We start from the raw sequence: 72,089 nt of genomic DNA on the forward strand, positions 1-72,089 counted from the left end.
GGAGACCCATCTCACATGCAGAGGCACACATAAGCTCAAAATAAAGGGATGGAGGAAGATCTACCAAGCAAATGGAAAACAAAAAAAAGGCAGGGGTGACAATCCTAGTCTCTGATAAAACAGACTTTAAACCAACAAAGATCAAAAGAGACAAAGAAGGCCATTACATAATGGTAAAGGGATCAATTCAACAAGAAGAGCTAACTATCCTAAATATATATATGCACCCAATACAGGAGCACCCAGATTCATAAAGCAAGTCCTTAGAGACCTACAAAGAGACTTAGACTCCCACACAATAATAATGGGATATGTAAACATCCCACTGTCAACATTAGATAGATCAATGAGACAGAAAATTAACAAGGATAACCAGGACTTGAACTCAGCTCTGCACCAAGCAGACCTAATAGACATCTACAGAATGCTCCACCCCAAATCAACAGAGTGTACATTCTTCTCAGCACCACATTGCACTTATACCAAAATTGACCACAGAGTTGGAAGTATAGCACTCCTCAGCAAATGTAAAAGAACAGCAATCACAACAAACTGTCTCTCAGACCACAGTGCAATCAAATTAGTACTCGAGATTAAGAAACTCACTCAAAACTCCACAACTACATGGAAACTGAACAACCTGCTCCTGAATGACTACTGGGTACCTAACGAAATGAAGTCAGAAATAAAGATCTTCTTTGAAACCAATGAGAACAAACACATAATGCACCAGAATCTCTGGGACACATGTAAAGCAATGTGTAGAGGGAAATTTATAGCATTAAATGCCCATAAGAGAAAGCAGGAAAGATCTAAAATCAACACCCTAACATCACCATTAAAAGAACTAGAGAAGCAAGAGCAAACACATTCAAAAGCTAGCAGAAGGCAAGAAATAACTAAGATCAGAGCAGAACTGAAGGAGATAAGAGACACAAAAACCGTTCAAAAAATCAATGAATCCAGGAGCTGGTTTCTTGAAAAGATCAACAAAATAGACTGCTAGCAAGACTAATAAAGAAAATAGAGAAGAATCAAATAGATGCAATAAAAAATGATAAAGGGGATATCACCACCGATCCCACAGAAATACAAACTACCATCAGAGGATACTATAAACAACTCTACACAAATAAACTAGAAAATCTAGAAGAAATGGACAAATTCCTGGACACATACACCCACCCAAGACTAAACCAGGAAGAAGTTGAAAACCTGAATAGAACAATAACAGGCTCTGAAATTGAGGCAATAATTAACAGTCTACCAATCAAAAAAGTCCAGGACCAGACGGATTCACAGTCGAATTCTACCAGAGGTACAAAGAAGACCTGGTACCATTCCTTCTGAAACTATTCCAACCAATAGAAAAAGAGGGAATCCTCCTTAACTCATTTTACGAGGCCAGCATCATCCTGATAGCAAAGCCTGGCAGAGACACAACAAAAAAAAGAGAATTTTAGACCAATATCCCAGATGAACATTGATGCAAAAAACCTCAATAAGATACTGGCAAGCCGAATCCAGCAGCACATCAAAAAGCCTATCCAACACGATCAAGTTGGCTTCATCCCTGGGATGCAAGGCTGGTTCAACATACACAAATCAATAAATGTAATCCATCATATAAAGATAACCAAAGACAAAAACCACATGATTATCTCAATAGATGCAGAAAAGACCTTCCACAAAATTCAACAGCCCTTCATGCTAAAAACTCTCAATAAACTAGGTATTGATGGGATGTATCTCAAAATAATAAGAGCTATTTATGACAAATGCACAGCCAATATCATACTGAATGGGCAAAAACTGGAAGCATTCCCTTTGAAAACTGGCACAAGACAGGGACGCCCTCTCTCACCACTCCTATTCAACATAGTGTTGGAAGTTCTGGCCAGGGCAATCAGGCAGGAGAAAGAAATAAAGGGTGTTCAATTAGGAAAAGGGGAAGTCAAATTGCCCTTGTTTGCAGATGATGTGATTGTATATTTAGAAAAGCCCATCATCTCAGCCCAAAATCTCCTTAAGCCGATAGGCAACTTCATCAAAGTCTCAGGATACAAAATCAATGTGCAAAACTCACAAGCATTCCTGCCAATAGCAGACAAACAGAGAGCCAAATCATGACTGAACTCCCATTCACAATTGCTTCAAAGAGAATAAAATACCTAGGAATCCAACTTACAAGGGATGTGAAGGACCTCTTCAAGGAGAACTACAAACCACTGCTCAATGAAATAAAAGAGGACACAAACAAATGGAAGAACATTCCATGCTCATTGATAGGAAGAATCAATATTGTGAAAACGGCCATACTGCCCAAGGTAATTTATAGATTCAATGCCATCCCCATCAAGCTACCAGTGACTTTCTTCACAGAATTGGAAAAAACTACTTTAAAGTTCATATGGAACCAAAAAAGGGCCCACATTGCCAAGACAATCCTAAGCCAAAAGAACAAAGCTAGAGGCATCACCCTACCTGACTTCAAACTATACTACAAGCCTACAGTAACAAAAACAGCATGGTACTATTACCAAAACAGAGATATAGACCAATGAAACAGAAGAGACCCCTCAGAAATAATACCACACATCTACAACCATCAGATCTTTGACAAACCTGACAAAAACAAGAAATGGGGAAACAATTCCCTATTTAATAAATGGTGCTGGGAAAACTGGCTAGCCATATGTAGAAAGCTGAAACTGGATCCCTTCCTTACACCTTATACAAAAATTAATTCAAGATGGATTAAAGACTTGCATGTTAGACCTAAAACCATAAAAATCCTGGAAGAAAACCTAGGCAATACCATTCAGGACATAGGCATGGGCAAGGAGTTCATGACTAAAACACCAAAAGCAATGGCAACAAAAGCCAAAATAGATAAATGGGATCTAATTAAACTAAAGAGCTTCTGCACAGCAAAAGAAACTACCATCATAGTGAAGAGGCAACCTACAGAATGGGAGAAAATTTTTGCAATCGACTCATCTGACAAAGGGCTAATATCCAGAATCTACAAAGAACTCAAACAAATTTACAAGAAAAAATCAAACAACCCCATCAAAAAGCGGGCAAAGAATATGAACAGACACTTCTCAAAAGAACACATTTATGCAGCAAACAGACATGTAAAAAAATGCTCATCATCACTGGTCATCAGAGAAATGCAAATCAAAACCACAAAGAGATATCATCTCACACCAGTTAAAATGGCGATCATTAAAAAGTCAGGAAACAACAGGTGCTGGAGAGGATGTGGAGAAACAGGAACAATTTTACACTATTGGTGGGAGTCTAAACTAGTTCAACCATTGTGGAAGAGAGTGTGGTGATTCCTCAAGGATCTAGAACTAGAAATACCATTTGACCCAGTGATCCCATTACTGGGTATATACCCAAAGGACTATAAATCATGCTACTATAAAGACATGCACACGTATGTTTATTGTGGCACTATTCCCAATAGCAAAGACTTGGAACCAACCCAAATCTCCATCAATGATAGACTGGATTAAGAAAATGTGGTACATGTACTCCATGGAATACTATGCAGCCATAAAAAAGGATGAGTCCATGTCCTTTGTAGGGACATGGATGAAGCTGGAAACCATCATTCTCAGCAAACTATTGCAAGGACAGAAAACCAAACACCACACGTTCTTACTTATAGGTGGGAATTAAACAACGAGAACACAGGGTGGGGAACATCACACACTGGGGCCTGTCATGGGGTTGGGGGAGTGGTGAGGTATAGCATTAGGAGAAATACCGAATGTAAATGATGAGTTAATGGGTGCAGCACACCAACATGGCACATGTATACATATGTAACAAACCTGCACGTTGTGCACATGTGTCCTAGAACTTAAAGTATAATAATTTAAAAAAAATAAAAAATGGAAATCAGAACAACCATTTTCTCAGACCATATTGGAATAAAAATAGAAATCAATACCAAGATGATCTTTTCAAATCACAAAATTACATGAAAATTAAGCAAGTTGCTCCTATATGACTTTTGGGTAAACAATAAAAGTAAGACAGAAATTCAAAAATTCTTTGAAATAAATAAAGATGGACAGAGACACAATAAAAATCTCTGGGATACAGCAAAAGCAATGTTAAGAGGAAAGTTAATAGTGCTAATTGCCTATGTCAAAAAGTTGGAAAGATCTCAAATTACCTATCTAACAGCACACTAGAAGAATAACTAGAAGAAAAATAAAAACAAGAATGAGCTAACCCCAAAGCTAGCAGAAGAAAATAACTAAACTTAGAGCAGCACTGAATGATTGAGATCAAAAAATCCATACAAAGAATCAATGAAACCAAAAGCAGTTTTTTTGAAAGAATAAACAAGATTGATAGACCACTAGACTACATTAATAAAAAATAAAAAAAACAGGAAAAATAAGCACAACCAGAAATGACAAAAGTGACCTTACAACCAATCCCACAGAAATACAAAAAGCCCTTAGAGACTATTATGAACACCTCTATGCATACAGACTAGAAAATATGGAAGAAATGTATAAATTCCCAGAAACACACAATCTCCCAAGATTGAATCAGGAAGAAATTGAAACCCTGAACAGACTAATATTGAGTTCCAAAATAGAATCAGTAATAAAAAACCTACCAACTGAGAAAAGCCCTAGACCAAATGGGTCCATGGCCAAATTCTACCATACATACAAAGAAAAGCTGCTACCAATCCCACTGAAACTATTCCCAAAAAATTAAGGAGGAGCGATTCCTTCCTAACTAATTCTACAAAGCCAGCATCACCCTGATACCAAAACCTGGAAAAGGCACAAGAAAGAAAGAAAACAATAGGCCAATATCCCTGATTAACATGGATACAGAAATCCTCAAGTAAATACTAGCAAACTGAATCCAGTAGCACTTAAAAAAGTTAATTCACCATGATCAAGTAGGCTTCATTCCTGGGATGCAAGGTTTGTGCCACACATGCAAATCAATAAATGTGATTCACCACGTAAACAGAATTAAAAGCAAAAACCACATGCTATTGTTTGGATCTGTGTCCCCACCCAAATCTCTTGTCGAATTGTAATCCCCAGTATTGGAGGTGGGGCCTGGTGGAAGGTGATTGGATCATGAGAGAGGATTTTCCCCTTGGTACTGCCATAGCAATATGAGAACAGACGAAGACACCTTGCACTCATTTCAATAGACACAGAAAAAGCTCTCAATTAGACCCAACATCCCTTCACAGTAGAAACCTTAAACAAACTTGGTATCAAAGGAACATACCTCAAAATAATAAGAGTCATCTATGACCAACCCGTAGCCAACATTATACTGAAAAAACAAAAACTGGAAGCATTCCCCTTGAGAACTGGAATAAGACAAGGTTACCTACTCTCATCACACCTATTCAACATAGTACCAAAGTCTAAGCCAGAGAAATCAGACAAGAGAAAAAATATAAGCCATCTAAATAGGAAAAGAAGAAGTCAAATTATCTGTCTTCTCTGATGATATGATTTTATACCTAGAAAATCCCAAAGACTCCTTCAAAAGGCTCCTGGAGCTGATAAATGACTTCAGTAAAATTTCAGGATACAAAAGCCAATATACAGAAATCTGTAGCATTTCTACACACAAATAGTATTCAAGCTGAGAACCAAATCAAGAACACAATCCCATTTACAATAACCACAAAAAATACCCACCTAGGAATAATCTAACCAAGTAGGTGAAAGATCTCTACAAGGAGAACTACAAAACACTGCCTGAAAGAAATCATAGATGTCATAAACAAATGGAAAAACATTCCATGCTCATGATTGGAATCAATATCATTAAAATGGCCATACCACACAAAACAATGTACAGATTCAATGGTATTCATATAAAGCTACCAATTTAATTTTTCACAGAACTAGAAAAAAGTACTCTAAACTTCATTTGGAACAACAATAACAAAAGCCTGAATTGCCAAAGCAATCCTAAGCAAAAAGAAAAAAGCCAGAGCCATCATACTACCTGACTTCAAACTACACAATAAGGCTACAGTAACCAAAACAACATGGTACTGGTACAAAAACAGGCACATAGACCAATGGAACAGAATAGAGAAGCCAGAAATAAAGCCATACGCCTACAACCATCTGATCTTCAACAAAGTCAACAAAAATAAGCAATGGGGAAGGACTTCCTATTCAATAAATGGTGCTAGGATAGCTGGCTAGCCATATGCAGAAGAAAGAAACATGGATTAAAGATTTAAATGTAAGACTCCAAATTAAGAATCATGGAAGAAAACCTAGGAACCACCATTCTAGACATCAGCCTTGGGAAATAATTTATGACTAAGTCCTCCAAGGCAATTGAAACAAAAATAAAAATTGACAACTGGGGCCGGGTGCAGTGCCTCACGCTTGTAATCCCAGCACTTTGGGAGGCTGAGGCAGGTGGATCACGAGTTCAGGAGATCGAGACCACGATGAAACCCCGTCTCTACTAAAAATACAAAAAATTAGCCGGGCGTGGTGGCAGGCGCCTGTAGTCCCAGCTACTCGGAGAGACTGAGGCAGGAGAATAGCATGAACCTGGGAGGCGGAGCTTGCAGTGAGCCGAGATCGCGCCACTGCACTCCAGCCTGGGTGACAGAGCGAGACTCCGTCTCAAAAAAAAAAAAAAAAAATTGACAACTGGGACCTAAATGAACTAAAGAGCTTCTGCACAGCAAAAGAAACTATCAACAGAGTAAACAGACAACCTACAGAATGAGAGAAATATTTACAAACTGTACATCCAACAAAGGTCTAATATAAAGAATCTATAAGGAACTTAAACAATTGAACAAGCAAAAAGAAAATAACCCCATTAAGAATGGGCAAAAGACATGAACAGACACTTCTCAAAGGACAACATACAAGTGGCCAACAAACATATGAAAAAAATGTTCAACATCACATCATGAGAGAAATGCAAATCAAAACCACATTGAGATACCATCTCACACCAGTCAGAATGGCTGCTATTAAAAGTCAAAAAATAACAGGTGTTGGTGATGCTGTGGAGAAAAGGGAAGGCTTATACACTCTTGGTGGGAATGTAAATTAGTGCAGCCTCTGTGGAAAGCAGTTTAGAGATTTCTCAAAGAACTTAAAAAGGAACTGCTGTTTGACCCAGCAACCCTATTACTTCCAAAAGAAAATAAATTTTTATACCAAAAACCACATGCACTTGCATGTTCATCACAGAACTATTCACAATAGCAGACATAGAATCAGCCTAGGTGTCCATCAGTGGCAGATTGTATGAAGAAAATATGGTATATATACGCCATAGAGTACTACGCAGCCATAAAAAGAAAGAAGTCGTGGCCTTTGCGGTAACATGCATAGAGCTGGAGGCCATTATCCTAAGTAGATTAACACAGGAACAGGAAACCAAATAGCACATGCTGTCACTCACAAGTGGGAGCTAAACACTGGGTACTCATGGACACAAAGATGGAAACAACAGACACTGGGGAGTACTAGAGGAAGGAGGAAGGAGGCAGGGAGGCAGCAATTGAAAAATTAACTATTGGGTACTATGCTCAGTACCTGCATGATGGGATCAATCACACCCCAGAGCTCAACATCATGCCATATGCCAGGGTAACAAACCTGCACATGTACCCTCTGAATTCAAAATAAAAGTTGAAAGTATTAAAAAATGTATTTATGGCATGTGTTTGTAAATACCACAGCTAGGTCTTGCAGAACCCTCATTAAGTCTATACAATTTTTTTCTCTCTTTTACTATTATTAGATACCTTAGGTATCTGGTATATAACTTACATAAAGTTAACAGAGATAGTCAATCTATAATACTGAACATAAACAATATCATGTCTATTTTTCTAAAAATAATTATAGTAAGTTAATTTCTTCCTTCATTAAGATCGATAAAAATGTCAGCATCTCCCTGTTTTTATGGCCCTTCTGACCCAATGGTCAAGGACAATAATAGAGATTCTTGGTTTTGAGTCACTTTTGGATGCCACTATTACAGTAGGCAGCTAGTCAGATAGGAGCAGAGCAGGATAGGGATTCCCTCCCTACCCCCACCACACACACCAGGAATGTCAGGCAGCCATCAGGTGATGGTAAGGCAGTTGCTAACTGTCTCGCTGAAATAATAATTGGTTGCAGCCGGCACCTGGGAAAGGCAATCCCCTAATAAATAGAAACACCTGAAACTGGTGATCAGCAGCTTCCCAAAAAGATCTCAGGAATTGGGTGAGTGGGCTCAAACAAGCACATTAAAATGGTGGAGTTTAACTGCCATATGACCTTCCAGGGAAGTTCAACTGGTAAAAGAAGAATGCCTCAAGTGAGCATGTGTACAACTCCAGTAAACACACTGTGCATTCTCCCAAGTGCTAGCAGGCCACTGCCATGCGGACAGCCCAGCCCAAGAGAAGAATTAGGGGAGAAGGGATGCAGGACCTTGGAAGTACGCTAATGTATAAAACCTCAAGTCAAAAGGTCAAACTGGGGCCAGGTGCAGTGGCTCAGACTTGTGATCCCAGCACTTTGGGAGGCCAAGATGGGCGGATCACTTGAGGTCAGGAGTTTGAGACCTGCCTGGCCAACATGGCAAACCCCTGTCTCTACTAAAAATACAAAAAATTAGCTGGGTGTGTAGTTTTTACGACTAAAATTAATTGGCCAGTCCCTTCACTGGGAGCCAGGATACCCTAACTCTGGGTGCATGCCTGTAATCCCAGTTACTCAGGAGACTAAGGCAGGAGAATCGCTTGAGCCGAGAGGCAGAGGTTGCAGTGAGCTGAGATCACGCCACTGCCCTCCAGCCTGGGCGACAGAGCTAGACTCCATTTCAAAAGGAAAAAAAAAAAAAAAAAAGAAGGTCAAACTAGGTCAAACTGTGCACTAGTCTTTCAAGCTGCCCACTTCGCCCTCTTCCAAGTACACTTTCATTCGTGTTCTAAAGCTTAATAAACTTTCACTCTTGCTCTAAAACTTGCCTAGAGCTCTCTTTCTGACATATGCCCCTCAAATTCATTCCTCTGAGGAGACAAGAATTGAGGTTGCTACAGACCCATATGGATTGACTGCTGGTAACATATCTTGTTGCCATGTGACTTGGATAACTTCCACCACCAACACCACAGCTGTTGGTCTTTGCCCACATGTACAGTGGAAGGCTGCCAGGTTTGGTGAGACCTGATTATCCCTTCCCCCAGTACTGAGCTCAGATATGGGATGGGATGATTAATGCTCTCCTTGGGTATCCAGGTAGCCATTTTTACCAGTGGGTCTACCATCTCTAGTGGGCTTTGTCAGAGTGAACCTATTACCCTCTTCTACCTCTAAAGCACAAAGTGCTTATCATCTTTTTCTCTTCAAATTAGCCAGCCTAATCAATTCTGCTTCTATAGTACAGAAGTGGAAGTTGGGGATGGGTGTGGAGAAAAGGTGATGTTTTCTGATTTATTCTTTCCTGGAAGAGTCCACAGCTGTAGGAAAAAAAAAAAAGACAAGACACTGAATAAATCTTACAACAATTCATTGTTACACCCTCAAGATAAATAAAGTAGTGAGTCATTCTTCACTGATTAAAAAAAAACCACAACTCTTTCATGAGACTGAGCAGAAACAGAGCTCTGAAGCAGTCTCTTTTTGTGAAAGCTTCCAGAGTAGCCTATGTAGTCATGAACTGAGCCACAGGTGTCCTGCCCAAGAATTGCAGGAATGCCTGTGTTGCTGATAAATGGTGGGAGGGCAAGGCCGAGATTGAGAGGAATTCTGTCTTTTTCCACAGAGGAAAAGGCTGAATGAGTAATCCTCCTGCCCGCCTTTGTTTACTTCCCACTGTACTGTGTGTTCAATGTTATTCAACATCATTGAGCCCATGAGTTAACAACTAAATATAGAGGAAATCATGAAGGAAATGAAAGAACATTCTGGTGTTGTCAGAGGATGGAGAGAAACAGCTGCAAAAAATATTATATAAGTCTTAATCAGCTTTCAGGTTTCTTTCTCCAGGAAGAGATAAAATGAACCAGAGAAGATGAACATTTAAGCTAGCCAATTTTCATTCAACCAAAATTGAACTTCTATGTGCAATGAAATGTACTACAAACTTGTACCTGTAAAGTGCTTGGTACAGTGTCTAGGTCAATAAATGCTAGCTGTGATTATCATTATTATTGGCAGGAGTGCTCAACTGCTTTCTTTTCTCTCTCTCCTATAACCATTTTGCAAGAAACTGTGACAGTGGTTAAAACCTGATTTGCAGCCACTGTGTGTCTTCCCTATTAGGCTCTAAGCTCTGTAGACTAGAGAATATGTGAGAGAAGTGACATAAATAAATTTTAAAAAGGAAAAAACAGGTCTCCCTTTTCTAGATGCTAATTTATTCTCTTTTTGAAATTGAAACAGGAACCAGACAGCTAAGCACAAACTGTGCTCATTCTGTAAGTATGAAGATACTGTAAGAAACTCTTTTAGCATTCTGTTTTAACAGTAGATGGTTTTAGTATCATATTCCTCACAAAACCATTTTAAAGAGAAGCAAGAACTGTTTCATGGTTGAAACAGAAAAATATCATTATCTTTAAACAGAAACTTTGAATACTGCTGTAAAACACATGCCGAAAGTGAAGTAGTTTGCATAGCTAGCATCCTCTATAGGACTACATTATATAAAGCAGAATGAGGAAGTAAAATATCCAGTTATAGCTTAAGTCCTTTTTGCTTCTACTTAGAAGGCTAATTTTCCTTAAAATACCTGGTAATAAGTACAGCTTGATGCCATTCTAGGACATGTTTCAACCTATCTCCTGGCACCTTCCTGCCTCCTCTCTCATTGCAACCCAAAGACTTCTCATTGCTGAGGTAGGAAAAAGACAGCTAAAATATCCAGAGGTATCTTGGTTTTAGGCACAGTAGGGTCAAGGTGTTCCATCAATTCCACTGGGACCCTGGGACTCAGTTTCTCCATCACTGATCTCTGCTTCCCTCTCTGTTGTCTGTGTTCTCAGATTCTCACTCTCTGGAGGCAGAGATGGCTCTAACTTTGGGCTTAGATTCTATAAGCTTAGCAACTGCAACAGAAAGAAAGATACCCTTTTCTGAAGCAATAGCTTCAGGACTGAAGCTCACTGGTTGATTTGGATCAAGAGTTCATCCCTGTAGACAGAGAAGAAAATGCTTTGGTTGGCCAAATTCAATCACATGTCTACCCTAGAATCCATAGAGTGGAGTCAGACCCACATCAACTGCATGGGTCAAGAATGGAGGAAGAGTAATTATGCAAAGGAAAACTGGAGTGCTATTATCACACACACACAAAAACCTCAAATGGATGCTGGGACATGGAACACAGCAAAACAAAATCAACCAAAATGCTATCCATTACACACTCTGTAATAGAAAACATTTTAGAACTTAGCTAAATACTTGGAATCTTCTAACCAAGCCCATGGGATGGATGACTGTTGTCCAACACACTACTGAAGCATGCTCCTCACTATATCTTCCATTGCCCCTCCACACCTATTCTCTGCTTTGCTCTGTACCCTGTATGGAGTTCAAGAACCACTTTTGTTCTTTCTGGCTTCTCTTTGGGTTTCCCCAATAGGGAGCTCTGACAACAAGCTGGAGGTGTGATGGAGAGGTAGGTTGGGATATTGATTTCCCCTGGCTCTCTCCTTATGTGAATCAGCTGCATCTCTACAACTAATGCCACACACAGCTCCTCTCTGCAGTTGTCTTCATACAGCTTTCCCTCCAGGTTTAGCCAATGACTCTGTACTCTTGTACCTTAAGGTCTAGGGGTTGCAGTAGTACTCTTACAGCTGCCAGTCCCAGAGTAATGAACTATCCCTTGCAGTTTCTTTCTTTATGCCTTGCTCATGTTTTTATAAATATTCCCTTTAGTAAACTCTTCATAACACAATTTGAGTATGTCATTTATTTTCTCCTTTAATGTCATTGCTACTAATAGTATTTATCTAGAGGTTGTTTATAGAACCATTGTCTTGGATTTTGATTTTTTGAATGGAAGCTGGGAAGAGAAGACCAATGTCACAGACCTACTTCAAAGCTAATATGCTCTAATAATGTCTCACTGGTTCATGAGAACTCAACAGATCACACCTCTAGATCATAAAAAAATGAAAGGAGATAGCTTTTATTCCTTCTTACCTACTGTACTCACTCTTGAACTTTTTTCTATCCTGGTAAAGTCATTCTTTTTAAAGAATTTCTAAGCATCAGAGATAGTTGCATCAGTTATTGCTATTTTTCAGAAGAAAATAAAGCCAAAAAGAAAGATATTTTGCAACTTGTCCTCTTGTTTCTTTGCCACACTTTGCACCTTGTAATCATCTTCTTCTAGGTGTTATAATAATGGCTAATGCTTATGGATTATTTACTCTTACCCAGCACCATGCTAAATGCTTTACCTTTATTAACTAATTTGATCTCCACAACAAACTTATAAGGGAGGCAATATTTTTATCCCTCTTTACAGATGAGGAAAGTGAAGCACAGAGAGGATAAGGGAGCTACCCAAATTTATACAGCTGGTTGGTAGCTGAGCCAGGATTTGAACCCAGGGAGATTGGCTCCAGAACCTATGCTCTTAGTGAGTAAACTCTGCTTCTTCTTCATGATGGAGCCACAGCCGAAAGGGAAGTTAAAAGTTAACTATGCTTCGGAACTCCTCATTTCACAGATTTATCTGAAAGGATGATTAAATGACTGGTATTATTTATTCCACAATGATCAAAATCTAGGCTTTGTAACTTTCATGCCATCTACTTTACATCATCATTGAAATAAGGCAGAGTGTAAACTACACTGGATATCTGCCAGTTTTGCCAGCTCCACACTCCACTCTATTTCCTGCCCTCAAAAGCTGACTTATATGGGTTACATCACTGGGCTTCCTTCCTTTCTGGATTCCAGTTGTGTTTGGCCAATGGGGAGCACCACTAGAAGATTGAGAGAGGGAGGGGAGTCAGGTTAGGGTGTTTATTCTATCAAATATAATCATGGTTATCTATTGCTGCTAAACAAAGTATTCTAAATTTAGTGGTATAAAATAATAATTTTATTATGATCAATTCCACACCCAACTTTTGTGGGACAGGAATTCAGACAGCATAGTGAGGATGGCTTGTCTCTACAATGTTTAGAATCTTATCTGGCACTCAAATGCTGAAGGTGGCTTTACATCTGGGAGCTGAAGTTATCTAAAGGCACATTCACTTGAATGTCTATCAGCTGATCTAGTTATTTGTTGGCTGAGTCTTCAGCTGAGTGGTTGGCCAAAATGTCTGTGGGTAGCCTCTCCATGTAGCCTCCTTACCTTGGTAAATTGGGTGAGTTTGGGCTTCCTCATAGCATGGCAGCTGGGTTCTAATAGTGAGTATCCCCAAGAAGCAGGTGGATGCACATGGTATTTTTATGCCCTATCTTTGGAAGTTGCATTTGTCACTTCCAACATGTGCTATTAGCTCTGCTCAGATTCAAGGGGAGGAAGCATAGTCCCCATCACTTCATGGTAAGAATGTCAAAGTTGCATTGTAAGAAGAACATGTGGGATGAGAATGATTTTGCAGTCATCTTTGGAAAATACAATGGGTCACAAGATTGAATTTGAGGACTAAGTTTGTATATATAAGCATGGCTCATCTGGAAAGGATATGCCTATAAGGGAAGGAATACATTGAATAATTTATAAAAATGTCAAGAAAGAAGTATGCCACAACTGAGAGCACCTCCAGGGCTTACAATATAAATGAATGAATGAATGATTGAATGTTGAATGCAAAACAGAGTTCCTAAAACCCCTCAGTTCTTCCCCCAGTTTCTAAAAAAGAGATCTGAATATTTTTAAGAAAGTATTAACTTGATCAAATTGTGTGTGTCTGGAGGAAGCTCCTTCTTTGTGGAAGAGGACATTGTGAGGACACTGTGAATTTGGGGATCTTTTTAGCCATGAAAAAGCCATGCTTGGTGTTTCTCCTTTTGTAATTCCAGTAATCTTGCTGTAGCATGCAAAGCAGTTTTCAGGAGGGTGGAAGGCAGAATTTACTTCTTTTGGTATAATGCCAGAAAGGTAGTTACTGCTGTTTACATAAAGATTTTCAGAGGGTCTCTGATAAATATAAGGCCAAAACCAAGGTTCCACAGATGTGTATAGCTCAGTAAGATTATGGAATTGTAGAAGCAAAGAGGAGGTCCTGAAGCTTGTTTATGGTCCATCTCCAACATTTTGCAGGTGTGGAGGCAGGAGACGAGAGATTAAGTGGCACACCTGAGGCCTGCACTATGTGGACTTCTGCCATGTATCGCCTGTTTGAAATTGGTCCCAACCCAAAGACTCTTCTCAGAGGTGTATTTTAAAATTAAACTTTATTTTTAGATCATTGTAGATTTATATTCAACTGAAATAATACCCAGAAAGAGATCTGATGATTATTAAGAAAGTATTAAGAGATCTTATGTGCATTTCACCATTTTTCCCCCAATGACACATAAGTGGAATCACACAATATGTAAGATTTTTAAATTGTTTATTTCCCTCAGCATAATTCTCTAGAGATTTATCCAGGTTGTTGAGTATATCAATAATTTGTTCATTTTATTTCTGGGTAGTATTCCATGTACGATGTGCCATTGTTTAGCCATTCATCTGTTAGAGAACAACTGGATTGTTTCCAGGTTTGTACTGTTACAAATGAAGCTATTAGAAACATCCATGTGCAGGTTTTTGTGTGAACATAGTGTTCATGTGGGATGAATGCCCAGGAGTGCAATTGCCGGGTCATATGGTAGTTGCAAGTCTTTTGTTTTTAGGAAACTGCCAAACTGTTGCAAGTTTGAAGGTGGCTTTACATCTGGGAGCTGGAGTTACCTAAAGCATGTTCACTTGAATGTCATTCATTCAAGTGTCTATCATTTCTTTTCTTTCTTTTTTTTTTTTTTTTTTTCTGAGACAGTGTCTCACTCTGTCACCCAGGCTAGAGGGCAGTGGCGTGATCTTGGTTCACTGCAACCTCCACTTCTCAGGCTCAAGTGATCCTCCCACCTCAGCCTCCCAAGTAGCTGGGATCACAGGCACGAACCAGCACACATGGTTAATTTTTGTATTTTATTTAGAGATTGGGTTTTGCCATGTGGCCCAGGCTGGTCTTGAACTCTTGAGCTCAAGCAATCCACCCGCCCCAGCCTCCCAAAATGCTGGGCAACAGGCATGAGTCTCTGTGCCCAGTTGCATGTTTAAGAAACTGCAAAACTGTTTTCCAGAGTGGCTGTATCATTTTACATCCCCATCAGTAATGTATGAGTGATTTAGTTTCTCAGCATTCCCACAGCACTTAGTGTCATCAGTATTTTTTAATTTTAGCTGTTCTAATTGGTGTACAATGCTACACTTTGTGGTTTTAATTTGAACTTTCCGAATGATTGATGGTGTTGGGCATCTTTTCATGTGATTATTTGCCATCTGTAGATCTTCTTCAGTGAAATGTCAGTGATATATTTTGAAATGTTCAATATGAGCAATGTCTATCTTCCCACTCTCTCACCCACACTCGAGGTCTTGTTTACCAAAGTTCTAGTCCCTGATTTTCACAAAGGGAAACCAAATTGCCTACCATGTTCCAGCCTTGCTTGCCTTCTATCAGTGCTCAAGCCTGTCCAACTCTTCTTGTTTAACCAGGAAGAACAGTGGCCCTGAGACCAATCTGCTTGGCTGTTCATGTGGCTGGCCCTTCTTGGCTTTGGGTTTCAGCTCAAAGGCCTCTTCTTCATGAAGGGCTCCCTGGCCTCCCTAAGCCAGTCGTGTGTTCCTCTCTGATGGCTCTGTTTTTCCTTCCCTCATGTTAAGCCTGCAATTTTACTTATCTGCTTGCTTGTCACTGTCTTTGCTTATGCCACAGTGTGGAAGCTCTGTGAGGCCAGGGACCTTGTGTCTTTCCTCACTTGAAGCCCTGGCCCCTGGGCTAAGTGCCAGTTATGTAATAAATCCTCAGATTTTGTGAGTTAAGAAGTATATTTCAGGGTTGCTTCATCTAGATTTGAAATTACCATGGACTTTTCCCCCTTTGAGTGTGTTTTCTATCATTTGCCTTTTAACATTATCTAGTATTGTTATTATCACCCTCCCTGGGATTAAACTAAGACATACATCACATTTTACAATGTGAAGCACTCTGTAGTATGAAGGTTCTATTTATATAATGAGTTGGCATTCAGCCTTTAAGCATATTAGATGAATATTTCACATTTAAAATTTTAAATTTAATATATTAATTTATGTTATCTGTTTATTTTCTGTTGCTATAACAGAATACCTGAGACTAGGATATTGTTTATTTAGTATTTGCCATGAAACAAACCTCTTATTTATTTGATTAACCAAAAAATAAAATAAGCTGCATAGGAACAATTTTATGATCCAAAGATATACCAACTTTGTTTTAAGGCTGTGGTAGTTAATACAACATCTTTCTGCTACCTTCTGCAGTCTTCTCTGTGGACCACAGTGATACCTCTAGAAATCTGTAAGCTAACATAAGAGTTTTTAAAAATACTTTTTCATTGTTTCTTTAGCTGCTTATTGTCTGTCATGTTTGTGGCCTGCAGTAGTAGCATTTAAGATTTAAAAATGAAGGCAAAAAGTTAAAAAAAAACCCACAATTTAAAAAAAGCCTACCTTTGCCTAAAGGTTTAGGGGAAAATTTTCATTTCCCCACCCATCTGCTGAATTGATGGAATTCACACCATCATGGCCATGACCATTTAAAAGAACCCCAGGTGGCTTTGCAGCATAGTTTCTGTGACTGTGAGTGTTATTTTGGTAGTGCATAATCCTTATATCATGTTTGCCTTGGACAAATAAAAATCAAGAGGTTTAACTTAGTCATTCTAACAAAAGGCAACATGCCCATGTTAATTCCTTCAAGTCTCTGTTCACTTTTCTTCAAAAAAAAACTGTGTCATATGTTCTACAGCTAAACATTAAAGCATTTTGCTGACAAGCCATGAGAGCTAATAGACAGTATTAAGCAAGATTCATAAAAAAATACTAACCACACTTCCACCCACACAAGTATACCTAACATGCTATTTAAAAACAAAATCCTTTACCATCCACTCTCACCTGCATTGATTTTAGGAGAAAAGGAAAAAAGAAAGAAATCTTACCACCCTAAAAGCAAGAAAACCCCCAAAATGAGAAAAATCTTCCTTTGAAGAAAGCTACATAGACTTCTGGAAACATAAAGAACTATTATAAAGCTGGTTATTTGAAGAAAATAAACACTTTGTTACACACATCAACAGTCAGTCAGTGTGCTCTGAGACAGAGAGACTGAGTAATTTTTAATGAACAGAAATTTAGCTCACTATTCTGGAGGCTGAGAAGTCCAAGAACATGTGGCTCTCATCAGAGAAAGGCTTTTGTGCTGAATCATCCCATAATGGAAGGCAAAAGAGAGCACATGGGGGAGAGAGTGTGCTCTAGAGATAACTGACCCACTCCTGTGATAACGACACTAATCCATTCACCATTTATTAGGCTTCACCACCCAACACTGTTGCATTAGGGATTAAGCTTCCAGCATGTGAATTTTGTCATATACATTCAAACCATAGCATAATCTGATGCATGGTCTAATTTTGTAAAGTAAAAATGTTTGTATATGACTGAGGTATGTAAGAATATACACTAAAGTCACGCTCTGTTCCAAGATGGCTGAATAGGAACAGCTCCAGTCTGCAGCTCCCAGCATGATCAATGTAGAAGACAGGTGATTTCTGCATTTCCAATTGAGGTACCTGGTTCATCTCACTGGGACTGGTTGGACGGTGGCTGAGCTGAAGCAGGATAGGGCATTGCCTCACCTGGGAAGTGCAAGGGGTCAGGGGATTTCCCTTTCCTAGCCAAGGGAAGCTGTGACAGACTGTACCTGGAATAACAGGACATTCCCGCCCAAATACTGTGCTTTTCTCAAGGTCTTAGCAACCAGCAGACAAGAAGATTCTCTCCCGTGCCTGGCTCAGCAGGTCCCATGCCCACGGAGCTAGCGCAACAGTCTGAGATTGAACTGCGAGGTGGCAGCCTGGCTGGAGGAGGGGCATCTGCCATTGCTGAGGCTTGAGTAGGTAAACTAAGTGGCCAGGAAGCTCAAACGGGGCGGAGCCCACTGCAGCTCAGCAAGGCCTACTGCCTCTATAAACTCCACCTCTGTGGGCAGGGGATAGCTGAACAAAAGGCAGCAGAAACTTCTACAGACTTAAACGTCCCAGTCTGCCTGCTCTGAAGAGAGCAGTGGTTCTCCCAGCATGGTGTTTGAGCTCTGAGAATGGACAGACTACCTCCTCAAGTGAGTCCCTGACCCCCATGTAGCCTAACTGGGAGACATCTCCCAGTAGGATCCGACTAACACCTCATATAGGCAGGTGCACCTCTAGGATGAAGCTTCCAGAGGAAGGATCAGGCAACAATATTTGCTGTTCTGCACTATTTGCTGTTCTGCAGCCTCCACTGGAGATACCCAGGCAAACAGGGTCTGGAGTGGACCTCCAGCAAACTCCAACAGATCTGCAGCTGAGCATCCTGACTGTTAGAAGGAAAACTAACAAACAGAAAGGAATAGCATCAACAGCAACAAAAGGACATCTATACTAAAACCCCATCTGTAGGTCACCAACATCAAAGACCAAAGGTAGATAAAACCACAAAGATGGGGAGAAACCAGAGCAGAAAAGCTGAAAATTCTAAAAACCAGAGCACCTCTTCTCCCCCAAAGGTTCGCAGGTCTTTACCAGCAACGGAACAAAGCTAGACAGAGAATGACTTTGACGAGTTGACAGAAGTAGGCTTCAGAAGATCGGTAATAACAAACTTCTCCAAGCCAAAGGAACATATTCTAACCCATTGCAAGGAAACTAAAAACCTTGAAAAAAGGTTAGATGAGTGGCTAACTAGAATAAACAGTGTAAAGAAGACCTTAAATGACCTGATGGAACTGAAAACCATGGCACGAGAACTTTGTGATGCATGCACAAGCTTCAGTAGCTGATTTGATCAAGTGGAAGAAAGGGTATCAGTGATTGAAGATCAAATGAATGAAATAAAGTGAGAAGACAAGCTTAGAGAAAAAAAGAGTAAAAAGATATGAACAAAGCCTTCAAGAAATATGGGACTATGTGACAAGACCAAATCTACATTTGATTGGTGTACCTGAAAGTGATGGGGAGAATGGAACCAAGTTGGAAAACACTCTGCAGGATATTGTCTAGGAGAACTTCCCCAACCTAGCAAGGCAGGCCAACATTCAAATTCCTGAAATGCAGACAACACCGCAAAGATACTCCTCGAGAAAAGCAACCCCAATAAACATAATTGTCAGATTCATCAAAGTTGAAATGAAGGAAAAAATGTTAAGGGCAGCAAGAGAGAAAGGTCGGGTTACCCACAAAGGGAAGCCCATCAGACTAACTTAGATCTCTCTGCAGAAACTCTACAAGCCAGAACAGAGTGGGGGCCAATATTCTACATTCTTAAAGAAAAGAATTTTCAACCCAGAATTTCATATCCAGCCAAAATAAGCTTCATAAGTGGAGGAGAAATAAAATCCTTTACAGACAAGCAAATGCTGAGAGATTTTGTCACCACCAGGCCTGCCTTACAAGAGTTCCTGAAGGAAGCACTGAACATGTAAAGAAACAACTGGTACTAGGCAGTGTAAATCATGCCAAATGGTAAAGACTATCAATGCTATGAAGAAATTGCATCAATAAAAGGTCAAAATAACCAGCTAACATCATAATGACAGGATCAAATTCACACATAACAATATTAACCTTAAATCTAAATGGGCTAAATGCCCCAATTAAAACACACAGACTGGCAAATTGGATAAAGAAATAAGACCCATCAGTGTGCTGTATTCAGCAGACCCATCTCATGTGCAGAGACACACATAAGCTCAAAATAAAGGATTGGAGGAAGATCTACCAAGCAAATGGAAAGCAAAAAAAAAGCAGGGGTTGCAGTCCCAGTCTCTGATAAAACAGACTTTAAACCAATAAAGAGCAAAAGAGACAAAGAAGGCCATTACATAATGGTAAAGGGATCAATTCAACAAGAAGAGCTAACCATCCTAAATATATATATGCACCCAATACAGGAGCACCCAGATTCATAAAGCAAGTCCTTAGAGACCTACAAAGAGACTTAGACTCCCACACAATAATAATGGGAGACTTTAACACCCCACTGTCAATATTAGACAGATCAACGAGACAGAAGGTTAACAAGGATATCCAGAAATTGAACTCAGCTCTGCACCAAGCAGACCTAATGGACATCTACAGAACTCTCCACCCCAAATCAACAGAATATACATTCTTCTCAGCACCACATTGCACGTATTCTAAAATTGACCACATAGTTGCAAGTAAAGCACTCCTCAGCAAATGTAAAAGAACAGCAATCACAACAAACTGTCTCTCAGACCACAGTGCAATCTAATTAGAACTCAGGATTAAGAAATTCACTCAAAACTGCACAACTACATGGAAACTGAACAACCTGCTCCTGAATGACTACTGGGTAAAAAACAAAATGAAGGCAGAAATAAAGATGTTCTTTGAAACCATAAGAACCAAGACAAAATGCACCAGAATCTCTGGGACACATTTAAAGCAGTGTGTAGAGGAAAATTTATAGCACTAAATGCCCACAAGAGAAACCTGGAAAGATCTAAAATTGACATCCTAACATCACAATTAAAAGAACTAGAGAAGGAAGAGCAAACAAATTCAAAAGCTAGCAGAAGACAAGAAATAACTAAGATCAGAGAAGAATTGAAAGAGATAGAGACAAAAAACCCTTCAAAAAATCAATGAATCCAGGAGCTGGTATTTTGAAAAGATCAACAAAATTGATAGACCACTAGCAAGACTAATAAAGAAGAAAAGAAAGAAGAAACAAATAGATGCAATAAAAAATGATAAAGGGGATATCATCACCGATCCCACAGAAATACAAACTACCACTAGAGAATACTATAAACATCTCTACACAAATTAACTAGAAAACCCAGAAGAAATGGATAAATTCCTGGACACATATACCCTCCCAAGACTAAACCAGGAAGAATTTGAATCTCTGAATAGACGAATAACATGCTCTGAAATTGAGGCAATAACTAATAGCCTACCAACCAAAAAAAGTCCAGGACCAGATGGATTCACAGTTGAATTCTACCAGAAGTACAAAGAGGAGCTGGTACCATACCTTCTGGAATTATTACAATCAACAGAAAAAGAGGGACTCCTCCCTAACTCATTTTATGAGGCCAGCATCATCCTGATACCAAAGCCTGGCAGAGACACAACTAAAAAAGAGAATTTTAGTCCAATATCCCTGATCAACATCAGTGCAAAAATCCTCAATAAAATACTGGCAAACCAAATCCAGCAGCACATCAAAAAGCTTATCCAACACGATCAAGTTGGCTTCATCTCTGGGATGCAAGGCTGGTTCAACATACGCAAATCAATAAATGTAATCCATCACATACCAGAACCAATGACAAAAAACCACATGATTATCTCAATATATGCAGAAAAGGCCTTTGACAAAATTCTACAGCCCTTTTTGTTAAAAACTCTCAATAAACTAGGTATTCATGGAATGTATCTCAAAATAATAAGAGCTATTTATGACAAATCAACAGCCAATATCATACTGAATGGGCAAAAACTGGAAGCATTCTCTTTGAAAACTGGCACAAGACAGGGATGCCCTCTCTTACCACTCCTATTCAACATAGTATTGAAAGTTCTGGCCAGGGCAATCAGGCAAGAGAAAGAAATAAAGAGTATTCAATTAGGAAAAGAGGAAGTCAAATTGTCCCTGTTTATAGATGACATGATTGTATATCTAGAAAATCCCAGTGTCTCAGCCCAAAATCTCCCTAAGCTGATAAGCAACTTCAGCAAAGTCTCAGGATACAAAATCAATGTGCAAAAATCACAAGCATTCCTATACACCAATAGCAGATAAACAGAGCCAAATTGTGAGTGAACTCCCATTCACAATTGCTTCAAAGAGAATACAGCACCTAGGAATCTAACTGACAAGGGACGTGAAGGACCTCTTCAAGGAGAACTACAAACCACTGCTCAATGAAATAAAAGACACAAACAAATGGAAGAACATTCCATGCTCATGGATAGGAAGAATCAATATCATGAAAATGGCCATACTGCCCAAGGTAATTTATAGATTCAATGCCATCCCCATCAAGCTACCAATGACTTTCTTCACAGAATTAGAAAAAACTACTTTAAAGTTCATATGGAACCAAAAAAGAGCCCACATTGCCAAGACAATCCTAAGCCAAAAGAACAAAACTGGAGGCAACACGCTACCTGACCTCAAACTATACTACAAGGCTACAGTAACCAAAACAGCATGGTACTATTACCAAAACAGACATATAGACAAATGGAACAGAACAGAGCCCTCAGAAATAATACCACACATCTACAACCATCTGATCTTTGACAAACGTGACAAAAACAAGAAATAGGGAAAGGATTCCCTATTTAACAAATGGTGCTGGGAAAACTGGCTAGCCATATGTAGAAAGCTGAAACTGGATCCCTTCCTTACACTGTATACAAAAATTAATTCAAGATGGATTAAAGACTTAAATGTTAGACCTAAAACCATAAGAACCCTAGAAGAAAACCTAGGCATTACCATTCAGGACATAGGCATGGGCAAGGACTTCATGACTAAAACACCAAAAGCAATGACAACAAAAGCCAAAATAGACAAATGAGATCTAATTAAACTAAAGAGCTTCTGCACAGCAAAAGAAACTACCATCATAGTGACCAGGCAACCTACAGGGTGGGAGAAAATTTTTGCAATCGACCAATCTGACAAAGGGCTAATATCCAGAATCTACAAAGAACTCAAACAAATTTATGAGAAAAAAAAATAACCCCATCAAAAAGTAGGCAAAGGATATAAACAGACACTTCTCAAAAGAAGACATTTATGCAGCCAATAGACACATGAAAAAGTGCTCATCATCACTGGTCATCAGAAAAATGCAAATCAAACCACAATGAGATACCATCTCACACCATTTAGAATGGCAATAATTAAAAAGTCAGGAAACAGGCCAGGCACGGTGGCTCATGCCTGTAATCCCAGCATTTTGGGAGGCTGAATTGGGTGGATCACAAGGTCAGGAGATCGAGGCCATCCTGGCTAACATGGTGAAACCCTGACTCTACTAAAAATACAAAAAAATTAGCTGGGCCTGGTGGCAGGCGCCTGTAGTCCCAGCTACTCAGGAGGCTGAGGCAGGAGAATCCTGTGAACCCAAGAGGTGGAGCTTGCAGTGGGCTGAGATTGTGCCACTGCACTCCAGCCTGGGCAATAGAGTGAGACTCCGTCTCAAAAAAAAAAAAAAAAAAAGAAAGTCAGGAAACAACAGATGCTGGAGAGGATGTGGAGAAATAGGAACGCTTTTACACTGTTGGTGGGAGTGTAAATTAGTTCAACCATTGTGGAAGATGGTGTGGCAATTCCTCAAGGTTCTAGAACTAGAAATACCATTTGACCCAGCAATCCCATCACTGAGTATATGCCCAAAGGATTATAAATAATGCTACTATAAAGACACATGCTTTATTGTGGCATTGTTCACAATAGCAAAGACTTGGAACCAACCCAAATGTCCATCAGTGATAGACTGAATTAAGAAAATGTGGCACATATACACCATGGAATACCATACAGCCATAAAAAATGATGAGTTCATGTCCTGTTCAGGGACATGGATGAAGCTAGAAACCATCATTCTCAGCAAACTATCACGAGGACAGAAAACCAAACACCACATGTTCTCACTCATAGGTGGGAATTAAACAACGAGAACACTTGGACACAGGGTGGGGAACTTCACAAACCAGTCCCTGTCGTGGGGTTGGGGGAGTGGTGAGGTATAGCATTAGGAGAAATACCTAACATAAATGACGAGTTAATGGATGCAGCACACCAACATGGCACATATATACCTATGTATGAAACCTGCACATTGTGCACATGTACCTCAGAACTTAAAGTATAATAATAACAATAACAAAAAATATACACTAAAGTAATGTTCCGGGTTAAATTGTGTCCTTCCACCACCCAATTCATCTGTTCAAGTCCTAACCTCTAGTATCTTAGAATATGACTGGATTTGGAGACAGGGTTTTTAAAGAGGCAATTAAGTTAAAATGAGATCATTAAGTTGGGCCCTAATCCAATATGAATGGTGTCCTTATAAGAAGGACACAGACACACAGAGAAAAGTCCCTATGAAGAGCAAGGGAGACGACAGCCATTTATAAGCCAAAGAGGGAAGCATCAGAAGAAATCAACCCTGCTGACACCCTGATCTTGGACTTCTAGCCTCCAGGATGGACAGACAATTACTTTGTTATTCAACCCACTCAGTATGTGTTACTGTGTTATGGAAGTTCTAGCAAACTAATAGAAGTAGTAATAGCAGCAACATGTGATGATAGAATTACGAAAATGTACTCTTTGATACTCTGCATTTCCTGACTTCTATAAAATTAACTACAAATTTTGCCACTAAATTTATTTAATGCTGTAACTACACTGAACTGAGAGATGGTCAGGATGAATCTAGTGAGAAAACAAGAATTAAAGAAGAAGCAAGCAGGCTAATTAGTTTCCCTGTTTCTCATTAAAGAATATGGAAGTAAAAATCAGATTCACAGTTTAAGTCGAATGAGCTTTAAAATTTTGATCAAAGAAAAATGTTCTGAACAGTTAGTCCTCTGAACAGACTATACAACCAAGGCCTCTCTCCATTACCTGGAAGCAGATCCTCAAGGTGCTCCATGGCACAGTGCTCCAACAATGATTCTAGGGGCTTCCAAACCCTTGATTTGAGACTCAGAACAAATAGAACATACACATTCCTTAGTATAACTTGGAAACAAATTCCAGATGAGGGCTGCCCCAGTTCAAAAAGAATGATGGACATTAACTCTGGAAGTTACCCAGTCACTAGAGAATTGATGGGGTTGACATATTCAACCTCTCACCTCATTAGCAGAGTCAGTTTTTTCAAACATCTTCTCCTTTCGCTCCCTTGAATAAATATAATGGTTCAAGAGTAGTCAGAGATGATTAGCTTAAATCTGTGGGACACGGGGACCTTCGTCAACTGGTCCAATCCTCTCATTTTACAAGAGTGACAACTGGGACCCTGAAATGCTCAGGGTAATGTATATGTGCATGTGTGCCTGCAGAATATTTATAGCAGTCTACCTCAGTCTGAAGTTAGAGATAAAGAATCCTCAGAGACATAACAAGCCTAAAATTTCTCATGCTAGGAACAGAACTTTGGATTCTCTTGATAGGCCTTGTTTAATATCTCAGAGGAAAATAAATTTAAGGGATGTTCCAAAATTAATTGCTTATCTTATAAAGTTGGGCTAAAAGTTAAAATCCTATCAGTAGAACATATGGAAGATATAAATAGATTAATAGTTGGAGAAAGCTGTACTATAAATGAAAAGTAACTCAATCTCACCAGCAATGTTCAATACTTACTCTTGATAAATTATTTTCTTTCTTCAATGTGCATATACCTTCTCTCTTCAATATGTAGGTACTTGTTTTACAGTCCTTTGGAATTGATAACGTAGGGAGCTAATTCATTTGAGACCTAAAGGGTTAAATAAACTATAGTGTATTTCCATCATATGTACTCCAACTCTCAGACCTTAATTGTACGCCTGTACACTAAGAACATTTTAGGATATAAAATTGGGTAGCATGGTCCTTGCCCTTAAGGAGAGCTCAGTCTGGTAGAGAAATTGGATACATGAGGCATTGTTAAACAAGAAGTCTCAAGGCTGTGATTAGAAAATGTTATCCTCTTATTCCCAATTACCGTTCTAATTCACTCTTCAAGTTTATATCCAAGGGAAAACAGTTCTTCCTGAACTTTGGAAGAAATGTGGGACACGTCTCATGATCTTTCTGGTAAATTCCAAATAATGTCTTCTGGTCACTTCCAGAGACAACAGGGCTTGTTTCAGATTTCACTGAAAGATCAAGATTTCCCTTCTACCAGCTTAAGCCTGCTCCTGAGGCACAGGCAGCTTCTCCATGCCCCTGCCCTGAAGCTCTGCCCCTCTTCTCCCACTCATCCAGCTGCATCTGGTTCCTCTAAGGCTGGAGCCCAAGGTGAAGGTGAGGGCTGGAGTGCTAAGAGGCAGGAAAGGGCTTGGCTGGCTTTCAGGTAATCTCATGTTGGCTCCCTTGGGCCAGGGCAAGTGTTTGGCTGAGAGTCTGTCACGTGGGTTATTTGAAGGCTCCCAGTAGGAATGCAAAGCAAACTGCTCTGACATGAGTGATGCGTTTTCTTTCAAGTGGCTGCTTGTATCTCCTACCTCCAACCCTGGCCGTCGAATGGTCCATCTGTCAGTTGGAATAACTGCCCCTCCACGGAGTCCTTTTGGATGGAATTTGAAATGGCTCTAAACGGGTATGGTCTCTCTGTCTCTCTCTCTCTCTCTGCAACTCTCTCTTTCTCAGACCAAAAGAAACCTAGAACGCTGAACTGTCAAGGCAACGCAGCTGGCTCCCAATGCAGCTGGTTGAGCTCTCTTTGCTCTACTGTCTTTGGCTAATTGTCACAGCTTCTGGACCTTAAATCCTTCTAGAGTGTTTTGCTGCTCTGTCCCCTGAACTGCAAGAGGCATAGATCAAACTCTCTTAGCTCATCAAAGCCCTGATTGCTAGGCTTGAGGAATGGGAAAGAATCTTCTACCTCTCTTCTATGTAGCAGGAAAGGCCCACAGCATACTAATAACATTCTCCAAAGAAATTATTTTTCCTAGATTCCCATTTATTGACTGAATTCTTAACCATCACTAAAATGGCCTGGATATGGCCAGGAGCCAGCTTGTTTCTTCTCTACAAGTTTTGTATAGGCATAAAACACCTCACTTCGGATTGTGGGATTGGCTGCTTTTTGGTCCTTGGCAAAAACTAAGGCTGAGTCCTATCTTGTAATACAAGCAAATATGTCATTAATGTGACAAGTGAATGCAAGGATAGAGACATGCAAAAGCTTTTGTAGCAAATACTACTAGTCTATACTAGGAAAGGGAGGTGTTAGTAAAAGTTTCCCATAAAGCTGGCACCTGAGCTGAGTTCCAAGCCATAAGAGCTGGACAAGAGGAAAAAGGACATTTCATGTGAGTTTGTTTGCAATTGCAGGGTCCATTTGGATCACTTGTGGCTGTTTGCTATAGTAGATAGTGTTATTCTCATATTCTGCATTTTTACCAAACAAAACACCAGCATTTAATATTGTGAAGTATTCTTGCCAAGAAAAGTTGAACCTAGAGTCTGTAGAGCAAGCTTTTATTAACAGAAGATACAGGGATAGAACAACAAGTAAATGATATCAGTACAAGGAAGCAAACAGACAAATCCAGAATGGGGGACATTTTGCAGAACTGACTTATTTACTGTAAGATGACAATGGCCAGAGAAAAAGTTGGGAAAGGGGACAACTTCATGTAAGAGACACAGCAATCCAATGTAAATGTATGGACTTTGTAGATGATACCAAAGAATTATTAATGATTTTATTAAGTATAACCTGGCATTCTGGTCAAGAACATATTCTATTTTTTATTGTACTTTAAGTTTTAGGGTACATGTGCACAATGTGCAGGTTTGTTACATATGTATACATGTGCCATGTTGGTGTGCTGCACCCATTAACTTGTCATTTGGCATTAGGTATATCTCCTAATGCTATCGCTCCTCCCTCCCCCCACCCCACAACAGGCCTTGGTGTGTGATGTTCCCCTTCCTGTGTCCAGGTGTTCTCATTGTTCAATTCCCACCTATGAGTGAGAACATGCAGTGTTTGGTTTGTTGTCCTTGTGATAGTTTACTGAGAATGATGGTTTCCAGTTTCATCCATGTCCCTACAAAGGACATGAACTCATTATTTTTTATGGCTGCATAGTATTCCATGGTGTATATGTGCCACATTTTCTTAATCCAGTCTATCATTGTTGGACATTTGGGTTGGTTCCAACTCTTTGCTATTGTGAATAGTGCCGCAATAAACATACGTGTGCATGTGTCTTTATAGCAGCATGATTTATAATCCTTTGGGTATATACCCAGTAATGGGATGGCTGGGTCAAATGATATTTCTAGTTCTAGATCCCTGAGGAATTGCCACACTGACTTCCACAATGGTTGAACTAGTTTACAGTCCCACCAACAGTGTAAAAATGTTCCTATTTCTCCACATCCTCTCCAGCACCTGTTGTTTCCTGACTTTTGAATGATGGCCATTCTAACTGGTGTGAGATGGTATCTCATTGTGGTTTTGATTTGCATTTCTCTGATGACCAGTGATGATGAGCATTTTTGCATGTGTTTTTTGGCTGCATAAATGTCTTCTTTTGAGAAGTGTCTGTTCATGTCCTTCGCCCACTTTTTGATGGCGTTGTTTTTTTCTTGTAAATTTGTTTGAGTTCATTGTAGATTCTGGATATTAGTCCTTTGTCAGATAAGTAGGATGTGAAAATTTTCTCCCATTTTGTAGGTTGCCTGTTCACTCTGATGGTAGTTTCTTTTGCTGTGCAGAAGCTCTTTAGTTTAATTAGATCTCATTCGTCAATTTTGGCTTTTGTTGCCATTGCTTTTGGTGTTTTAGACATGAAGTTCTTGCCCATGCCTATGTCCTGAATGGTAATGCCTAGGTTTTCTTCTAGGGTTTTTATGGTTTTAGGTCTAACATGTAAATCTTTAATCCACCTTGAATTAATTTTTGTATAAGGTGTAAGGAAGGGATCCAGTTTCAGCTTTCTACATATGGCTAGCCAGTTTTCCCAGCACCATTAATTAAATAGGGAATCCTTTCCCCATTGCTTGTTTTTGTCAGGTTTGTCAAAGATCAGATAGTTGTAGATATGTGGCATTATTTCTGAGGGCTCTGTTCTGTTCCATTGATCTATATCTCTGTTTTGGTACCAGTAACATGCTGTTTTGGTTACTGTAGCCTTGTAGTATAGTTTGAAGTCAGGTAGCATGATGGCTCCAGCTTTGTTCTTTTGGGTTAGGATTGACTTGGTGATGCGGGCTCTTTTTTGGTTCCATATGAACTTCAAAGTAGTTTTTTCCAATTCTGTGAAGAAAGTCATTGGTAGCTTGATGGGGATGGCATTAAATCTATAAATTACCTTGGGCAGTATGGCCATTCTTATGATACTGATTCTTCCAACCCATGAGCATGGAATGTTCTTCCATTTGTTTGTATCCTCTTTTATTTCATTGAGCAGTGGTTTGTAGTTCTTCTTGAAGAGGTCTTTCACATCCCTTGTAAGTTGGATTCCTACCAGAGGTACAAGGAGGAACTGGTACCATTCCTTCTGAAACTATTCCAATCAATAGAAGAAGAGGGAATCCTCCCTAACTCATTTTATGAGGCCAGCATCATCCTGATACCAAAGCCGAGCAGAGACACAACCAAAAAATAGAATTTTAGACCTATCTCCTTGATGAACATTGATGCAAAAATCCTCAATAAAATACTGGCAAACCGAATCCAGCAGCACATCAAAAAGCTTATCCACCATGAACAAGTGGGCTTCATCCCTGAGATGCAGGGCTGGTTCAACATATGCAAATCAATAAATGTAATCCAGCATATAAACAGAACCAACGACAAAAACCACGATTATCTCAATAGATGCAGAAAAGGCCTTTGACAAAATTCAACAACCTTCTGCTAAAAACTCTCAATAAATTAGGTATTGATGGGATGTATCTCAAAATAATAAGAGCTATCTATGACAAACCCACAGCCAATATCATACTGAATGGCCAAAAACTGGAAGCATTCCCTTTGAAAACTGGCACAAGGCAGGGATGCCCTCTCTCACCACTCCTATTCAACATAGTGTTGGAAGTTCTGGCCAGGGCAATTAGGCAGAAGAAGGAAATAAAGGGTATTCAATTAGGAAAAGAGGAAGTCAAATTGTCCCTGTTTGCTGATGACATGATTGTATATCTAGAAAACCCCATTGTCTCAGCCCAAAATCTCCTTAAGCTGATAAGCAACTTCAGCAAAGTCTCAGGATACAAAATTAATGTGCAAAAATCACAAGCATTCTTATACACCAGTAACAGACAGAGAGCCAAATCGTGAGTGAACTACCATTCAAAATTGCTTCAAAGAGAATAAAATACCTAAGAACATATTCTTTAAGAGCCACATACTGAATTACGAAATGACGAAATGACACAATGCCTGGTGTTTACTTTGAAATACTTTAACAAAGAAAAGACAAAAGGGACAGTTAAGCCAATAGAGAAAATCTTTGGTAATTGTTGAATCTGGGTAATGGGTAAATGAGACTCATTATTTTAATTTTGCTAATACTTAAACATTTAAATAACTTTTTTCAAAGTCTCTTTCTTGCTTGTGTGCGATGCCCTTGTTGGTGGGATGCTTTCCTCCTTGTGATGCTCCAGGGACCCTGATCCTCTTATCTTGTGGTTATGCTGTGCCCTAGGGCCTCTGAGTTCTCTACATCCAGATGGGCAGTAGGAAGGAGAGAACCCTGACAGGTACACCCATTCTTAAGACTGTAGTGCAGAAGTGACATGCTTACTTCCACTGACATCTGTGAGCAAAGCTCATCCCGTGGCTTCATCTAGATTCAGGGTAGGCCCTGGCTGTAGGGCAGCTTCCAGCAATAACTCTATGAAAGTGAAGCAAAGCTCTTCAGTGGATAGCTTACTGCCTCTATCACAAGCAGAGACAGGGATTCTGTTAGCAGGTGGGATGGGCCTCAACAATCTGCTTTTTCCACAACTCCTGCAGGGGACTCTGATACCGGGTATGATGGTACCTTCTGTTTACCTGCCTGAGCCACACTAGCCCTTGCCTACCCTGCCCATGCCCTGGGACTGACCTGCTTGGTCTGCATTATGAACTCCCTTGACCAGTGGCTTCTGGTGGGGTTCAGCCAATAGAGAGCATCAGCAGAGACTGGAAGGGAGGAGGGTTGAGAGGGAAAGAAGCCTCTCAACCCCCAGCACCAGACCCCATTAGATTGCCTTGTGGTGGCTTTGCTCCTCTGAGGTTCACAGCTCATTCTGCTGGCTCTTCCCACAGCCCTTTGTGTCTTGAGGTTCTGATAACTGCTCCCTCGTCTCACCCCTTCAACACGAATGCCTCATCAGAATACTGGTTTTTATAAAATTTATTTCAAATGTATTTATCATTATTATTTCTAGAGATGGGGGGGTCTCACCATGTTGGCCAGGCTGGTCTCAAACTCCTGGACTCAAGTGATCCACCTTCTTGGCCTCCCAGAGTGCTGGGATTACAGGAATGAGCCACTACACCTGGCCTACAATACTGCTTTATCCATTGTGTCTTCTCTACACCTGCCCACACCCTCACAAAGAGTACCTTTGTTGCATTCTCCTCAAATTCCCATCTGTTTCTGCCGGAACCCTGGCCGATACACAGGGGTCCTTGGACAACATTGAGAAGCACTATCTAGGCAGAATATGACAGAGCCACTGAGGGACTATGAATGACACATTTGAACTACAGGCATTTAATGCAGCTGGAGCAAATTGGAGGGGAGCTGAGAATAGTGAAGTGCCAGGACCCGCACCATGAAAAGGCCTATCTGCCATGCTAGATCATCTGTCATCAGCAGAAAGATTAATCAGAGGCTCTGCAGTAACAGGTGAGTTTCAACCTGCAGACAGTAAATTGTGAGAACAGAGAAGGAGAAAATTAAGATCCTATTGTTGGAATCCACTCAGTGTTACCAGCACTGCACTTGTGGACTAATGAAGCCATAGCATAGGAAAATAATGCCTCTGAAGAGAAAAACCAATGAGGTAGCTAAAGGAAGATCCTGATTTAGAAGACAAGAACTACCAGGATTATCATGTCCCTCTGCCACACTTCATTTCTGCATTTACCACAAGAAAGGCTGTGTTCAAACTTTGGAGGTTTCCCCCACCCACACGTGAAGACTGACCATTCTAGGATCATTTATTACAGAAAAGAAAATGGAATTTGTTGTAGAGCCAGCTTTGCTAAACTACATTTTTTATGTGAAGTGAAAAATATCCAAAACGGGAAAGACTAAAAACTGTAAAGATAAATATTATTTGCTAAGCAGTATTAATGAGTTAATGTTGCAGAGGCCCAGTGCTATAGAGACCTCTTATAAAGTATTCTTAAAGATCCCTAATATTTATGCAGAATTGGAATGAATTCAAAACAGAAATTTTATGTCTTCCCTTTTCCCCATTCTCTGCCTAGGAACTGACATTATTCCCTCAAGGTAAAAGAGCTTTGCATTGCTATATATTTGCATATTTATGTTCAGGCAGTTGCTTTAGAATATTATTTTGCTCTTTCCTACTGCTTTGTGCTTAGACTATATATATGTATATATATATATTTTTTTTTTGAGACAGTGTCTCACTCTGTCACCCAGGCTGGAGTGAAGTGGCATAATCTCAGCTTACTGCAACATCTACCCCCCATGCTCAAGCTATCCTCCCACCTCTGCCTCCCAAGTGGCTGGGACCACAGGTGTGTGCCACCACACCCAGCTAATTTTTGTATTTTTTGTAGAGACAAGTTTTGCCATGTTGCCCAGGCTGGTCTTGAACTCCTGGGCTCAAGCAATCTGCCTGCCTCAGCCTCCCAAAGTGCTGGAATTACAGGCATGAGCAACCATACCCGGCCCATCTTATGATTTGTAAATAGGATTCTGGGAGCTGATATATGAACTTTAGATAACATCTATCATCAATTTTGGCCCTAATTATAGGGCATTAGAAAATATTCCTTCCTTCATTCATTAATAGCATGTTTTGTGATAGGGGAAACTAAAGTCTGTTTGCCTATTTCCCTTTGTATTGTGGGTACCATGAGTTCAATAAAATTTTCTACGTTTCTCAGAATTCAAACAATAAAGGATGTCCCCCTTACAACCTTCCAAGTTATTTTGATACTATTCTGGGGGAGGGTCATTACCAGCATCACCTTTCATTGAATAATGGTTGGTATATTTTAAAACATGCTATCTTTCTCATTTGAAGGTATCTTCCACTAGCTTAATTTGGCTATAGTTTGTAGTCAAATAGAAGTATGCTTTTAACATTCAGGCCATGTTCCAAAGTTGACTTTTAAACTTAGGATTAGAATAAAAATTCAAGCCACTTTCCAGATTTGCTCACTGCTCCTGGACATGTCAGTCAGTCCCCGGCCTACCCACAGCCCATACTGAAGGGGTAGCACTAGGTGATCATGTTTGGCATCAGGTGGCCAGGTGACTGGGCACCTGAAAAAAGGGCTATCAATCCAATGCCGGGACATCTTTTCATGCCAAGCTCTGTCATAAGCCAGGTCCTCTTCTCAGGAATTTGAACAAGGAATTACCAAGAGGAAGGGGAAAATAGAGGCAGTAGCAGCTGAGAGACCATGAGGTGGAGTTTCCTGTTACCCATATAATAAACCTATCACCTCAGGCGCTTACATCAGCCAGGAGATTCAAAGCAAAACACCTTTTTGAAAGCAAAAGACTTTTGACATTTGTCATTCTGTGAACTACTCCAGCCATCCCCATTCCCCACAAAAATCACAAGGCAATATTAGTTTGAGTCGGCCACATCACATTGTCTGACCAATTGCTACCCAACAGTACCCTGTAATTCAAAGACCCTTGTGTCATATTTTCATCCAAACTTTGGAATACACTCCAGGTGTTCAAGCTAATTTCTGTGTTTGGATGATCATAGCAGCTGGACTTGCTTAGAACCAAGGAATGACCTCAATACATTCTCTCCTGTCTCCCAAAGAATGGTGGTCACACATATTCAGATCATTCATTTCAGGAAACACTCACTGAACCAACGAGCTAACGATGCCCAAGTCTGGCACCCGATCAAGTTACTCTGCATGTACCTTACCCAGGCTGAGGTTGCCCCGGCAGTATACTTCTGGCTCTCTGTTGGCCACAGCACATTCTTCTAAGGCCAGGTAGCCCGAGAAATAGCAAATACTCTTGGAAACAATTAGTCTAAATCCAAATATAGAGGAAACAGCCTATCTCAATACCAGGAGGGGATAACCCTTTTTAATTAAAATCTACCACATGTCACAGGATTGCTGATATTTCAGTAACCAGTGATGTTCCTTACCAAATCTAAGTTTACACTATGATGTTGAAGTTATAATAGTGACCAGATATACAGATTGACAAAGGAGCATGAAACAAAAAGTAAAGGAACCATTTGATTGGTTAAATAACAGCTGCAAGATGACAGCTTTGGCCATGGAGGTGGGAATGCAGAACAGAGCTTGACTCCCCTTTCCACCCAAGCACCCTGAACTGACCCCTTCCCCTCTGGCCTTCTCCTTATTCCTCAGCTCAAGAAACCTCTCTTTTAGTCAGTATATCTTCCTGGTGGATTAACTACATGAGCCTCACCTGCAAAACTCAACAAAGCACAGTCTCATTTACTAGCAAACAGCCAAGTGGCATTCGTGGCAGAATTTATGTATTAAAAACAATTCACCTCCAGGTAAACTAGCAAACCTTAGTGGCTCAAAATATTTGTTGATGGTACCTTCCAGTCAAGCTTGATAGGCTGTCAATCAATGAAACACTTTCACAGCTATGAGAGGAAGACATTTTCAACGTATTTCCATAAGTGGGCTTTGGGGAAATGAAAACGTAAAGGACTTTTATGTCATCAGTTTTGGAAACTGTGTGCAAATAATTCACACACTTGCCTCATTTGAATTCTCAATCTTATGATGATAGATACCCAAATAATTTCCTGTTTACATACTGTGAGCGCAACTCAACATCCATTCATATATCTGCAAGGGTGAATCTATAGCTTTTATAGGTTATTTTGTGGTTGTTGTTTGGCCATAGCCTTTCTTTTTCAAACCTGTGGCTTAAATATCAGTCTAATTCTAGGTTAGAAATCTTTTCTAACAAATATTACCCCACTGCTTATCTTAATTATGTAAATAATTCATTATAATCACTACAGTGAAAAAGGAGCCTTCCTATAAAGATGGGAAATGAGCTGTAATTCAATGCATATTGGGAGCAATCATTGCTTTAAAAAAAAAAAACAAAACACCGCAACAACCTAAGCTCTGCTATTACAGTTTTACACAGGAAAAAACACAGAATTGAAAATATTATAATTTGCATTTTCTTGTACTCATTATGAGAACACTTCAGAGAATATTGGAAAGCTATTTCCTAACAAGGAAAGCAGATAACCTTGACTAATGCCAGTACTCGTATTTATTGATGTTTTACAGGCTAATAAACACTGAATTTTCTTAAAAAGTTATTTTTACTGACTAGTCATGGTGGCTTGCACCTGTAATCCCAGCACCTTGGGAGGCCGAGGTGAGCAGATCCCTTGAGCCCAGGAGTTCAGGACCAGACTAGGCAACATAGCAAGACCACAACTCTATAAAAAATACAAAAATTAGCCAGTGTGGTGGTACGTGCCTGTAGTCCCAGCTACTAGGGAGACCGAGGTGGGAGGATCACTTCAATCCAGGAAGCGGAAGTTGCAGTGAGCCGAGATTGTGTCACTGTATTCCAGCCTGGGTGACAGAGAGACACTGTCTCAAAAAAAAAGTTATATTTACTGATTGATATAAAATAATTATGCATTTTGCAAACTTCTTTTTAACTAAAATATTTTCCCTTTCTGCTCAGAAATACTTCTTCACTTGGCACTAAGAAAAAATAATGTAAAACTTGTTAGATATGCAACAGCATCCAACTAAGTTGAACAGCCTCATTTATACACACAAAATAGACAAAGCTCACCATAATTATATCAAATCACATCGCTTGTTACAAATGAGATTGGTGTTAAGTTATGAAGTACAGAGAAGCCAAATGGTACCTATGATGTGAAGAGTATAGACATCCAAACAACTCACTAGGCTGGAATCAATTCCCAAGTTTGTCATTCCAAGAAAAGACATTGGAAGAAATAAAAGTAGGAATAGTTTAGCCATGCAATTATTTGCACTTTGCCATCTACAATTTGTTGTTTAATATGTATTTTGATGATAAAAGCTGGATAACTTTGACAAATTTTGAGGCAGAATACATTATCTTCTTATTCAGCAAATAGAAAGCATCTAATGTATGCCAGGCCAAGGCATAGACACTGGGGACAGAGAAAATAAGACAGTTTCTAGCCTTCACCTAATAGGTGAAGTTGACTTGTGAGTAGATCCCAGAAGAAAGGCCTATAAAGTGAAGACCATGTAACAGGGGAGAGTTTATTTGGAAAGTCTTATTTACTGAAAAAGATAATGCTTGATCAGAGTACCATTAAGTGAAAATCCCAAAATAGGAGCTGGAAGAAAAGAAGTGTAAATGCAGAGCAAGTGCACATTTGGGAAAATAGCCAGCAGTTTGGTATGGCTGAGATGTGGCAAGCAGTGATGCTGAAGAGGCCACAAAGCTTAGACCCAGAAAAGCCTTGTAGGTCCTGTTATAGGGTTTGGGTGTGATCCCATAAATAGGTGAGAAAGGCTGAGGTTTATGTATAAGGCAGGCTAGCTATTATTCACCTTCTCTCTCTTATCCACTAATGTGTCTAAAACAAGGGAGGACATGATCCCATTTAAAGTTCTTATTAAAGTTATTTATCAAGCAAGAGTACATGTGGAAGACTTGAATTATTTCTATTAATAAATTACTTATAACATCACATAATTACTTATGGCATAGGCTATGAGTGTGTATTTGAGATGTGGTTGGTGGAAAGGCATTAAAGGATTTCATGGGGCAATGAAGTTATAAGATTTGAGTGGTTCTGTATTCACCTCTCTTATAATTCGTGTTTTTCGGGTCAATCCTGGGCAAGGCAGTGAAGGTGGAACTGGTCATGGGTCTCCTCTCCCATCACTCAACATGGATGACTGACAAATCTCACCCTATTCCTCATTCCACCAGGACTGACCTCTGCTCTCAATTTTCTCCTTCCTTCTCTCACTTAGGTTTTTCATTTCCTTGCACCTCAAAAAGAAAATGAAAGATTCCAATCCCAACAAACCCACTAGGCAATAATAGCAGTCCCTGTCCTGCAGAACACCTCCACTTTAAAAAAGGCAATCCTTTAACTCAAAAAGAAGGCATCCCTGAAGTTAGGTTACCAGTCACCAATGCTGCCTACTCAGGAAATATTATTTTGTAGGAGTGGAATTAGGGTAGCTGGGAGGTCTTTCCTTGAGAAACCACAAATCACCCAAGTTAATCATCACCAGCCTGAGCCTCCAGCCTTGGAGCTGTCAAGTGCTCATGTATTCATAGGATTTCTCTTCCTTCTGCAGCCTCTGGACCTGCTGGCCATCCTCTTTGCATGAGTAGTAGGCTCTGAGCCAGCAAAGTGCTAAAGAGTGCTGTTTAGGCATTCATACATGCCAGATGATGTGCTTCTACACATGATGAACAATTGACCTGATGAAGTGTCTTCCTGAAGCACCCAAAAGACGCCAGAATTGGATCAAGCAGTAGGCAGACAGGAAATGTGGAGACAATGGCTATATAGAATAAGATAAATGACATACACCACCAAAGGTTTTGACAAAAATATCTTCATGGGAATGGGCATTTAACCATCTACTTCTCTTATTTGCTATTCAGGAATGTGGAATGGTAAGTGGTGGGGTTAGACTATATTTAGAATCCAGATCTTTGAAGATGGTCTGCACTAAAGAAAAATGGAATAGTGGATAATTGGAATTCTTGAAGGAGTTCTAACTTTGCACATCACTGTATCTTGAAGGATTAGCTATTTTTTTTTAAGTTTGATATCTGTCTCAGGTGAGGGAAATGCATAGCCACCTAGAATCTCAGATCCATTAAAAGCTTACTGTTTTATGTAAGGGCCATGTTCTGGACTATAGATGGGAAAAGCCTTGAACTTCTGATGTATTGTGACATTTGGGGATTTTTGAACTCTGTTTCTAAGTTACACAACACAACACTGCTAAGAATCATCCATCAAACTAAAGATGCCCCAGGGACCACAAACTAATCAGAGAAGTGTCTCTTGACCACTAATTGTAGTTGCTAGAATTTATTCTGTTTAACTTTTCAAAAACTGAACAATGGTCCAAATAGTACCAGTTATCACAGGACCCCCCAAAACAAGAAAAGAAACTAAAGGGAAATGATAATGAGTTTTTCTCTTATTTGGCAACAAGAGAAAATTTCCAAGAATTTATAACCAAAGTCTCCTCTTAATGAATTAAGTAAAGCAGGGTGGTTTTTAAAGGGCGATGCAAAGATGATGCTACTGGTTCATCCTAGGCTGATGGTCCCTGTGGTTTTCTAATAGCGGGAAAATGCCTAGATATAAAATGTACAAAATGTGGCCACTGCATTCTTTAAATACCAAATATATGCATAAAATCTTTTTTGAATCAAGTGACGTTTTTGTGCATCTTTCTGGTTTTGCTCAGTGGCCATTGCCATTGTGGTCTCAGTTCCAAATACCACCACTTGTCTCATCCTCTTTTGCAGCACAGATTCTAGGGTGCCTTCGTAGCAGCAGCTGCAGCAGCCCCATTGCCAAGGTTTGACCCAACCAAACCCATGAAGCTCCGGCTTACCTGACAGGTGCCTGGATTGGCCAGGCAACATAATACCTAATACCTGTGGGTGAGTTATTCTTCCATAGGAAAGGCTTGACCAATGAGAGACAGAAGACAAAAGGAAGCTAATTCCATGCCCTTCTTCCTAATCACCCACTAGATGTTTCCAAGACCCAATGACACCTTACATATGGCCTTTTAAGAGATGTTGCCTGCGTCAGAGCAACCCGTTAGGTGTTTTTTTTTTTTTTTTTTTTTTTTTTTTTTTAAATAAAGCTGCGACCTTGGTTATATATCACCTCATACAATCATCCCTTGGTATGCACAGGGGATTGGTTCTTTGAATTCCTTTGATTACCAATATCCAAGGGATGCTCAAATCCTTTCTATAAAAATGGTGTAATATTTGCATATAACCTATATACTTAAAATCATCTCTAGATTACTTATAATATTTAATACAATGTAAATGCTATGTAAATAGGTGTTATGGTATATATATTTATTTGTATTATTTTAATTATTCTGTTTTTTATTGTTTTTGTTTTCAAACATTTTCAATTGCAATTGGTTGAATCCATAGATGCAGAAGCTACGGATATAGGGGGCTGGCTGTATTTGCTTTATTTCTCTGCTTCATTTCTCTTTTCTTGCTGCCCTGAAATTGCAACCTCTAACAATGTGTTTACATGTAAGCTTTGCCTCCGATTCTGTTTTTAGGGATAAGACATTTATACTTTCTGTGCTCACTTTAAGTTTGAACTAAATACAACATGTTTTTCCCTTTAGTTATCTACTTTTTAATCACTAGATTTCTTCAAGATGGGAATAAAGAGCTAGTCCATAGTATTAGTGAAAGGAAAGTCAGTCCAGGGATATTTAGATCTTCATTAAATCCATTACACCACTGTATGCAGTGCTTGTCAAATGCTGAAACTGATGTGGTAACTTGAGGGAAAACAAGCTTGGTGTTCTTTTCCAGCAGGCAATTGGGGCCTTCTCTTTGAGATACAGTAGGCATTGATTTTCTCCTCTTATATACCAAGAGCAGAAGCCCCCAACTAGGGATGCCCTGCAGGAGGCTGATAAATTTTGATGGAATAAAGTAAAACCTTGTTTGCCCTTCTTCCTTAAATGTATGTGCTTTGTGAATAAGTACAGTTTTAATTTCAATGATTTCAGTACAGTAAATATCAATAGATGCAACCCACATAAGCAAGTTATTTGGCATTTTCAGTAATTTTATAGGTGTAAAGGAATCCTGAGACCAATAAGTTACTAGATCTCTTTAGGCCTAGCATAATATCTGGAACAAAGAAAAACAGTCCTGTAGCTGACACTTCTGGTACCCATGTCATAGCTCGTTAGCCTACCTTGCTTAGCTAACTACCATTTTATGGCGGTTCGCAATTTGCAAAAAGCTGGTAAAAAGATCTACTGAGTTACCATATATTCCTCTGCTTCTATATCTTCTTGCTAATAAATCACATAAATTATTACCTTGAAAGCTTAGCTTTTCAATATTTGCATTTCTAGTCTCCTCTACTATAAGACTTCATTGTTCTTGGTGCTATTTTTTTTTCTTTCCAGATTGCTGCTGACATAAATGTACCATACTTGTGTTCCATGACACATGAGCTTAAAAATCATATATCCTCTATCTACAGTGGAAAATGTCGTGTTTAGGGAAGAATGAAGAGAACTATTACTTGGATTGGAATTTGAGATTCCAATTCTATTTATGGGTATAGTTTTAAAAGCTTAGCTATCTTCCTCATAATTTTTTTCTCCCTAAGATTTAGGTAAAAAGAATGGTGCTTCAGTGTTTGACATGAATAATACCTAATTCTTATGTTCTTCTTTACTTATCTAATACATTAATATAAGGGAAGTCAAATAGCACTAAAACTATATAGCAATGAGGTGTACCAAATGCTGAAATCGTTGGCATGTAAATCTGGCTAAGATATAGGACTCCAAGAATATATGGTATTAATATGATTTAGCTTTATATTTTATAGAAATTGTCACAAAAATGTTTTTCATTTAATTCAAAGTTTTATGCTGGATATAGTCATGTTTCTAACATGTAAGTTCATAAGATGAGCTTACAACCTCGCCTGATTACCGATTGGAAAATTGTATCACAACTAAAAAGACAGACTTTCATTCAATGGAAATTGGTCACTGGGGATCTCTCTCTCTACCTCCTCACTAGAGTAAATGCCTCCAGACAGGGACTTACACTTTTCCATTACTTCTCAGTAAGCTTCTTGGTATATTAATAGTGTTTGTGTCAAATTGCTTTCAGCTAAAAGTATCAGAGTATTGATCTAAAAGTGACAGTTGGGATGTACTTTTCTCAAGCTAAAGGTTGGTTAATGGATACAAAAGAACAGAATAGGCTGGACACAGTATTTATGCCTATAATCCTAGCACTTTGGGAGGCCAAGGTAGGAGGGTCACTTGAGGCAATGAGTTTGAGATCAGCCTGGGAAACATAATGAGACCCCATCTCCACAAAAAATAAATTTAAAACATTTACCAAGCATGGTGGCACATGCTAATCATCTTAGATACTCAGGAGGCTGAAGCAGAAAGATCACTTGAGCCCATGAGTTTGAGGCTGCAGTGAGCTAGGATTGTGCCACTGTAATCCAGCCTGTGTGATGGAGTGAGACTTTGTCTCTTAAAAAAGAAAAAGTATAGCTAGATAGGAGAAATAAGTTCTAGTGTCCATAACATTATAGGGTGATTATAATTAGCAACAATTTATTGGGTATTTTCAAATACTAGAAAAGCAGAATTTGAATGTCTCAACACAAAGAAATAACTGTTTGAGGTGATGGATATGCTAATTACCGTGATTTGATCATTACACGTTGTATACATCAAAATATCACACTGTACTCCATAAACATGTACATTTATTATGTGTCAATTAAAATAGCAATAAAACCAAAAAATGAAACAAGAAATCTAGAGGTCACTGGCTTCAGTGTTGGTCTAGAAGCTCAACAATGTCTACCCCTTTGCCATCCATCCTTAGGTGTCAGGCATTGGGCTATCACACAGGGCTACAAGATGATGGCAGTAGCTCTAGTATCATATCCTCATATGACAAAGTCCAAAATTAGAAAAGAATTGGGTCTCTCTTACTAGTTAAGGAAACATTTCTCAAATTTTTCTTTATGTCTTCATGGCCATAACTGGGTCATTTAGCCAACACTAGCTAGCTGCCAGGGAAACTGGTAACTGAGTGTCTGGTATGGCCAGCTTCTACTGAGGCAAGAAACAGTGGGAGAGGTGGATGCCCACTGAGCGGGCAACCTACAGTGTAGGCCACAGAGGGGTATTGCTATTTGGAAAGGCAATGGGAATAGAAAGTCAAAAACAAAACTAGAATAGAGGATGGAAGAGCAGCATAGATGGTGAACATGCTTAGAATGACAGGAGTTAAGTCAGACTATGACCATATCCAGGTTCCCAAATCCTCAATAAATCTATGCGCATTTGGGAATTTGGGCGAGATTTCATAAGATGATAGCAATGATAACAGGTATAACAAGTACCTCAGGAAGGTTATAAGAATGGCTGAAGATCCATGACTCCTCCATGGACAGGGAAGAACCAGACATTGATACTGAGTTACACTCAAGTTTTGAGGTCTTCTGGGAGAATGGGCAGATCCTTCAAGTGAGTGATCAAGAAGTTAGCATCTCCAGCTTTCAGTTAGAAGAAGAAAGTTTAGGAGTAGTCTATTTTGCTGTGAAGTATATAGGAAAGTTTATAGAAAAAATGAGAGTTGCAGTTTGCAGTGGGAGCAGTTGAGAGAACAATATATAAAAAAAGATGTGGCTTGGAGGGTGGGGCAAGAAACAGGCAGGCAGGAAGCTGGGATGAACAAATGGGCAAAAATCAATTTCCTGCAAGGTTTCTACTCCAGGTGCTGGCAGGATGACAGGAACTCAAGAGAATGGGAAATCAGAGATAAAGAGGAAGATTATGGTTAGACTTAACCAGCTCTATAAATTATGGCTCTCTAGTGTCAAGTAAACCAATTTAAATTTTTTTTAAAAGAGGAGAGATGTTGAACAGACTCTAAGATTAAGGCAGCTGGGCCTCAGAAAGTGACAAGAATTGCAGCCTGGTAAACTGCCAGAGCTCTCCCATTTCTGTTTTTACATATTCAGATTATTTTTCTCTGCTCTCCTAGGCTATTGAGGGAATACAGCCAACCCACACTTAAGTTTCCATGAGATATTTTGAGCCATCCACTAACATACTGACTTAATTCCAAGTCCTTGCAGAGGATCTGATTGATCCTCTTCGGTTTAGGTGGGGTCTACCCAGCCTCAACTAGTGCCAGGAAGACACGCAATTGTGTAATATAAGTATGGCTTCCAGGGGTTCATCCCTAAAATGGAAAGAAAAGAGTTCCAAGAAAAAAGGGTATTATTATAAGCTGTGCAGAATCTCAGGTATACATATTATGGCAGCAGTCCCCAACCTTTTCGGCACCAGGGACCAGTTTTATGGAAGACCATTTTTCCATGGATGGGGATGGGGTAATGGTTTCAGGATGAAACTGTTTCACCTCAGATCATCAGGCATTAGATTCTCATAAGGAGCACAAAACCTAGAGCCTCACATGTGCAGTTCACAATAGGGTTTGAGCTCCTATGAGAATCTAATGCCTCCACTGATCTGATAGGAGGCAGAGCTCAGGGAGTAATGCTGTCTTGCTGCTCATCTACTCCTGTGCGGCCTGGTTCTTAACAGGCCATGGACTGAGTACTGGTCTGCTGCCTGGGAGTTGGGGCCCCTTGTATTACAGCACTGAACACAGAAGGATTTGGTGTAGGATGACTTGGTACCACTCTGGTCTTCAGGAATCTCTGGTGATAGCCAAGGTCAGCAGTAAGACTTGAGTTTATCCTACTCTCACATTTGTATCTCATATTTCCTCCTATCCTGCTAGTGGATTCCCTGGAAGGAGAAGCAGATCATAGAAAGCCAAGGCCAGCTCCCAGGAGTTTGTCACATATGTCATGTAGAAGAGGCGTTTGCCTGAGAGAGATGGGGAGAGGTTGGAAGAAGGGAAGACACACATAAACATCAAGAACAGAGAGGATACTGGCTCCTTCTCCAACAAGGATCTCCAGTTGGGTAGTCCTGCTATGCAGAAAAAGAATGTATAGATTTCACTTCAAGGGTCACAAAATATGCTACAGGAAGAAAATGGTGATTGGGAAGTGGCCATTAGCTGACTTCATAATTTCAAGGTATCTTCTTGTAAATACCATAGGAGAAAACATCTAAAAGATGTTTTCTTAAAACTTTACATTTTAAAACATTAAATACCTTAGAAGAGCTGGTTACCCAGATCTGTTAGGATAGCATGAAACAGTGGAAAGAATTCTGGATTTGAAATGAAAAGCCAGAATTGGAATTCTGGCTGCACACTCCAGCTGAGTTACCTTGAGAAAGCACGTACTCCTTTTTTAATGAATAAGGAAACTAATGGCAGAGAGATTGAGATGTTTTTTGACTGGACTTTACAAGACTGTGAGGATCATTGAATTGGCAAAAATAACAGATGGGAAACAGCTGAGCTCAATATGTATGTTAGTAATTATCCAGAAATTGGAGGACAAATGTTCATATAATAGATCAAAGGGGAAGACTCTCACTTTAGCGAATAGTCACTCTTTTAGCAAGTGAATGCCTTGGGACTGGGAGAACAGAGCTGGACGGTGAGTACTGAACGTGCAGTCTTGTTCAGGCCAAGTGGCAGCTTGGAAACTTTGTCTTATGAGGAAACTCTTCCTGGGCCGGGCGCAGTGGCTCGTGCCTGTAATCCCAGCACTTTGGGCAGCCAAGGAGGGCAGATCACGAGGTCGGGAGATCGAGACCGTCCTGGCCAACGTGATGAAACCCCGTCTCTACTAAAAATACAAAAAAATTAGCCAAGTGTGATGGTGGGTGCCTGTGGTCCCAGCTACTCGGGAGGCTGAGGCAGGAGAATGGCGTGAACCTGGGAGGTGGACCTTGCAGTGAACCAAGATCGCACCACTGCACTCCAGGCTGGGCGACAGAGTGAGATTCTGTCTCAAAAACAAAAAAAAAGAAAACTCCTCCTTAATCATTAAGTAGGCCTCTTTGCAGGAATTTTGGAGGCATAAAACCAGACAGAAACACTTGCAAATGTGTGTGATATAGATAGGGGGTCAACTTGGTTAAAAGTCTAAGGACCTTACAGAGCAGCCTGTTGGTGTGGGCATACAGAATTCTCTTCCAAAGATTGGACTTGTTTGCATGGGGAGGGGTGTTGGGGAAGGGTACGAAAGTCCTTACTCAATGTCCTGGGTCAGTCGTGCTCGGAAGCCTGTGGGTGAGGGTGATGTCCTAGAAATGAGTGGCTGGGGACTTTTTGTTTGGGCATACATCTGTTTGATCTAGAGGTCAGCAGGGCCACAACAGGAAGATCCAAGTACACACAAGCGTGCAGCCTGCAAGACAGCTTTGCAGAGGGGAATATACTGGCAAGTTTTCAGCTCTTGCAGGAGCTAGGTGGCTTTCTTCAGGAAAGCTAATTGAGCCCTCTCAGGATGAAGGTACCTATGTTTCTTAAGCTTTCATTTTATATTTATGGTCAAGGATCTCAGGATCCTTGTTTAAAAGAGGAGATGGTTGAGTCAGAGCTTGAACCACCCTTAGGCCAACAGTGCATTCTGTGGTTCTCTCACTAGTCCACTGGCCAGAAATAGAGTCTTCTTTGAGAGTATCTATCGGAAACAAGTTCTGTAGGACTATGGAGCGCTTCTAGTAGTACTCTAGGATGTTCTCACCCTTCACCTTAGCTTGTTTCTAATACACCAAGTGGTAAGGACATGAGTGAAAGATACTGTCCACACCAGGATGGCTTTGGGTCATCTAACTATTTGACAGAGATAGGCCCATAAGTGCAATCTTGCATTGTTTATTTTAAAAGAGGAAAAAGGCAAGAAGGATTAAGACAGGAGGAGAATTGGGGAAGAAAGGATATTATGTTTAGAATAAAGACTTAAAAATCCACAATGAGCCAAAAGGGGAATCCCACTCTTTTTGCATGAACCTAGTTCCTCTTTTACATATTTGGGAGGACAGTATAATCAGCTTAGGAGACTGAGCAACTTCAAGGCATTTGGAAGTCCCCTCTAACCCCCATTTCAAAAGGAGGTTCTTAATTTAATTCAAAGTCCTGACCACAAATGTGCTGAATCAGACCTTGGATGCCTTCTGTCTGCCAGTAGGAATGGGACTCTTGAAGGTACCAGTTAGCAGGAAGCCTAATTCACTTTCTGGTAAGAAAAACAAAGGGAATGACCCTAAATTTTGGATTATACAAGTCTGCTTAGATGATGGTCTGTCAACTGCTGGTTGTACAGTCATCCTTGTGCCTCAATCATTGCCACCTCTTCCCCAATCACAGGGGCCACATCCTCATCAAAAAGAACACATGTTAAACACCAAAAAACAGATGGAACACAGTCAGACTGAAAGTTTCTACAAGGAACCTTGCTTAAATCACTAAATACTAAAGATTTCATTTATATTCCATAGCCATGGTCTCTACCCCATATATTATCACCCTAAGCATTGTCTATATGCACAAAGACTTATGGAGAACAGCAGATAAGTAAATGTGCCTCTAACCTATTGGAGAATTAGAATTAGTTTCATAGAGTAGGAAAGTCTGCAAAGGAAAGTTGATTGGCAGCACCAAGGCAACCTGGAAAGGACCCAGTTGTTGGCATGTGGACCCGTCGAAACATAAGAAGGCTCATCTGGGAGCAACTGCATATTCCTGATACAAGGGCAAAAACCCTTATTATCTGGGGAGACAAACCTAACTCCTAAGTTAACCAGGGTACAAGTGACCCCAAAATATTAAATGATGAAAAGAGTGGCAAAGAGATCCTGATTTCCTACTGGGGTAGCTGATATCAAATTTTTACCCATGTGTTCCTGATTTTTCTTTATTTTCTGTATTAAGGAACATCCTTGTGTTTGTCTTCTCTTGCCCATAGAAACACCATGTTTTTTTTTTTTTTAAGCAATCTCCATAGTCGCTAGGGGTCAGGCCTCCCTGAGTCACCTGACCTCACTCCCCATCATGATCATTATGCCCACCTTGTTCTGAAGGTTGTTGGTCCCTGCTTTTCTGGGATATCATTACCCACATTTCTTTCAGAAAGCACAATTCCATAATGACATCTCCTACTGTCAGTTCCAGCTCACAGAGGACAGCTTGTTGTCAATGCTGGTGTCCCATCACCAGCACATTCATTATTGCTTTGGTAAAAAGAATGTCCTCCAGGCCCTGCAGGGGAATATGATCAGCTCGTATAAAGTTGGTTGTGGTCTCAGGTCGTATGTGGTAGATCCATATTAACACAATCCCCTGCTCAATAGCCTGTCTAGGCAGCTCTGGAGTCTCTACTTCATTTAATATGGGATATCACTTTTTCCAAGCTTCCAAAAGCCATCCCAGCACTATCACTTAGGGTATTTTCCAGGGCATTAAATCCTATGTCCAGGGGGAGTGCTCTTATTTTAACAAACACCCCCACATCCAGATTTATATTCCTCCCCAAGCTGGCCCAGCACCCTTGAGATCCATTTCCAGGTCCTCTCCCCTGGCTCCTGCCTGAATGTTAGCCAGGTTCTATAGCTCCTGTGGCATCCTCACCTGCCTCGACAGGCCTGGCACTTCCCTCAGAAGGTTCTGCTGAGATTTGACCCTAACTATGGGTCTGGTGGACAGGAGATGAGGTGGGTGCACCTAGCCTCACTTGCACTGAGGAAGGCAAGTGTCTTATAAGATGTGTGTCTCATGTGAGGCTTCTGCATAGTCTTCAAGGAATAAAGGGAGCTCTGTCTTCCAACAAGGGGTGTGAGCTACTTTTGCAAGCTTAAAGGGACTAGAGGGATCAGGAGATTCAAGGTTCTCAAGTCCCTCTCCCCAGATATTCCCATTATCAGAACTTTAGTGCAGAATTCTCAGCTAGGCTGGCAATCCAGCCTTCTCTGAAATTCTGTTTCTATTCAAGTTAACTCCTATGCCTGATCTTTGGCTGTAGGTCTAGAACAAGGATGCAGCACATGAACCACCTAGGGTACAAACTTTAAGGAAGGGCCCATCCTCACGGTCACACACATTACTGACCATGCACTGCCATAACTCTGGGCCTAAGTGCCTTCTAAAATTTTGTGCCCTAGGTGCCTCATTTGTCTCAGCCTAGTTCTAATCCTATTCAGCTATGTCTGTCCCCCAGCTGCAGACATATCGGTCTGTTCAAATGTTGTCAAAGAGGGCATGTGGCTCTTTCATCTTTCTTTAAATCATTGGTTATTACATACTAGTCTGTCATTTTCTTTTCTTTTTAATAAGTCCATGGCACTTAGCAGCTATAATGATTGTGGAATGAGTGTTTGTCACTCTTTCCCCAACACCCCTGAAATGCCCAGGTCACTGCACCAACTAGAGCTTCCACTTCCACCTGTATGTTAGGTCTCTATCATATTCCTATATCAAATCACCATTTACACCCTGAAAAAATCATTTATATCCTGGTGGATGATGGTAGACTAATGTAAACCTAACCAAGCTATTGTGCCAGATATATTTATTTTATTTTATTATTATTATACTTTAAGTTTTAGGGTACATGTGCACAATGTGCAGGTTTGTTACATATGTATACATGTGCCATGTTGGTGTACTGCACCCATTAACTCGTCATTTAGCCTTAGGTATATCTCCTAATGCTGTCCCTCCCCCCTCCCCCCAACCCATAACAGTCCCCTGAGTGTGATGTTCCCCTTCCTGTGTCCATGAGTTCTCATTGTTCAATTCCCACCTATGAGTGAGAACATGCGGTGTTTGGTTTTTTGTCCTTGCGAAAGTTTACTGAGAATGATGTTTTCCAGTTTCATCCATGTCCCTACAAAGGACATGAACTCATCATTTTTTATGGCTGCATAATATTCCATGGTGTATATGTGCTACATTTTCTTAATCCAGTCTATCATTGTTGGACATTTGGGTTGGTTCCAAGTCTTTGCTATTGTGAATAGTGCCGCTATAAACATACGTGTGCATGTGTCTTTATAGCAGCATGATTTACAGTCCTTTGGGTATATACCCAGTAATGGGATGGCTGGGTCAAATGGTATTTCTAGTTCTAGATCCCTGAGGAATCGCCACACTGACTTCCACAATGGTTGAACTAGTTGACAGTCCCACCAACAGTGTAAAAGTGTTCCTATTTCTCCACATCCTCTCTAGCACCTGTTGTTTCCTGACTTTTTAATGATGGCCATTCTAACTGGTGTGAGATGGTATCTCATTGTGGTTTTGATTTGCATTTCTCTGATGGCCAGTGATGATGAGCATTTTTGCATGTGTTTTTTGGCTGCATAAATGTCTTCTTTTGAGAAGTGTCTGTTCATGTCCTTTGCCCACATTTTGATGGGGTTGTTTGTTTTTTCTTGTAAATTTGTTTGAGTTCATTGTAGATTCTGGATATTAGCCCTTTGTCAGATGAGTAGGTTGCAAAAATTTTCGCTCATTCTGTAGGTTGCCTGTTCACTCTGATGGTAGTTTCTTTTGCTGTGCAGAAGCTCTTTAGTTTAATTAGATCCCATTTGTCAATTTTGGCTTTTGTTGCCATTGCTTTTGGTGTTTTAGACATGAAGTCCTTGCCCACGCCTATATCCTGAATGGTATTGCCTAGGCTTTCTTCTAGGGTTTTTATGGTTTTAGGTCTAACATGTAAGTCTTTAATCCATCTTGAATTAATTTTTGTATAAGGCGTAAGGAAGGGATCCAATTTCAGCTTTCTACATATGGCTAGCCAGTTTTCCCAGCACAATTTATTAAATAGGGAATCCTTTCCCCATTGCTTGTTTTTGTCAGGTTTGTCAAAGATCAGATAGTTGTAGATATGCGGCATTATTTCTGAGGGCTCTGTTCTGTTCCATTGATCTATATGTCTGTTTTGGTACCAGTACCATGATGTTTTGATTACCATAGACCTTGTAGTATAGTTTGAAGTCAGGTAGTGTGATGCCTCCAACTTTGTTCTTTTGGCTTAGGACTGACTTGGTGATGCGGGCTCTTTTTTGGTTCCATGTAAACTTTAGTTTTTTCCAATTCTGTGAAGAAAGTCATTGGTAGCTTGATGGTGATGGCATTGAAACTATAAATTACCTTGGGCAGTATGGCCATTTCCATGATATTGATTCTTCCAACCCATGAGCATGGAATGTTCTTCCATTTGTTTGTATCCTCTTTTATTTCACTGAGCAGTGGTTTGTAGTTCTCCTTGAAGAGGTCCTTCATGTCCCTTGTAAGTTGGATTCCTAGGTATTTTGTTCTCTTTGAAGCAATTGTGAATGGGAATTCAATCATGATTTGGCTCCCAGATATGATATTCTTACTAGAACAGATCAATTGTTCCAGCTTGTATGTGGCACTAGGTGTGTGTTTATTGATTCATTGCATGCTTTTCAATTCTTAACAGAAAGGAGGATCAGGGTAGTTTGAATTCACTTGGAATGAAAAGAATTGTGCATTCATGATCTTGCCCCATACTCCCTGTCACAACATGTCTGAAGAAATCTTGATTGTCTGGTCAATCCATAACATCACACTGATCCACTAAACTGATGACATCAGGTTAATTAGACTTGAAGAGCAGGGAATGGTAAGTACCCAGGACAGCCTGAAACAGGCAAGCTAGGATGGTGAGAGAGCAACTCTACAAGAGATTAGGTCCCTACCACATCAATTAAGTCTTTAGGGATCCAGTGGTCTGGAGCATGCTGGCACATCCTCTCCTCATACCACCAAGAAAGATGCAGAGCACTTGGTAGGCCTCTGTGGATTTCCAAGAAGCCATGTTTGGGAATATTACTCTGATTCATTTTTTGGGAGATCCAGAAAGCTACATTCCATGGGGGGAACAAGAGAAAGAGAGGGCTCCACAGCAAATTCAGGGTATGGCCCTTCATTCTATTGTCATGGGAGCAAGGCTGCCTCCAATATGGGGAAGACTAGAAGTATCAGGGAGTCAATATTCTCAGGAGTAACACTCAACCAACAAAGACTCGTAGTTGATGAATAAATACCCATTTCCTTGCACCTTGATAATACAGTGTGTTCCATATGGTCCTTTAAGGGTCTCCAGGGGGACAGAGCCCCATTTACCCATTGTAGTAACCCACTAATTAAAGTACTTTTTTTGGTCTTGCTCTCTTCTCTGTCTCTGTGAGACACAGAGGCTCACTGCAACCTCTGCTGCCCAGATCACCTCCAAAATAAACTATAGTATCCAAATTCTTGTCTCATGGTCTGCTTTCAGGGAAATCCCATCTAAGACAAGGTTCACCATGGCTGGAATTGAGGGAGGGAGGGAGAAATGAAATGACAGGAAGTTGAGAAGCAGGTAAGGATCAGATCATGTGGGGTTTTATAGTATACGATAAGTTTGCATTTAATTCTAAAGGCAATGGGAAGTCAATGACATGTCCTAATTAGAGAAATTGAATGAATAAATTTAAATTTATAAGAAAATATTATCATGGCCACTTTGAAAGAATTATTTGAGAGAAATAGTAATGGATTCAAAGAGAACAGTTAGGGAGTAATAAGGGTGCTTAGGTGATAAAGGTTACAGTGAGTGAAAGGAATGGGCTAATTCCAGATATATTAGAGTTAGAGCCTACAGGACTTGCTAATAAATTGGTTATGAGGACCAAGGGAAAATTATGATGTCGTTTTCTGAAATGGAAAGGATGGGATGCAGACGTGCTTCAATATTTCTTCTTTATTTTTTATCCTTCCCGCCTTGTAAGGTCTAGGATCCAGGTGATTTTTGACAGGTTGGGTAGGTGGGATATAAGACCTCTGTGGACACTGATAAAATCGTTTTCACAAGTTGTGGGGGTAAATAGGCTGTCACATAAAAACCAGACAGAAAGTTTTTGATGAACTTTTTTGTTATTTTTGCATTCATCTCACAGAGTTGAAACGTGCTTTTGATTGAGCAGTTTGGAAACAGTCTCTTTTTAAAGCTATATTTGCTAAAACAAATAAGCTATATTTGTTTAAAACAGAATATATTTTAATTCTGTTTCTGTCATATTCATATTTTAGGTATGACAGCTAGAACACTATTGCCTTTCCCAGGTTCATTTTATTATATAATATACAGTTTTCTAAAGACAAAAACATTCAGTTGCAATTTGTAAGTATCTTTACTCCTAGCCAAATTACATCACACAGGCTGCTGGAAGTGCATATTCTAAAAAGGAAGAAGTAATTCCAAATTGAGTCATGCTCTCCTCATGCAGGAGAGGAAATGGTCAGCTTCCTGGGAAGCACAGGCTACCTGAGGAACAGAGCAGATGGTTTATGCATTACTAACACTGCAGGGCAGGGGAACACTGAGAACAGTCCAGAAGACACTGCTTTCTAGACAAAACACAAACATTTCAGTCTGCCTCCCCAGCCAGCTCTTGGAACTTCCCACTCCATGGACCCATGCTGCCCTGACTTCACGCAAGGAAAGAATAGCTCCCTTTGAAACACTAGGGAAAACAGCAGTCCTGCTGGCATTAGCTCTAGGCCAGAAATCACTAAATAGTTATATTAAACAAGGGTAGAAATTCTAAAGGCTTAGACTTAGGAATTGTGAGCCGTACAGGAAGTTTAGCTCATAGAAAACTGTCTCTAGACATTCACAGTGTAACTTTCATATCTGTAGATCACATCAAAAATGACAAGGTTGGGAGAGGAAGTCAGCTTCAGCAGGACAACCCCTAGTTAGCTAGGGCACTACAGTTATAGTCCCTTTCAAGTTGTCTTCACTGTGTGTGGTGCAGAATGGTTAACATCGAACTACTGCATGACTTGGAAAAGGCTCAATCATCTCCCAAAGCCAAACATTTATTTTTACAGAGTAGACTCTATATGCCTATTGAAAGTCAGATTCAAAAAACTACTTTAAAGTTCATATGGAACAAAAAAAGAGCCTGCATCGCCAAGTAAATCCTAAGCCAAAAGAACAAAGAACAAAGAACAAAAGAACAAAGCCAGAGGCATCATGCAGAAGCCTCAGGAGCCGATGCAATCAACTAGAAGAAAGGGTATCAGTGATGGAAGATGAAATGAATGAAATGAAGCGAGAAGTGAAGTTTAGAGAAAAAAGAATAAAAAGAAATGAACAAAGCCTCCAAGAAATATGGGACTATGTGAAAAGACCAAATTTATGTCTGATTGGTGCACCTGAAATTGATGGGGAGAATGGAAGCAAGTTGGAATACACTCTGCAGGATATTATCCAGGAGAACTTCCCCAATCTAGCAAGGCAGGCCAACATTCAGATTCAGGAAATACAGAGAACGCTACAAAGATACTCCTCAAGAAGAGCAACTCCAAGACACATAATTGTCAGATTTACCAAAGTTGAAATGAAGGAAAAAATGTTAAGAGCAGCCGGAGAGAAACGTCAGGTTACTCACAAAGGGAAGTCCATCAGACTAACAGCAGATCTCTCAGCAGAAATTCTACAAGCCAGAAGAGAGTGGGGGCTAATATTCAACATTCTTAAAGAAAGGAATTTTCAACCCCGGATTTCATATCCAGACAAACTAATCTTCATAAGTGAAGGAGAAATAAAATACTTTGCAGACAAGCAAATGCTGAGAGATTTTGTCACCACCAGGCCTGCCCTAAAAGAGCTTCTGAAGGAAGCACTAAACATGGAAAGGAACAACCGGTACCAGCCACTGCAAAATCATGCCAAATTGTAAAGACCATTGAGGCTAGGAAGAAACTTCATCAACTAACGAGCAAAATAACCAGCTAACATCAGAATGACAGGATCAAACTCACGCATAACAATATTAACTTTAAATGTAAATGGACTGAATGATCCAATTAAAAGACACAGACTTCAAATTTGATAAAGAGCCAAGACCCATCAGTGTGCTGTATTCAGGAAACCCATCTCTCATGCAGAGACACACATAGGCTCAGAATAAAGTGATGGAGGAAGATCTACCAAGTAAATAGAAAACAAAAAAAGGCAGTGTTGCAATCCTAGTCTCTGATAAAACAGACTTTAAACCACCAAAGATTAAAAGAGACAAAGAAGGCCATTACATAATGTTAAAGGGATCAATTCAACAAGAAGAGCTAACTATACTAAATATATATGCACCCAATACAAGAGCACCCAGATTCATAAAGCAAGTCCTGAGTGACCTACAAAGAGACTTAGACTCCCACACAATAATAATGGGAGACTTTATTTTTTATTTATTTATTTATTTTTTTATTATACTTTAGGTTTTAGGGTACATGTGCACAATGTGCAGGTTTGTTACATATGTATCCATGTGCCATGTTGATTTCCTGCACCCATTAGCTCGTCATTTAGCATTAGGTATATCTCCTAATGCTGTCAATAATGGGAGACCTTAACACCCCACTGTCAACATTAGACAGATCAACAAGACAGAAAGTTAACAAGAATATCCAGGAATTGAACTCAGCTCTGCACCAAGCAGACCTAATAGACATCTACAGAACTCTCCACCCCAAATCAACAGAATATACATTTTTTTCAGTGCCACACCACACCTATTCCAAAATTGACCACGTAGTTGGAAGTAAAGCACTCCTCAGCAAATGTAAAAGAATGGAAATTGTAACAAACTGTCTGTCAGACCACAGTGCAATCAAACTTGAACTCAGGATTAAGAAACTCACTCAAAACTGCTCAACTACATGGAAACTGAACAACCTGCTCCTGAATAACTACTGGGTACATAACGAAATGAAGGCAGAAATAAAGATGTTCTTTGAAACCAATGAGAACAAAGACACAACATACCAGAATCTCTGGGACACATTCAATGCAGTGTGTAGAGGGAAATTTATAGCACTAAATGCCCACAAGAGAAAGCAGGAAAGATCCAAAATTGACACCGTAACATCACAATTAAAAGAACTAGAAAAGCAAGAGCAAACACATTCAAAAGCTAGCAGAAGGCAAGAAATAACTAAGATCCTTCAGTGTCTGAAGGAAATAGAAACACAAAAAACCCTTCAAAAAATCAATGAATCCAGGAGCTGGTTTTTTGAAAAGATCAACAAAATTGGTAGACTGCTAGCAAGACTAATAAAGAAGAAAAGAGAGAAGAATCAAATAGATGCAATAAAAAATGATAAAGGGGATATAACCACTGATCCCACAGAAACACAAACTACCATCAGAGAATACTATAAACACCTCTATGCAAATAAACTAGAAAATCTAGAAGAAATAGATAAATTCCTCGACACATACACTCTCCCAAGACTAAACCAGGAAGAGTTGAAGGTCTGAATAGACCAATAACAGGCTCTGAAATTGTGGCAATAATCAATAGCTTACCAACCAAAAAAAGTCCAGGAATAGATGGATTCACAGCCGAATTCTACTAGAGGTACAAGGAGGAGCTGGTACCATTCCTTCTGAAACTATTTCAATCAATAGAAAAAGAGGGAATCCTCCCTAACTCATTTTATGAGGCCAGCATCATCCTGATACCAAAGCCGGGCAGAGACACAACCAAAAAAAACCAGAATTTTAGACCAATATCCCTGATGAACATCGATGCAAAGATCCTCAATAAAATACTGGCAAACCGAATCCAGCAGCACATCAAAAAGCTTATCCACCATGATCAAGTGGGCTTCATCCCTGGGATGCAAGGCTGGTTCAACATACACAAATCAATAAATGTAATCCAACATATAAACAGAAACAAAGACAAAAACCACACGATTATCTCAATAGATGCAGAAAAGGCCTTTGACAAAATTCAACAACACTTCATGCTAAAAACTCTCAATAAATTTGGTATTGATGGGACATATCTGAAAATAATAGGAGCTATATATGACAAATCCACAGCCAATATCATACTGAATGGGCAAAAACTGGAAGCATTCCCTTGGAAAACTGGCACAAGACAGGGATGCCCTCTCTCACCACTCCTATTCAACATAGTGCTGGAAGTTCTGGCCAGGGCAATGAGGTAGGAGAAGGAAATAAAGGGTATTCAATTAGGAAAAGAGGAAGTTAAATTGTCCCTGTTTGCAGATGACATGATTGTATATCTAGAAAACCCCATTGTCTCAGCCCAAAATCTCCTTAAGCTGATAAGCAACTTCGCAAAGTCTCAGGATACAAAATCAATGTACAAAAATCACAAGCATTCTTATACACCAATAACAGACAAACAGAGAGCCAAATCATGAGTGAACTCCCATTCACAATTGCTTCAAAGAGAATCAAATACCTAGGAATCCAACTTACAAGGGATATGAAGGACCTCTTCAAGAACTACAAACCACTGCTCAGTGAAATAAAAGAGGATACAAACAAATGGAAGAACATTCCATGTTCATGGGTTGGAAGAATCAATATTGTGAAAATGACCATACTGCCTAAGGTAATTTATAGATTCAATGCCATCACCATCAAGCTACCAATGACTTTCTTCACAGAATTGGAAAAAACTACTTTAAAGTTCATATGGAACCAAAAAGAGCCTGCATCACCAAGTCAATCCTAAGCCAAAAGAACAAAGCTGGAGGCATCACGCTACCTGACTTCAAACTATACTACAAGACTATAGTAACCAAAACAGCATGGTACTTGTACCAAAGCAGACATATAGATCAATGGAACAGAACAGAGCCCTCAGAAATAACACTGCATATCTACAACTATCTGATCTTTGACAAACCTGACAAAAACAAGCAATGGGGAAAGGATTCCCTATTTAATAAATGGTGCTGGGAAAACTGGCTAGCCATATGTAGAAAGCTGAAACTGGATCCCTTCCTTACACCTTATACAAAAATTAATTCAAGATGGATTAAAGACTTAAATATTAGACCTAAAACCATTAAAATCCTACAAGAAAACCTAGGCAATACCATTCAGGACATAGGCATGGGCAAGGACTTCATGTCTAAAACACCAAAAGCAATGGCAACAAAAGCCAAAATTGACAAATGGGATCTCATTAAACTAAAGAGCTTCTGCACAGCAAAAGAAACTACCATCAGAGTGAACAAGCAACCTACAGAATGGGAGAAAATTTTTGCAACCTACTCATCTGACAAAGGGCTAATATCCAGAATCTACAATGAACTCAAACAAATTTACAAGAAAAAAACAAACAACCCCATCAAAAAGTGGGCAGAGGACATGAACAGACACTTCTCAAAAGAAGACATTTATGCAGCCAAAAAACACATGCAAAAATGCTCATCATCACTGGCCATCAGAGAAATGCAAATCAAAACACAATGAGATACCATCTCACACCAGTTAGAATGGCCATCATTAAAAAGTCAGGAAACAACAGGTGCTGGAGAGGATGTGGAGAAATAGGAACACTTTTACACTGTTGGTGGGACTGTAAACTAGTTCAACCATTGTGGAAGTCAGTGTGGTGATTCCTCAGGGGTCTAGAACTAGAAATACCATTTGACTCAGCCATCCCATTACTGGGTATATACCCAAAGGACTATAAATCATGCTGGTATAAAGATACATGCACACGTATGTTTATTGTGGCACTATTCACAATAGCAAAGACTTGGAACCAACCCAAATGTCCAACAACGATAGACTGGATTAAGAAAATGTGGCACATATACACCATGGAATACTATGCAGCCATAAAAAATGATGAGTTCATGTCCTTTGTAGGGACATCAATGAAACTGGAAATCATCATTCTCAGTAGACTATCGCAAGGACAAAAAACCAAACACCGCATGTCCTCACTCATAGGTGAGAATTGAACAATGAGAACACATGGACACAGGAAGGGGAACATCACACTCCGGGGACTGTTGTGGGGTGGGGGGAAGGGGGAGGGATAGCATTAGGAGATATACCTAATGCTAAATGATGAGTTAATGGGTGCAGCACACCAATATGGAACATGTATACATATGTAATGAACCTGCACATTGTGCACATGTACCCTAAAACTTAAAGAATAATAATAATAAAATAAAAAATAAAAAAGAACGTATATTCTGTGATTGTTGGATGGAGTATTCTGTAGATGTCTATTAGGTACAATCGGTTAAATTTTGAATTAAAGTCTGGAATGGTTTTAGTTTTCCTGTGTGTGAATGATCTGTCTGAAGATGTCAATGCGGTGTTGATGTCCCACACTATTATTGTATGGCTGCCAACATCTTTTGTTAGGTATAGAAGTCTGTGCTTTATAAGTCTGGGTGCTCCAATGTTGGGTGCATATATATTTAGAGTAGTTAAATTTTCTCGATTTGAACTCTTTATCATTATATAGTGCCCCTTTTTATTGTTGCTGGTTTAAAGTCTATTTTATCTGATACAGGAATAGCAATCCCTGGTTTTTTTGTTTGTTTGTTTAGCATTTGCATGATCAGTCTTTCTTTCCATGTCTTTACTGTGAGCCTATGGCTATCATTACCTGTGAGATGGGTCTCTTGAAGAGACCAGACAGATCTTGTGTCCTGTGTTTTTATCAAATTTGCTACCCTATATCTTTTAAGTATGGTATTTAGGGCATTTAAATTAAATGCTGTAATTAAAAGATATGCTACCCTATATCTTTTAAGTATGGTATTTAGGGCATTTACATTAATATTGATATGTGAGGTTTTATTCTTGTAATAGGGTTATTAGCTAGTTTGTCTTGATTATGTGGTTGCTTTATAGGGTCCATGGGCTAAGTGCTTTCATGATAGTATCAGTCTTTTTTTTCCATGTTTAGACCTCCCTTAAGCATCTCTTTTAGGGCTGGTCTTGGGGTGATGAAGTCCTTTAGCAATTGCTTGTCTGGGAAAGACTTTTTCTTTGCTTATGTAGTTTGGTAAGATATGAAATTTTGGCTGACATTTCTCTTTAAAAATGCTAAAAATGGGTCCCCAATCTCTGACTGTTAAGGTTTCTGCTGAGAAGTCCATTAGTCTGATGTGTTTCCCTTTATAGGTAACATAACCCTTTTCTCTAGCTGCCTCTAAGATTTTTTCTTTCACATTAACCTTGGATAGTCTAATGACTATGTGCTTTGGGGATGGTAATATTGTATAGTAACTTGTAGGACTTCTCTAGATTTATTGTATCTGCATGTTGACCTCTCTAGCAAAATTGGGGAAATTTTCCTGAATTGTATCCTCAAAAATACATTTATCAAGTTGTTTACTTTCTTTTCTCTCAAGAATGCCAATAAGTCATATATTTGATCACTTTAGATAGCCCCATATTTCTCAAAGGCTTTATTCAATTTTAGATTTTTCTTTATCTACTGGGTTGATTCAAAGGACCATTCTTCAAGCTCTGAAATGTTTTTCTTAGCTTGGTCTAGTCTGTTAAGGCTTCCAATTGTATTTTGAAATTCCTGCAGTGAATTTTTCAATTCCAGAAGTTCTGTTTGCTTCTTTCTTAATACAGCTATGTTATCTTTTAAATCTTGGATTGTTTTTCTGTTCATGTTGGATTTTTTCTCTTAAATCTCATTTTCTTTGACATCTATATTGTGAATTGAATGTCTGTCATCCTAGACATTTCATTCTGATTAGGATCCATTGCTTGGGAGCTAGCGAGATCCTCTGGAGGTGACAAGACACTCTGGCTTTTTGTATTGCCACAGTTCTTGTGCTGGTTCCTTCTAATGTGAGATAATTAATGCTTCTTTTTTTGAATTTGCTATTGTTTGAATGGAGGTTCTCGATTTCCTATTCTTTTTTCCCTTGGGGGTATGACTGCGGTGTATACTGTGTATAATAGACTGGCTTTGTTTCTGGGTGCTTTTAGGGAGCCAAGGCTCTGTTTGGGTTCCTTGATTGCAAATAGGTTCCTGTGGTGGTCTTCTCAAGTGTTGCTTGTTGTAGCAATGTCATTTTGTTTGGTGGTGTAATTCAATCTTCTGTCCAGAAAGTGGTGCTGAAAAGTAAGAGCCAACAGGTAGGAGCAGGGGCAAGGGAGAAGTGAAAAGTACCCTTCCCTAGCAAGTGTTCAACCTTCAGTGGGGGGTGGAGCCACTATAGATGCCTAATAAGTGGTCTCTTTCAGCCCATGTTCCCTGGGTTCTTATGGAAAGAGGCGCTGCCAAGTCCACAGTAGTGTGGTGGGGAGAGACTACCCATTCTCTGTGTCCATCCCTGGGCTTTGGTGGTATTGTCTTCAAAGGCTGGTGCTGCACTCATGTTTCCTTTGGCCCGAGGGGTGCTTTGGTGGGCTGTGCTCCCCACTTCTTTAGGGGAAGACCATGCCAGGGGTTAGCTCTCTCTGGTTCTGGGTGTCTTTGGTAGCAGAGTCTGTATACATTTCTTGGTTATAGGTAACTTTGTATAGTGGCTTTTCCAAATGCTGGTTGTAGCATGTGGGCAGACTCACTGCCTCCTGTGTGGCTGGGGTGGCAGAGGTCTCAGGAAGCTTTTCTCGTTCCCCACTGTTGAGCACTTGTGTCAGCAGATTTTCTATTGTGTTGTGCGATTCAGCCTCCAGGCCAGTAGGTATTGCATACAGGTAAGAGCCAGCTGCAGCCAATGCAGATGGGTATATACCTGATCTTTGTTTACTGGGAGAAGCTCTGTTGCCTCTGGCAATCTGTGGGGTGCACAGTGGTCTGAGCTCCCTGCTCAGCTCCAGAGTTGGAGACTAAGAGGGATGGGGCCTGACCAGGTAGGTCCACTTACAGGTCCCCGAATAACAGGCACGAGCACTAGCTCCAAGGTAGGGGGGCCGAGTAGGTGGCCACCAAGTGCCCAGAGGTGTGCCTAGTTATGGAGTTTGAAAACTTCCTCTGCCCCAAGTTCTCTGCCTAAGGAAGAGGAGAGGTGTAAACTCCTAATCTAGATGAATTGGTGCTTGAAATGTCTGGAGATATGTCTGGACATTGAGAGGAGGGTGAGCTACTGCACCACAATCTCCACACCTGAAGGTGGGGGTGGCTCAGGCTTCTAATCCAGGCAAGCAGGTATGCCAAATGCTTGGAAATATGCCTCAGCAAGGAGTGGAGAAACTACTGCTGCAACAAGGTCTTTGCAGGGGATGGGAAGGGTGGCTCCATCTCCTACTCCGAGAGAGCAGGTGTACCTCATGCCAGGTGATATGCCTGGGGTAGGAGCAGAGAAATCACTGCCACAATAAGATCTTTGCATGGGAAGGGATAGGTGGCTCAAGCTCCTAATCTGTGGGACCTAGTGTGCCAAATGCCTGGAGTTATGTCCAGGTGTGGAGTGGAGGATGTGTCACTGCACCAAGTTCACTGCATGGGAAAGGGATGGAAGCTCAAGCTCCTATTCCAAAGGGGCAGGTATGCCAAAGGCCTGGAGATATGTCCAGGCATGAAGAAGGGAGTGTGCCACTGCACCAAGATCTCTGCACAGGAGGGAAGCAGGCAGGTGAGCACGTGTGCTGAATGCCTGAAAATATGTCCCCCAGTGGGGAGCAGAGTAACAGAGTGCAACAAAGTCTTTTCGGGAAACGGGTCAGCTCAGGCAGCTAACCCAGGTGAGAGTGTGTGCCAAACACCTAGAGGTAGGCCCATGTATGGTGTGAAGGGAGCACCACTGCACCAAGATCTCTGTACAGGAAGGATGGGGTAGCTCAGGCTGCTAATCCAGGGGAATAGTTGTTTCTTGGTGATATGCCTCAGGATAGGGTAGAGAGGGCCCCACTGTGCCACGATCTCAGAAAAGCAGGCTGGAGCACCCAGCAATGATACATGCAGACTGGTTCCAGGTTGGCAAACTGGCCCTGGCAGCAAGTCTTGCTTCCTAGGAGAAACTAGCTTCAGCGACTCTCCTACTGCAGACTTGCAATGAAGGAGAGCCCAATTCCAGCACCTACTGCTGGGGTGCTTTCCACACCTGCTGCTCAATTCTGGCTGTGGGGGCTCTTCCCCAGCTCCATAGAAAGCACTCCAATCTTTGGTCTGAGACTAAAATGCCTGTGTGGCCATGCTGCTGGGTTGCTGACGAATGGCTGACTTTCTATGAGCCTGGGTTCAAAATGGCATTCTCTTCTCAGTCTTGGGCCTGGGAAAATGCCTGCAGCTTTTCCTAGTGTCTTTCCTGCTCAGTGTCTCCAAGCCTCTCCCCAAATTAGCTCTGGAGCTTGGGAGAAACAAGATGCTCTCCCTTGGCCAGAGTTGCATGGATTCCTAGCAGAACGGTGAGTTACAGAAGGAGGCTCTCTACCCCTCTTGTGTACTGGGGCTGCACTCACTTTTATCAGCTGGACACTGTTTGCCCACCTTCTTCTCTCCAGGATCTGGGATGTCCTTTGCTATTTTGGTGAATTCCCATTTTCCTTCTTGAACTAAACCTCACCAAGTTGATCGTTATGTATTATTTTGCTCCTTCCAAGTCATTGAGGCACACAAAGAGCCTCTCATCTGCCATCTTAAGGGAAAAAAACGAATTTTTATTAACATTTTACCAATATTAGCTCATCAATTGCAACAAGTGTACCATAGTAAGCCAAGATGTTAACAATAGGGGAATCTTGAGGAAGGAGAGGTGAATGAGGGAATTTCTCCTAAATTTAAATGAAAACTTAAAGTTACTAAAAAATAAAGACTATTTAAAAAGCTAAAGGGACCAGGCATGGTGACTCATGCCTGTAATCCCAGCACTTTGGGAGGCCAAGGCAGATAGATCCCCTGAGGTCAGGAGTTCAAGACCAGCCTGGCCAACGTGGTGAAAACTTTCCCTACTAAAAATACAAAAATTAGCCTGGCATGGCAGTGCATGCCTATAGTCCCAGCTGCTCAGGGGGCTGAGGCACAAGATTTGCTTGAACCGGGGAGGCAGAGGTTGCAGTGATTTGAGATCACGCCACTGCACTCCAGCCTGGGTGACAGAGAGCGATTTTGCCTCAAAAAAATTAAGATAAAAAAATTAAAAGCTAAAGGGAAAATAAAGCCTTCCTAACACAAACTTTTAAACAAAACAGGTGGCAGGTGAGATCTGTTCCTTAGGCTGCAGTTTATTAACCCATCCCCATCTGCCCCCCCAGACTACCGTGTATCATATAACAACCAGGATAGGGTCTTCATTGCCAGGTTGGAAGTAAGCAATTCAGTCCCTAAACCCTATCTTGCTTTCTCATACCACTCTTAGTACCAGTTATGTCTGTTCAGGTACTCCAGGAAACAGATGCCAAGGTGAAATTAGTAGTGTAAGAGACTTTTTGGGGGATAATATCTATAAAAAATAAAGGGGGAGAAAGCAGGATGGGGCAGCTTGGAAAGCTTTTGGATCATGCTACATACCTGATAGTATCTTGGTAAACCTCAGAAAGCTCTGGAGCAAAGATTACCCACTAGAGGAGTTCCTACTTGATCAAAAATGGCCAGGCAGGCCCTAGCATCCCAACCATACTAACTCACTGACTGGGAGCTGCTGAGGGCATGACAGAGAGAAGGTCAGTCAACAGCTCTCCTCATAGCTCCACTGCAAGCCCTTTCTTGAAAGGGAATCTGAGCAAAGTATCTCCATGGTTGCCTCAGGGTGCCAGTTTCTTAAGGCAATCTCCCTCAGGCTCTGAATCAGAGCTGAGGTCCAACAAACTCTAGATCAGTTTATATGTTCCTTACAACCAAGGCAAAAGCCACTCTTTTAAAGAATGAGAAAAGTGCAGTTGCACACAGCAGCAGCGACAGCACAGGCAACAGGATTGTCTCCTACAAGATCGCAAAGACTAGAAAAAAGCCCCATCAATGGAGGAATCATGACAAGGCCCACATAGAAAGAATGCAAAGTATGTTAGAGATTGATTTTCTTATTCCTTCACTAGTGGAGGAAACTTAAAACACTGGATGTAAGTTCCTGAAGTCAACAATTACCTTCATCTCTGGTCTTCTCTTTCCACATCAACTGAACACTGCTTTGCTATGGCTTTGTAGATTATGTACTTTTCCTTCACTCACTTTTTTGAATTATAGGAATTTTTTATGCGTAACTCAAACCTCCTGAACCTAGGGCCTGTGTCTTAATTTGGGTCCCTATCTTAGTCTGTTTAGGCTGCAACAAAATACCATAAACTGGGTGGTTTACAGACAACAGAAATTTATGTCTAAGTTCTGGAGGCTGGAAGTCTAAGATCGAAGTGCTGATAGGCTCAGCGTCTGGTGAAGGCTTGTGTCCTGGTGCATAGCTGTCTTTTCACCATGTTCTTACATGTTGGAAGAGGGGCCTGAGCTTCCTCTGGCTTCTTTCATAAGGGCACTAATCTGATTCGTGAGGGCTCTGCTTTCATGACCTAATTGCCTCCTAAAGGCCCCACCTCCTAATATCATCACCTTCAAGATTAGGATTTCAACATAAATTCTGGAGAAACACAAACATTCAGATCATAGCAGCCTCCTAAAAGCAGAGACTAAGATAAGAATTTGGGATTGCCACCTACATAAACTGCCTGCGCCCAGGAACCAGGAGTGAAAAAGAAGTGAAACAGGGAAGGAGAAAAAGCCAATGTGAGGCGCATTATTGAAATCTGCACTCCAGCTTTTCACTCTTGAGGAGGGGTCTGTATGCTTCTCAGGCTTGTCACAAATAGTAACTCCTCAGCTCTTCCAGGCTGCACATAGAAAAGAGCATGGATTGGTAAAAGTCAAGCCCATCAGAGAAGCCAGTGTGAGCCTGGGGAGCACACTGCAAGGATGAAGTGGGAGGTAAATGTCTACCTGTCTACTACGGGCCTGGCTGAAGTCACAGGTGGCTGAGGGGATACCATGTGGTCATACAGTGGGTCCATTTGACCCAAACTCTAAGTATTCAAAATATGTCATTCCTTTGGGTTAAAGCTATTACCTTTAAATAAAACACTATGGTCAATGGTGCACATAAGGGATAACACATTGATCTGGATATGAGCTGCTCCAACAGCTTAAGAAATTCAGAGAAGTTCAATAGGTTGGCAAGTCAAGGGATAACTGAGAACATGGTATTATGAAAGCAAAACATTAGACACCCTTGAATATATAGGGCTTTCTTACTAATTTTTTTTAAGAGACAAGGTCTTACTATGTTGCCCAAGCTGGTCTCGAAATCCTGGGCTCAAGCAATCCTCCCACAGTGCTGGAATTACAGATGTGAGCCATTACACTCCGCCTATATATAGAACTTTCCATGGTTACCACTGGGATGCCTCCAAAGACCTCGTTAGCCACTAATCCCATGACAACTGAAAAGTTCTTCATGGCCTTGGATTCCAATTCTTTTGTCTCGTGATCTGGTTCCCTTCTTAGGGCTGGCTTCTCCCCCAGACGTTTTTCCATTTTCCTGCTATCCATCTGACTCAGAAGCAAAGATATCTAAGAAGGCCAACATTAGCCTTGAACCTTGACATTAGGAGAAATCAGTGCCCACAACTGACAGTGCAATATTTTGGATAGACATCAAGAATGATTCATGTTCTGCAGTTGGGTGTCTGGAAGGGTCTTGACACAGAACAACCAAGCTAGTAGGGGAGATGGAGTGCCAACTTCTTCAGTCCCATCCACCTGTACAAGGTTCTGAATGGATGTGACAGGGCAGGTTGGTTCACCTTGGTGCCCTTATCACCATCAGGTACCTTCTTACAAAGGAGTCTTCCAGAAAGGATTTACTTATTTTTAAAATTCCTATATCTTAATGTGTGAGCCTACAGGACCTGAAAGAGTATGCAGTTGTAATTTCTGCTTACATAAACTTGATTGTGTGGTGGTGTCTGAACAAAGTTCACTAGATTAAATCAGTACTCCTGGAATCCAGAGCTGGTCCAACTTTCAGATCTGAGTTACCTTGGGCAAGTAATTTACTTATATGCTCCAGGGAAGCTCAGCAATGATACAACATGTCCTATTAGGTACTGATTATCAAATGGAATTATAGAAAAACCTGTTAATAAGTATAAACCACTTATCTAGTAAGTCATTTTCTTAGATGTTTTCACTTCTATGCAAATCACCAAAGTTAACTGTGTTTGTGTGTGCCATTAATAGTACCAAAGTTGCTATGGAAATGCAGACTTGGGTTTTCTTTCTGTGTCACATAGTATTGTGTCCAGAATTGGTGGGTTCTTGGTCTCACTGACTTCAAGAATGAAGCCACAGACCCTCGCGGTGAGTGTCACAGTTCTTAAAGGTGGCGTGTCTGGTGTTTGTTCCTTCTGATGTTTGGATGTATTCAGTTTCTTCCTTCTAGTGGGTTCATGGTCTCGCTGGCTCCAGGAGTGAAGCTGCAGACCTTCCCAGTTAGTGTTACAGCTCATAAAGGCAGTGTGGACTGAGAGAGTGAGCAGCAGCAAGATTTATTGCAAAGAGTGAAAGAACAAAGCTCCCATAGTGTGGAAGGGGACCCAAAGGGGTTGCCACTGCTGGCTCAGGCAGCCTGCTTTTATTCTCTTATCTGGCCCCACCCACATCCTGCTGATTGGTCCATTTTACAGACAGCCAATTGGTCTGTTTTACAGAGAGCTGATTGGTCCATTTTGACAGAGTGCTGATTGGTGCGTTTACAATCCCTGAGATAGACACAAAAGTTCTCCACGTCCCCACTAGATTAGCTAGATACAGAGTGTCAATTGGTATATTTACAAACACAGAGCTAGACACAGAGTGCTGATTGGTGCATTTACAAACCTTGAGCTAGATATAGAGTGCTGATTGGTGCATTCACAATCCCTTAGCTAGACATAAAGGTTCTCCAAGTCCCCACCAGACTAACTAGATACAGAGCGCTGATTGGTGCATTCACAAACCCTGAGCTAGACACAGGGTGCTGATTGGTGTGTTTACAAACCTTGAGCTAGATACAGAGTGCTGATTGGTGTATTTACAATCCCTTAGCTGGACATAAAGGTTCTCCAAGTCCCCACCAGACTCACAAGCCCAGCTGGCTTCACCCAGTGGATCCTGCACTGGGACCGCAGGTGGAGCTGCCTGCCACTCCCGCACCCACCTGCCTGCACTCCTCAGCCCTTGGGCGGTCCATGGGACTGGGCGCCGTGGAGCAGGGAGCGGTGCTCCTCGGGGAGGCTTGGGCTGCGCAGGAGCCCACGGCAGAATGGGGGGAGGCTCAGGCATGGCAGGCTGCAGGTCCCGAGCCCTGCCCTGCGGGGAGGCAGCTAAGGCCCGGCGAGAAATAGAGCACAGCAGCTGCTGGCCCAGGTGCTAAGCCCCTCACTGCCTGGGGCTTGTGGGCTGGCCAGCCACTCCAAGTGCAATGCCCATCAAGCCCACGCCCTCCCAGAACTCATGCTGGCCCGCAAGCACTGCACACAGCCCCAGTTCCCACCCACGCCTCTCCCTCCACACCTCCCTGCAAGCTGAGGGAGCTGGCTCTGGCCTTGGCCAGCCCAGAAAGGGGCTCCCACAGTGCAGTGGTGGGCTGAAGGGCTCCTCAAGCGCAGCCAGAGTGGGCACCAAGACCAAGGAGGCACTGAGAGCAAGCAAGGGCTGTGAGGGCTGCCAGCACACTGTCACCCTTCAGTATCTTATCTCATAAAAGCCCTTACTCCTATTTCCATTCTAGTGGACCCCAAAGCAGTTCATATAAGCCATGGATCATCATACTTTTGGCCAGATAGCAGGCTCCAAATTGGGACCATCCAGTGGATCATGGAGCTATTTACCACTGTCAGCAACACCTCTCCCAAGGCAGCTAAAGAGGTCAGATGCCTTAACCAGAAAGCAGAGACTCAAGCAAGTCGGGGTCATCTGTGTATTGCTCACCTGCCTCCAGCTTTGTTAGCTCAGCGTGTTTTTGGAGCATAATTTGTGTAGTGAAGGTCAACAGAGCCATAACTGCTGGTGTTTTGAAAGGCAATCTCTACAATTTCCTCATTGACAGAACTTGTCTTTCCTCTGGTCTCTTTGAGGTTAGTTCTCTGCTAAGACCTGCACCTGTCGGTCAAACTCTTGCTTCTCCTCTGGATTGTCATCACTCTTTTACCTTTCAGCATCTCCTCCCCATCTAATTCATTTCTGCTCATCAGTCTCTGATCATGCCAGTTAGCTGAGCCTGGCCATTATCCTCTCAATAACTATGTTTACCAACATCTGTAGAACCCAGATGTCCTTCTACAACTTCTTTAGTCACTGCTGTTGTGTCTCCCCAGAAAGCCCTCCCAGAAGCTTCCCAGTATGGCTCCATCCAAGCCAAGGTGCTGCAAAGCTCAGGGTTCTACTGTGTGATTACACACTGCCATCTCCTGGGCAAAGCACTGAACTTGGGCCCAGTGGGTCTGGCCCCACAGTTTAACCTTGGTTTTAATTATGTGCTGTCCCCATCTACTCTGCCAGCTAGGATTAGAGAGATGTTCATGACTACCCACAGCTCATAAGGCACAGAAAAATTTAGAGACTTAGCTGATAGTATTGTCCTGTTGGCCCATCTAAAGAACACACCTCCCTCAGAGTACAAACACCTCCCTCATGAAGGAATATCAGCTCTGGAATCATAGATCTCATTTTGTCTTCAACATAGCTGGTCAAATGAATCATCTGAAAGGGATCTTTAAAAAGTACTGCCTTAATTTTGGGTGCTTGTCTTCACTGGACTTCTAAGCAACAGTCTCTCCTGGTAACCAGGGTTAACTTGGGTTTCTGCAGAGTAGCTTTGGAATTCAATTTCTAGTGGATGACTGCATGAGTAAAAAACAGTCTTCTGTTGAGTTGCTAATCCATTTGGTCGATGAACTCCAGCATACATAAAGCCTCCCTTCCCCAATGACATATTCAATGTTTCTACCAAGGCTAAGCAGCAGAGACCAAACATGCTAACTATCCATTCTAGTCTAAGTTCTAAGCCAGCTGACCCTTTAGATATAATCCTCTCCCATTCCTCATTCCCAGAACTTAATGGCTCATGAGTGGAGCTGGCTCTTGCCTGCAACATTTGCCAGGACCCGTAGAATACCAACTCTACTTTAAGAATTCCCTTAGGTGAGGGATTCCATTCCAAGATGGCTGAATAGGAACATCTCTGGTCTGCAGCTCCCAGCGTGATTGATGCAGAAGAAGGGATTTCTGCATTTCCAACTGAGGTACCTGGTTCACCTCATTGGGACTGGTTGGAAAGTGGATGCAGCCCACAGAGGGTGAGCCAAAACAGGGTGGGGCATCATCTCACCCAGGAAGTGCAAGGGGTCAGGGGATTTCCCTTTCCTAGCCAAGGGAAGCTATGACAGACAGTACCTGGAAAATTGGGACACTCCCACCCAAATATTGCGCCTTTCCAATGGTCTTAGCAAATGGCACACCAGGAGATTATATCCCGTGCCTGGCTTGGCAGGTCCCACACTCACGGACCCTTGCTCACTGCCAGTTCGGCAGTCTGAGATCAACCTGCATTGCAGCAGCCTGGCGGGGGGAGGGGCATCTGCCATTGCTGAGCCTTGAGTAAGTAAACAAAGCAGGCCAGGGAAGCTTGAGCTGGGCGGAGCCCACCACAGCTCAGCAAGGCCAGTTGCCTCTGTAGATTCCACCTCTGGGGGCAGGGCATAGCTGAACAAAAGGCAGCAGAAACTTCTGCAGACTTAAATGTCCCTGTCTGACAGCTCTGAAGAGAACAGTGGTTCTCCCAACACAGTGTTTGAGCTCTGAAAATGGACAGACTGCCTCCTCAATTGGGTCCCTGACTCCCATGTAGCCTAACTGGGAGATACCTCCCAGTAGGGGCCTTCTGACACCTCATACAGATGGGTGCCCCTCTGGGACAAAGCTTCCAGAGAAAGGATCAGGCAGCAATATTTGCTGCTCTGCAATATTTGCTGTTCTGCAGCCTCTGCTGGTGATACCCAGGCAACCAGGGTCTGGAGTGGACCTCCAGCAAACTCCAACAGACCTGCAGCTGAGGGACCTGACTGTTAGAAGGAAAACTAACAAATAGAAAGGAATAGCATCAACATCAACATCAACAAAAAGGCCATCTACACCAAAACCCCTTCTGTAGGTCACCAACATCAATGACCAATGGAAGATAAAACCACAAAGATGGGGAGAAACCAGAGCAGAAAAGCTGAAAATTCTAAGAACCAGAGTGCCTCTTCTCCTCCAAGGGATCACTCCTCCTTGCCAGCAATGGAACAAAGCTGGACAGAGAATGACTTTGATGAGCTGACAGAAGTAGGCTTCAGAAGGTTGGTAATAACAAACTTCTCTGAGCTAAAGGAGGATGTTCAAACCCATGGCAAGGAAGCTAAAAAACTTGAAAAAAGATTAGATGAATGGCTAACTAGAATAAACAGTGTAGAAAAGACCTTCAATGACCTGATGGAGCTGAAAACCATGGCATGCGAACTACGTGACACATGCACAAGCTTCAATAGCCAATTCGATCAAGTGGAAGAAAGGGTATTAGTGATTGAAGATCAAATTAACGAAAAAAAGTGAGAAGACAAGGTTAGAGAAAAAAGAGTAAAAAGAAATGAACAAAGCCTACAAGAAATAAGGGACTATGTGAAAAGACCAAATCTACATCTGATTGGTGAATCTGAAAGTGATGGGGAGAAGGGAACCAAGCTGGAAAACACTCTTCAGGATATTATCCAGGAGAACTTCCCCAACCTAGCAAGGCAGGCCAACATTCATATTCAGGAAATACAGAGAACACCACAGAGATACTCCTCCAGAAGAGCAACCCCAAGAAACATAAATGTCAGATTCACCAAGTTTGAAATGAAGGAAAAAATGTTAAGGGCAGCAAGAGAGAAAGGGTTATCCACAAAGGGAAGCCCATAAGACTAACAGTGGATCTCTCAGCAGAAACTCTACAAGCCAGAAGAGAATGGGGGACAATATTCAACATTCTTAAAGACAAGAATTTTCAACCCAAAATTTCCTATCCAGCCAAACTAAGCTTCATAAGTGAAGGAGAAATAAAATCCTTTACAGATAAGCAAATGCTGAGAGACTTTGTCACCACCAGGCCTGCCTTACAAGAGCTCCTGAAGGAAGCACTAAACATGGAAAGGAACAACTGGTACCAGCCACTGCAAAAACATGCCAAATTGTAAAGACCATCAATGCTAGGAAGAAACTGCATCAACTAATGGGCAAAATAACCAGCTAACATCATAATGACAGGATCAAATTCACACATAACAATATTAAACTTAAATGTAAATGGGCTAAATGCCCCAATTAAAAGACAGACTGGCAAATTGGATAGAGTCAAGACTCATCTGTGTGCTATATTCAGGAGACCCATCTCACGTGCAGAGACACACATAGGCTCAAAATAAAGGATTGGAGGAAGACCTGCCAAGCAAATGGAAAGCAAAAAAAAAAAAAAAAAGGCAGGGGTTGCAATCCTAGTCTCTGATAAAACAGACTTTAAACCAGCAAACAGCAAAAGAGACAAAGAAGGTCATTACATAATGGTAAAGGGATCAATTTAACAAGAAGATCTAACTATCCTAAATATATATGCACCCAATACAGGAGCACTCAGATACATAAAGCAAGTCCTTAGAGACCTACAAAGAGACTTAGACTCCCACACAATAATAATGGGAGATTTTAACATCCCACTGTCAATGTTAGACAGATCAACGAGACAGAAGGTTAACAAGGATATCCAGGACTTGAACTCAGCTCTACACCAAGTGGACCTAATAGACATCTACAGAACTCTCCACTTCAAATCAAGAGAATATACATTCTTCTCAGCACCACATCAAGCTTATTCCAAAATTGACCACATAGTTGGAAGTAAAGTACTCCTCAGCAAATGTGAAAGAACAGAAATCACAACAAACTGTCTCTCAGAACACAGTACAATCAAATTAGAACTCAGGATTAAGAAAGTCACTCAAAACTGCACAACTACATGGAACTGAACAACCTGCTCCTAAAAGACAACTGGGTAAATAACAAAATGAAGGCAGAAATAAAGATGTTCTTTGAAACCAATGAGAACAAACACACAATGTACCAGAATCTCTGGGACACATTTAAAGCAGTATGTAGAGGGAAATTTATAGCACTAAATGCCCACAAGAGAAAGCTGGAAAGATCTAAAATTGACATCCTAACATCACAATTAAAAGAACTAGAGAAACAAGAGCAAACAAATTCAAAAGCTAGCAGAAGGCAAGAAATAACTAAGATCAGAGCAGAACTGAAGGAGATAGAGACTCAAAAAACTCTTCAAAAAATAGCTGGTTTTTCGAAAAGA

Source organism: Hylobates moloch, unplaced genomic scaffold, assembly GCF_009828535.3.
Source record: "Hylobates moloch isolate HMO894 unplaced genomic scaffold, HMol_V3 SCAFFOLD_2, whole genome shotgun sequence".
In the NCBI taxonomy this organism is placed as follows: Eukaryota; Metazoa; Chordata; class Mammalia; order Primates; family Hylobatidae; genus Hylobates; species Hylobates moloch.